The sequence below is a fragment of the Lolium rigidum genome, chromosome 1 (genome assembly GCF_022539505.1).
Source record: "Lolium rigidum isolate FL_2022 chromosome 1, APGP_CSIRO_Lrig_0.1, whole genome shotgun sequence".
Taxonomy (NCBI): Eukaryota; Viridiplantae; Streptophyta; class Magnoliopsida; order Poales; family Poaceae; genus Lolium; species Lolium rigidum.
In genome coordinates, this window is record NC_061508.1 from 19,094,654 (window position 1) to 19,165,461 (window position 70,808).

Below are 70,808 nucleotides of genomic sequence, written 5' to 3' on the forward strand. Positions count from 1 at the left end.
AGTACTGTTCGTTGGTCATCTCCTCCTTGGTGCTTTGATGGCCACCTCATAGAGACTTGCTAGAGCTCGGTAAAATATGGCCCACTCCTGTAGCAGACTTCTGAAACTAATTTAGTTACAGGCTTACAGCTAGGGCTCCAGCGTAGAATGAGTCGCTAGCTCCCTATAAATAGTCCCGCCTGCTTCATCATACAGGCACCAGTTAAGCAACTGCTAAGCTCATCTCCCCCTTGTTCCTTTACCTCATCTTGCTTCATCTTTCTTTAGAGTCTGCTAATGGCTTCCTCTCTTAAGATCGCCATCGTTGTTGCCATTTGCGCTCTGATGGTGTTAGGGCAGTCACCTTCCGTCGACGGTTGTGACCTCGAGTGTCAGCCAGACTGCTGGTGCAAGAAACCTGTTCAGCATCGTCATCTGCTACAAAGCCCCCACCGGATGGGGGGAAGATGTGCGTGGGCGTGAAAGGTTGATCGGCCAGGTCTGAGCTAAGCGCTACACACGCGCCAAGCATGGATGGTCATGGACCAGGGCTAGTGCATGAGCGTTGTTATCTCTTGTTTCAAGTTATGTGTTTTTTTACTTCTATATATTCCCTTTATCCCACGAAAGTTGTTTTAGATTTGTTAAAATTTAAATGTATCGATACATCTAAATTGTGATAAATCGACAACAAATTTCATGGGATGGGTGGAGTATCTATAATATCTATAAAGTTGATCCCCACTTTCTTCATTTAATGTTTGCAAGCTGCACATGCACACTATCCACGTCATCTTATAGCCATGTAATCTCGTCTAACTCTGTTTCCCATCATGTTTTGAGAAAATCCTTCGTCAATATGTTTCTACTACCAGTTAGGTGAAACCTTCGACCGGCCCAGCCCAAATATACTACCTTCCTCCAAGGCCAGCCCAATACCGTTTCTTTCTTCTTCTTCTCAGTACAGCAGCTCGAAGCAAAAGAAAAGAAAAAAGTGCATTCTGTAAGTTTTATTTTCATTCTGCTAACAAACCACGACATCCTCTAGACCAAGCGTCGCCCGTCTGAGACGCTTCTTCTACCCCACGTCCCAACTGATTGACATCCTCCAGGTCAAGGGTCATCGTGCAAGCAGCTTCGCCTCCCAACTGCTCGCATTCTGGCCTGCATGCTTGGCAGTATATATATTCCCATTCCCTGGCTCCCTGCTGTTATTTCTCTATTCTCCTCCTCAAACCTTGGTCCTCCTCTCTCTACGTACCCCCCTGGCCGATTTTGAGTACTTAACTTTGGTATTTTTTCTGTTAGGTGTTAGCCGTGTGATTTGTTCTCGAATTCAGGTTCGCCTCCTTGCCCATTTCCTGAGTCACGCTTGCACATGGATGTTATACTGCTGAGTAGTAGATATGGTGGCTGATTGTCTATTATATTGGCATCGCCTCGATTGAAGTTGTCTGGCTATCTTAGCCTGTATGTAGTTGTCATCCAATTTGCCTAGCAGTGGTGTTCATGGCTGCACTCTCTGTAACCAGGTGAGGTTGTATTTCCTTTTCTGTTATCCCCTGTTTAGTGATTTGGTATAAAAGTCTCAAATTGGCCCCATGTTGTGATTCAGGAGAGAGATGGAAATTTAATCTGTGTAACGTTCATAGTGAGATCTATCTTTTATCCACGTGCGCGTCCAATTTCTAGCAGAAAAAAAAGAAGCATGGAATCCATAACAAAGATGAATGTTGCACTGATTTTGATTTCACGTCTCAGTTGGTTTGTTCCACTTTAGGCTTCAAATATTTTTGTAATTATTAGGCTTCAGTCTACATACCATGCGTGTCTGAATTGGACAGAGCTAAAGACATTGCTAGAATTTTGATGCTGTCCGATGCATCTAAATAAATGTATACATGTATTGCGATCGTACTTTTCATTTACAAACTACAACATGTAACAGCATCGAAAATCCACTTGATCCGAAGCATCGGAAGTGGAAATATTATTCTAAGCTTTGATTTCACATTCTCATAAATATTAACCATCTTAAACATTTCTTGGGTCAACTTATGTGCTTCATTAATTCTCTGTGCAAAAGAGCATGTTTGGTGGCCTAATTTATGTTTTTGACTGTGTGTGACATGCAATTCCTTTTGCTCTAAATATTATTTCCGATGGCCCTTTTTACAAGTAAAATATCCGCTACCAATATCCGCAGCAACGCGCGGGGTATCACCTAGTTATTAATAAGTGAATGTCGGCAGCATCACATGCCAGCTCTCAGGTGCGTACATGTAGCACCCGAGCATGAATGGCCATTTCTTCTGCTTTTTTCTTATTCTTACTCAATTTTGAGATTGCTTACCCACATGTGCCATCTCATCCATCGACGAGATGAAGTAACATTTGGCTTCTACAGACTTGCAATCATATCATTGAATAGCTTCGGCACACCTTGAGATACCCCTAGGCAGGGAGATCCCCCGCCACTGCATTTCATCGAGTACCTGGAGGGCAGCATTGTCAGGACCAGACAGCCGCAACACCCAATTCTTCAGTTACTATCGCGATTCAGAGACAACGAGCAACGGTGGAGATGAAGGCGCAGTGACCCGGACACTATCCAACAGCTATCAACGCGCCACACCGCTTTTACAGTTTTAACCTTAAACCCTTAAACAGTGTATCTCTTGCTACGATGGACAAAACTGTAATCTTGCTTAAGCTCGTTCCTTCGATATAAAGGAGCGAGTGGGGAGGTTGGGAGGATCAGGCAATGCAAAACCCTACTTTTACCATGTTTTACCTTTCCTGTATTTAGTTGCTATAGATCTGAGCCTCGAGCGCTCTCCCATCATGCTTCGGATTATCGTCAGAGGTCAGCCGTGATCCTGACAAGCATCGAACAATAATGAGCCCCCACAGCAGGATGTTGCGGGAGACAATCAGAATCAGGAGGTTGTGCGTGATGTAGAGTTCGACAGGCGCCGTGCAGAAGAGGACCGCGGCGAAGCGGAGTCGGCGCACCACAACGAGGGAGTAGAGGAGCGCATTGAAGGGAGGGAGAGACAAGAAGCGTCGAAGTGAGCAGAGCGGCGAGAGAGCTTGCATCGAAGATAGGAATTGCGGTCAAGGAGTTCGCCAGAGAAGGCGAGCGCCGCGGCGGAGATGGCGCGGGCGGGAGGAGGAAACGGCGAAACGCCGGCACGCTAAAAACTCGAATAACTGCTCCTTCCTTGCAAAATAATTGAAATTCTAGTTTTATTATCTTCTCAAAGTTTGACTGGCTTTAAAGAAAAAATTGTCGAACTTGATCAAACTTGAAGTGTTTTGATTTAGGATAAAACTTAAATCTCATTTTTTTTAAACAGAGGGAGTAGCAAACATGTCCAAAGGCAATTTTGACAAGTATACCTTTTGCAAAAGTTTATCGTGAAATAAATGTTTTCAATTTTTTTTAGCTAGATCTAACCCATTTTGGTACCTCCACGGGTGGTAGCCTTGCATGTGGTACCCTTTGGCAGTAGAGTTAGGCAAGGTACCGCCAAGATAACGATCAAAGTGTTTGACGGTACAAAAAAGGGTTAGATCTGGAGTTTAAAATGAGCTTATTTCTTGCTAAGTTTTGCAAAAGGTTAAATTTGCTTGCCATGACAAATTTGTGTTCCACTTGCACTTAATATGATTTAAACTAAGTAAAAGATAACTTGTAATAAAATATCTCATTGCCCATATATAGGTATGCCCTCTATTGCATGATGCTCTTATCAATTAATCTAACACTGCATCATATTTTTGTTAGTGGAAAAGAGAAACTCGAAGTTGGAATCGTTGATTATACTCAAGGTAGCAGTGTCATAAATTATCAACTTTTTTTTGAAAGGAATACGGTAGACGAAGCCCCTACAGTGATTTTGTTTTTAAATAATAAGAACCCAATTCACGTCCCTTGAAATTTGAACCTGGATGGCTAGGTTGTACATCCACTTCCCTATCAAATGAGCTAGGATCACTTCTTTATCGACCATTTAGTTGACGGACAATATGCTCCAACCCATATTGACCACCGAAAGCTTGGTTAGGCTTAGCACTAAAAACTAATGATGAACGGTGCATAACTACACACTATTTGTTTAGGAACTTAACAGATGTCCAATTCATTTAAATCTAGAGTAAACATTAAAGTAAGCTCTAACTATTTACAAGTTTACTTCCTAGGTAATTTCCTTTAATCGGAAAATCCTACGGGGGATGCCATCTTCTAAACCTAGCGCCCCCTCCACCTCCATCTCCTCCTTAGATCTCCTCCCCTCCTCCGAGCAGCATCGTCGTCATAGGAAGGGGTGGGAAATCCAATCTATGTGTGGAGTTTTTAGTAAAAAAAACAGTATTTTCTAGGGACTTGGTAGTCATCTTATTTTTGGTATTTGCCTCAATGAAGATGATATTCTTTACAATAAGTGATCTCCATCTCTTCATTTGACAACGATTTTTCCTTTCTGACGTTAATGGTGGTGTTAGAAGATTATAAATTTGTTGGTATGGGCCTTTAGATCATGCTTTGTCGCGTCGATTTTGGATATTTTTCTCATGATTGTCGCAAGGATGATTGTACTCGCAATATTTGTCTCATCAGCAATAGTGATTCGTACTTTCGGTTCCGTAGCGACGTTGACAAGGATGAGCGGTTATTTTTCTCTGCCACATTGGTGTTGGTACTCTTGCCGATTTTGGTTGACTATTTTAATGATTGCGCGCATGCACATAGCCTAGGTATTGCGGCTCAAATTAAAATTATGAGAGAAGTTTCGTTGATATTCACAGGTTTGTCGTATTGTATCTACGTTTGGCTGCCTTCAGAAATGTACAATATTATTTCATGGAAGAAGAAAGAATTTTAAGATCTTGGGGATTTGCTTTTTAGATTTTATTTTTTAGATAGCTCATGTATCTCTACCTTGTACTATTTGCTACTTTAACTATATGTGGTATTGATTGTAAAACAAATCTCTAACTATTTACTTTAGAAAAAAGTAGAAATGCCATTTGGAAAGAAAACTATTGATTAACATAGAGCTTTTTATTATTAAAAAAATAGAGTATAGAATCATATTGAGAGACATAGCTTTCATTAACATATTTCGAGATTTTTATTATTACAAATAGAGTATAAAACATATTGAGAGGTGTAGCTTCACCTCGACAGTTGAGCCTTTGGTGATCATTGCCCCCATTATAAGTATCTTAAATGGACTCGTTTTTCTTCTTTCTAATGTCCTGATTAATAGATATACCATAAACAATAAAAGAAAGACTGAGGTTGACACTAAGGCTGAACTGTCTTATACCCTCTCATCCAGCTAATAGAAGAATGACATGATGTCCATATCATCTCAAGCATCGTTTGATCAATTGAACAATTTCGCATATTCCCGCAAAAAAGGAACACTTTCGCATATGCCATCGTAGATTCAGGAACAATTCAACATCAATGGCACTCCCAAATTCCCAATCATTCTTCATGGAACCTCTAACAAAAAGAATTTATCATACTTAGACACATGTTTATTTTCTTTATCATTTTTCATATTTTTTATTTGCTTTAATTTTTATTTACCATCCTTAATATACATAGGAGGGTTTGTTCTCTCATATTTTTTTAGATTTTATTTCTATCCTAAACTGTGGTTATGGTTGTCAAGTTTATGGTCCCCATAAACTACGTCCCCATGAGCTGTGAAGCATACACAAAATGGAAAATTCAAAATTTTAAAAGATATATAGCACATGAAAATTTACTTGAAGTGACGGTGAAATACAACATAATAGGTAAGTATGATGGACACAAATAGGAAAAAAACTTGTTTCAAGATATTTAGATGCACCAACATTATATTATATTCTTAGTACATGTGAAAGGCTAGCGCAGAGTCAAAGTTGTCCACTGAGAAAATTTGCAACAGTGATATCGATTATTATTCTAAGCTAGTATTGAATTAATGCTATCTATTCCACAATGAAAGCATCACATAGAAAGTAAAACTGGTCATACTTTACCCGGTAGCTATTTATCCCTTTCCCTTTTATTTTGGTGCATGTCATGGAATTTTTTCCTTTTTTTTTCTTCCAGGACTTGATAATTACTAAATATATACATTAGTTTAATGCATTTTATTAAATTGTGGTCTTACAAGTAACGTAGAGATGCAATATAACATAAAAAGTAAGATACATACGTTCCAAATTTATGTGAATCTTCATGGTGCTAAAAAAAGGTCAAAAGGTTTACAAATTGAGACGTTATTGATGTAGAGGGGGATGTGAGGGCATCAAGCTTAAGGATTTCATCTTAATTTTGATGACTCTCAGTTTGATATTCCTTCGTTAGTGCCATAAATAAAATTCCTAGCTACTGCCGAAACTCCAAAACATTTTTTGCTCAGTTGTCCAGAAGAGATACTTAAGTGGATAACACCAAAAAATATTTGAAGGAAAATAAAGAATCATGTTAAAGCTCAGAAGGCTTACTCTTGTAACAGAAGATTGATTTCGTTTTTTCGGAAAATAGTGCCACAACAATGTATTTTTTGGGCGACATAGAAAAACTTTAAAAAATAGCGTGGAGAAGAATAAAATATTTTATATCAGCAAACTTTTTTGTGATTTTAGGAGCTTTCAATAAATATGAATAATAGAACACTGGACAACACCATGCTGAAAACAACAAATCCAAATAGTATTGAACATCCATTAAAATCTAAATGGTAAAACTTGACACTTTAATTGAAATAAAAGAAAATTGCCAACAACAACAAGGACATAAAACAAAAAGCAAAAAAGTTAAACATAAAAAATATAAACGGGTTGCCTCCGGAAGCGCTTTCATTATAGCCATACATTAAGCCTCATCATAACAGGCGTGTTTAAGCTTGATGGTGTCCTCCTTCTTCCTTCGGGAATGTTTCATACACTCTTTTTTGCAGAAACTAAAACTTTATGGTCTCCTCTTTCGAAACAATAATTGCACCTATAGTTCTAAGAAAACTCCTTCCAAAAATTATAGCACAAAAACAATGGCTCTCCATGTCCATTATAACAGAATAAACATGCACAAAAGTCAAGTGCAATTCAAATATGACATTATTCACTCTGCTGAATGCTTTCTTGGTAGAGAAATCAACTACACTGGAAGGTGATTTGGGACCAATTTATAAAATGTTATATAATATTCTAGGAAAAGCTGAAACACTAACACCCAAATCAAGAATATAGAGCATCTTGCCTTTCCTAGTGACTTGTATTTTGCATTTCCAAATATCGCCAAGCTTAGGTGAGATCATAACTTCTTTACTATATAATTCCCTCTTTTCTCTTAAAACATGATTGTCAATATAGGACCCCAAACTAGCTTTATTAGAATTAACAGAGGGTCTTTAGCCATTTTTTATAAGACAGTGAATAATTCATACAAGCTACAATTATTAAGATCAATAAGAGGATCATAGGTATTTTCACTAAGCATTTTAATTTCCTCTGTAAGTGTGGCTTGTACATTTTTTTATCATTCAAGAATAGGTTCTTCTTGACACCATATATAATTAAGTGTTTCCACTTGGCAAATAAGATGGTAAATAAAGTCTCTTTAATTTAGCAACTCATTATAAGTGTCCTCAAAGACTTGGTTCCTTCCCTTTTATCGATCTTGATGGATTTTTTTCCAATAGTTTGTTAAGCTTGAGGTTTCCCCGCAATTTTACTTATTCAAATGCGCATTGTTACTTTATAGAAATGCTATTTGAATGTGTAGATTTAGTTGTTGTCCGATATGCTGATGGTAGATGAAACTCTAGAATTTTAATACTCCGTTCGCTATGGTATTCCCTCTGTCCATAATAGAATGTCTTACATTTGTTTACGGTTGGATGTTTATGGATGGAGGAATTAAGACCTTTTAGCTTTTTTCGTAAATACATGTATCGAGATATCATCCTCTGATTGTGGCCTGGCCCCAACAGGAATTTCATATTCCCTCGCAGTGTCATCAAACACAGCCCGATGAGAAATGCACGTGGAATGGTACACACCTCGATTTAGACCACGTCGTTACGCTCCTGTAGATTCGCTGAACCTGGCCGCGAATTGGCGATGTAGTAGCTGATAGATTTCGTCGTTCCGAGTCCAAATACAACTGGTATTTGTCCAAACGTCCATTTCGCACAATAAAATACGCACACCAATTAGATCGAAGATCGAGTCCAAATTACTAACAGCAACAATGCAGCGACAAGCTGCACTGTGGACCCAGGAGAGGCAGGCACTCACGGACTCACGGCCGCGCGACCATCCCCTGTCTAGCCATGGCGTCCTCCTCCCGCCACGAACACCAAGGCCAAGAGGAAGAAGAAGATCAAGAGCACCAAGAACACCACGGCCATGGCCACGAGATCACCTCCCCACTCCGTAAGCGCCGCCATCGCCACAGCATGAACTGATCCTCCTCTGCTTATATGCAACCTCTGCTATTGCTGACCATTGTTCTCTCCTCCCAACACTTGCAGTGCGGCCGCCACCGCCGTCAACCTCACGGAGCTCACCGGAGCCCGAAGAGGAGGAGAACTCGCCAATTGAGCAGGTGGCTCTGACGGTGCCGGTGGGCGACGACCCGGACACTCCCGTGCTCACCTTCCGGATGTGGGTCCTCGGCACGGCGTCCTGCTTCGTGCTCTCCTTCCTCAACCAGTTCTTCTGGTACCGCAAGGAGCCGCTCACCATCACCGCCATCTCCGCCCAGATCGCGGTCGTGCCGCTCGGCCACCTCATGGCGGCAGCGCTTCCCGAGCGCGCCTTCTTCCGCGGCAGGCCGTACGAGTTCACCCTCAACCCGGGGCCATTCAACGTGAAGGAGCACGTGCTGATCACCATCTTCGCCAACGCTGGCGCCGGCACCGTCTACGCCATACACGTCGTCACCGCCGTCCGCGTGTTCTATGGCAAGGAACTCACGTTCTTCGTCTCCCTCCTTGTCGTCCTCACCACCCAGGTGCTCGGCTTTGGCTGGGCAGGCATACTCCGGCGGTATCTTGTAGAGCCGGCCACCATGTGGTGGCCGTCCAACCTCGTCCAGGTCTCCCTCTTCAGGTACATCAGACGAACAACTTGTCATTTTCAACTAGCAATTACATGGCTTCATTTGATTGGCTTGTTTTTGGTTGATTATGATACTCTAGTAATTTTCGACTCCTCGTTAGAACTGTAGAAGTACAACTCAAACATAGGTTTTCTTCTTGAAAAGATCTATGTAATTTTGGTGCCTTCCCAATGTTTGTGATGGCCCAGCAAAAAAAAGTTCTTGATGCGTGTAACCAATGTATGCTTTGCAAGTAGGAGTTTTGAATTTTCAGCAACTTGTAATAAGCTATTGTTGATAGGAAGAAGTAGCTAACCTGCTGTGGGTCATCACTTGTCACACGTCGTGGTGGCCCTTATTAGCATGAAAGAGGCCAAAGGTCATGACAGGTCCGCCGCCTATAAGAAAATGACATGATTGCAACAGCTAGGACTCTTGAAAGATTCCAAGGAACATTTTGGAACTCCGGTCTGAAAAAAAGAACTCTAATGAAGGATTAAACTTCTTAAATTGACAAAGATGAATATGAAAAGCTTCCAGCATCTGGCCTCTGAGAGTTTGTGGTAGGTCATCTTTATTTGCCAAGTCTAGCATCTTTGCTGTACCAACTGGGTCTTACCCTCATGTCTCCCTTTTATTAAATCCACATGGACAAAGTGAAATGAAGAACTCTATCTCCTAGATAGCCGGTGGTCATGTCAAGAAAATGCAGGGAGATAACAGGCAGGACAAGATTAGAAAGAATATTTACTGTCAAATTAACCTTGGGAGGAATAACAAATCAACGTTAAACAAGATAAAATGAAAATGTATAATATTCCCTGAAAATAACTAACACATTCACAATGTGTTTGCTCATCAGGGCACTTCATGAGAAGGAAGAGCGCAGAAAAGGCGGGTTCACGCGCAACCAGTTCTTCATGGTGGCCTTCACCTGTAGCTTCATATACTATATCTTCCCAGGTTACCTGTTCCAGATGCTCACCTCCCTCTCGTGGATCTGCTGGGTCTTCCCCTACTCTGTGTTTGCCCAGCAGCTCGGCTCAGGGCTCCATGGCCTTGGCATTGGCGCAATTGGTCTTGACTGGGCTTCTATCTCCAGCTATCTTGGGAGCCCTCTTGCCAGCCCGTGGTTTGCCACTGCAAACGTCGCTTCAGGCTTCTTCATCGTCATGTACATAATCACACCTATTGCCTACTGGTTTAATTTCTATAAGGCACAGACCTTCCCCATCTTTTCTTCTGGTCTCTTCACATCAACTGGGCAGAAGTACAACATCTCAGCCATTGTCGACTCCCATTTTCATTTTGACATAGAGGCCTATGAGAAAAATGGTCCACTATACCTTAGCACTGTCTTCGCTGTCACGTATGGTGTCGGTTTCGCAGCCCTGACGGCAACAATCGTTCATGTTCTCCTCTTCCACGGAAGGTAACTTCTGTCAAAAGTTTGTCAGTCCGTAGTGCAAGGGCTTAGTTGCAGTAGCTAATAACTGTGATGCTTGTGTCCAGTGAAATTTTGAAGTTAAGCAAATCAGCTTTTCAAGAGAAACGGGTGGATATACACACAAAACTTATGAGGAGATATAAGCAGGTCCCTGAGTGGTGGTTCATCTGCATCCTTATTGCTAACATTGTCATCACCGTCTTTGCTTGTGAATACTACATTGAGAAACTCCAGTTGCCCTGGTGGGGTGTATTGCTGGCATGTGCCATTGCCTTTTTCTTTACCCTCCCAATTGGAATTATCACAGCAACGACAAACCAGGTACGGATTCTACGAACTTTCATATCACACCACACAGCTCTAGAGCACCAGTTCTGCAATTCACAAATTTCCCTGGATTCAGACTCCTGGACTGAACATCATTACTGAGTACATCATCGGGTACTTGTACCCTGGACGGCCTGTTGCGAATATGTGCTTCAAGGTATATGGCTTTATCAGCATGAAACAGGCTCTGGAGTTTCTGCAAGATTTTAAGTTGGGGCACTACATGAAGATTCCGCCAAGGATCATGTTTATGGCTCAGGCAAGCTTTATTATTCGTGTAATTTATCTGCCATTTCTACTCCAAAAGGTCTGTTCTATTGTGTGTGTCATGAAGGAAATTATTCGAACATGGCAGGTGGTTGGAACTTTGATTGCGGCATTTGTGTACCTTGGAACAGCATGGTGGCTGATGGACACAATCCCCAACATCTGCAACATTGAGCTCCTCTCAGCGGACAGCCCCTGGACCTGTCCTGCTGATCATGTCTTCTATGATGCATCGGTCATATGGGGTCTCATTGGCCCGCGCAGAATATTCGGGGACTTAGGAACTTACTCAGCCGTGAACTGGTTCTTCTTAGGGGGAGCTATTGCCCCACTCCTTGTCTGGCTTGCGCACAAGGCGTTCCCAGGCCAGAAGTGGATCCTACTCATCAACATGCCCGTGATGATCGCTGCCACCAACCAGATGCCACCCGCCACTGCGGTTAACTACAGCGCATGGATACTTGTTGGGTTTTTGTCAGGTTATGTGGTCTATAAATACCGACGTGACTGGTGGGAGCGACACAATTATCTGCTTTCAGCTGCACTAGATGCTGGGTTGGCATTCATGGCCGTTTTAATTTACTTATGTCTAGGCTTGGAGAACATCAGCTTGAAATGGTGGGGCAATGACTTGGATGGATGTCCCCTGGCTTCTTGCCCCACTGCCAAGGGTATAGTTGTGGAGGGATGCCCGGTATACCACTGACCAATCTCTTGATGTATGGCTGTAGATATTGGAAAGTGTCAAGGAACACGATGAGAAATTGGGGTTTTTGTATTATATGTTCAAAGTTCGATTCATAATGACAACCTTAGTAATAATTGCTTAACAAAACAATTTTAGCAGCAATGGGTGTTAGTTTCAGTGGAAGACATATGCCATCAAGTTCCTTGAGAAAAATACTCAAAATAAAATAAAAAGTTTTAGCAGCAGTCTACAGAACTCACGGTTGTGTGTGTATCACTAAATTCAGATGCGTGTTCCAAATATCACTTGTATTGAACACTTTACCAAGTAGCTGACAAAGATTCCCCAAGAATCCGGTCCGCAAAAAAAGCCGCGGTCTCAAAATCTTGCTGACAACATCATATACTGGGTCAGAAAGGCTATCTGGTAAAGAAACCTACCTGAGGATCACCATCTCCCTCAAGACTGCAGCCCCTTCGTCAAAGCGCTTGTGATTGCGCTATCTGGTGGTGGCACGATCATCTTCACACCATCAATCTCCATTTGATCTGACCCTCAGTCCTGACACAGCACATCAGCTACATTATCACCCAAATGGCGTGTTTGGATTGCACCCTGCCCGCGCGCGGCATCGATCTCGAGCATGGATTCACATGCCTCCACAGATTTCGCCTCTTTCCTTGCAGCAAGCCTCGATCACCGCTGAATATCTAACGCTAACATTATACCGATCGGATGATGCACCCCATAATCATCATCTGGCCACAGTTATCCATCGATGCCAACCATGTGCGCCGTAACTTGTGGCCTACGCCCTCTTGCAATCATACCATCGAATAGCTTCTGCGCACCCTTGAGATCCCCCTTGGCGCGCGTGGTAGGCAGAGTCGCAGAGAGAACAGTCCTGTGCGTGACGACGATAAGGATCCCTGCCCTGGCATTTCATCGAGAACCTTGAGGACGCCCATTGGGCAGGATGACGAGGTCGGTTGTGGTGTCGAGCTTGGTGGGCGCGGCGCGGAGGTGCGGTACAGCAGCGGGAGCTGAAGCAAGGGAGGGAGGGAGAGGAAGAATCGAAGCGAGCGGAGCGGCGGGAGAGCTCGGAGTTGCGGGAATGCGCTACCGGTGAACCTCCGGGACGTGAGGCACCGTGACGGAGTGGACGGAGGCCGGGAGGGAGGATGGAACAGAGGCAACGCCGCAACGGTGGTTTCGGCGACCGGCGTCGCGGGGAAGAAGCCGCGGGCGGGGCGGGAGGACGAAGGATGCGCCGGCCGGCACGCTCCAAAACGCTACTTCGCGATCAACCGCCGCGGCCGCGCTACGAGGGCAACGGGACGATGCGCGTCCGCCGGGCCCAAAAATAAGTCAGGTACCACCTCTAGCAGCGCAATGCAAAGTTACCGAACGCAAATCTGACTTAAATGTGCGTCTCTACGGACGCTGCGCGGATAAGTGTCTGCTCGTGTCCGGCGGATATTTCGTCCTGCGTCGATGCGTCTTCTGAAGCGCACCAGCGCCTGGCGCCAAGGCGTTATTTTGTCAGTCTACGCCACATTAATGGCGATGTCTCGCCTGCCGAGCGGCCGCTGCCCACCTCCGCCAACGCAGTAATGGCGACACTACGCGTCCCGCGGCCGTTGCCTGCCTCCGGCCTATATAAAGAGGGCGCACACTCTTCTTTCTCATCCACTCCTCCACACAAATCCTAACCGCCACAAGATCCACCGTAGCGCCCTCTAGCTCTTCCTGCAACATACCCAATCCCACGAGGAAGTCCATGGCGGGTCCTGGTGGCCGGCGAGGCGGTCGAGGCCGCGGGCCTGGGCGCCCCCGGGGCAGGGGCAGGGGCCGTCGTGGTGGAGCAGCTACGGTCGCCGTCGCCTGTGCCCTCCTCGTCTTCGCAGGAGGACCGCTGCTTTGAGTTTCTCCTCCGCATCGACGACGACCCACTCGACATCAAGCGGCTCCCGGACAAGTTCGCCGAGTTCGTCGATAGCGTCGAGCCGGCGCACTTGGAGCTACAGGAGGCTAGTTGCAACTTCTGCCGGTGGACTGTCGAGATCTTGTTCGACGGGCAGTGCAAGATGTACCTGCACACGGATGAGACAAGTTCGCCCATGACCTCGCGCTCGAGCCTGGCTGCCAGCTCACCTTCCTCTACGAGGGGGACGACGAGATGATTGTCAAGGTATTCGACGATACAGCCTACCGCAGGCACTACCTGTAATATCCCAGGTTTAGAGGCAATAAAATGAGAGAACACCAAAGTGTGCATTGCATTCATGCATAGAAAATCCGGGGAATTTTCGCGCTTTCAAATAAAACTTACCACAGTCACTGAAGTTTCACTTGACTTGCTGGAATTGAAGTAGATCATCAAGTCAAGCGCTATAAACTTCACTGTGATCTTTGCTAAAACCTTGTTTTGGGTAGAGATGATTTGATCTATGGACTAGATCAAATGAATTAGTTTTACAACAAACAACACCTTAAGTAAGGATCAACTACAAGATCTTATAAAGGATCTCAACATGCCATTCCTTACAACAATACATGAATAATTATTCAATCATAAATCAAAGAACACAATTAATTAAGAAACTATTATTTACTTATCTTATCCATGTCTTCTACTAAATAAATGTTCCTACCATGAGTCACATGGTATATCTTTTCCACTACAATGCTTGAACCCAAGCCAAGGACATTCATATTCATTTCTCATTAACCCTTGACCATTTCAACCTTGTTTTCCAACTCATATCATTAAACCTAGAGTAAGGTAAGAATCATTCATATGCTTATACTATCCATTGGGTAGAACCTAGTTTGATATTCAATCTATCTATGTGAGGTAGACCATTAATACTAATCAATGCTATAAGGAGTACAAGTCAAGTATTAAACCCTACTTGACTTAGATCACACTTGATGGTAAGCAAGAACCTATTCTTCTAGTAATTATAGAGAGGCAAGTGTTGTGATCATTACACCTTGGTAATGATCATAAACTCTAGAGAACCCTACCTATTCAGAAGAGCTCAACCTAAAGAGGTATACTCCAAGTATATGGACTTATACTTGATCTTGGAGAGAGAACCATGATTTACTAATGAATTATTATGAGGCCAATACTTGGATCATTACAAATTGGGTGATGATCATAAACCCTAAGAATCTAAGTGAGTGTGTTGAGAGAAGTATTAAAGAAGAGAAATTAGTGAGGAATAAGTGGATCATGTCTAATGCATGATCTTACCTTATAAATTGAGATGCTAAGTTAAACCTCTATATATGATCAATAGATCTCATTCTTCACATGAAATAATAAGTATATCACTAGTAGTTAATCCCAAACCAATCCTCATGCCTATTGGATACTTCAATTAGTGAAGTATTCCCAAAACCATAAACCTTTTCATGTAGGATCCACCCTACATAAAATATTATGTCCCCACTTGTATATTATGGATCATAAATTTAAACCAAGCCATCTATACTTAGGACTAAATGCCATTTGGTGAGAAGAGTAAAACCAATATCCAATTCTATTTGGCTTTCCGAGTACTTGCTTTGGGAACCAAATGAAATAGTGTTTTTATAAAATAGAATCACCACAAGAGCAATTGAATTAACTATGAGGATTATAGGATTCATCCTAAATAATTTAAGTCAAAGCTTGATTGATGATTATAGAGGTTATATCACCACTCTTCATAAACCCTTAGAAGTAATTCTCCACATAAAATCATGATTCATCTTATTCTCAACACCATTTAATTTAAACTCTAGCCATAAGGAGAGTTATATGTGAACAATCCATATTACTAAGTACTAGCTCAACCTAATTATGTGTTCATTATGCACCAACTATAAAAATTTCAAACCATATAAATGGATCTGGTTCCTAAATTAAAAAGAAAGTGAGATAAAAAGCTAAACCTATTTCTTTGTTAATTAAACCTCACTAAGTGTCACTTTAATTAAAATTCTATAGTTATTTAAAACAAAAGAATTGTGCAGTAAGTATTATCATGAAATGATATTGATATTAAAATAGTTTTGAACCTACAAAACAAAATAGAAACCAGATCTGAATTCAAATAGAAAATAAAAACAGAAAACAAAAATTTGAAAAAGAAATGGAGGGAAAGCTCACCTGGCTTACCTGGACCATGCAGCCCGTGGTCAGCTCACCTGCTAGCCCAGCAACAGCCCACACAGCAGCCCAAGTCGAAGCCCAGCCCACCAACAAAACGACCCACGTTCTCGTACCGTTTCGGCGAGGAAGAAAAGAAGCTTCGTCTTCCTCCTCGCAGACGACACGCCGACGAGCACGGTGGCCACGTCCCTCGCCGACGATAAGATCAATCCCGGACGTTGTCAGTAGTCTCAGAACCCCGCTCAATCGTTCTCGCGTCCGAGCCTATCCCAATCGCGCTAAGATTCACGCCCCTGCTCATCGGTTGCTGTCAAACTATCACGGCCGTTGCCGCCGGTGGAATTCCGATTCCGACCTCGCCTTGCCCTATAAAGTTGGCAGTAGAAGCGCCCTAGAACCCCTGTTCCTCGAAGCCCATCCATTCCCTCTCCATCCCATCCAGTCCCTCGCCATCCTCAACAGTACCTCGCCGGAGTCGATCAAGAAACCGGCGCTAGAAGCCACCTCAGCATCCGCCGTTTGGTCGAGGATGAGCGCCTGGTCGTGCTGGTCATCCTCAAGCCGGGAATCGAGCAGAAGCTTCTTCAATCGGCCCAATTTGATCGATCCCTTCCGCAGAACCTCACCGGTATCGGCGAGTTCGTGCTCGATTCCGTCCAGAATCCACCTCTCCGACCACACCATCAAGATCAGGGTAACCTTACGCATCTGTAGACCTATTATTTGCACCATTTAGTGATTTGTAGCTCAATTTCATCATTCGACCGGCCGGCGCCGCCGCAGATGTGCTCACCGGAGCAACTCCGGTGACCATCGGGTGTTGATGAGGGTACCGTTTTGCTCGGGATAGTGAGAGGAGTCGAGCCCACTAGTTTTTATAGTCCCTAGGGGTCTCTGACGTCCCTGCCGTCGCTCACCGGAGCATCGCCGGCGTCTTCTCCGGTGAGGTGAGGTGGCAGTAGGGCCCTTAGCCATGTTGACCCGGTCAGAGGCCAACGAGGCATGCTGACCTGGCCTTGGCCCCACAGGTCAGTGACTAGAGCTAGGAACAGCCACAGTACCAATCGTTTTCCTATTTATTTCAAATTCCACTAAAATCACTGAAACTTTGCAAAATTATATAAAATCCATTTCAACTCAGAAAAATATGAATAATATATCAAAATTCTCACAAAAATAAACTCTATCCAAATAAAATATAAAACAAAAATGTGTGTCAAAATAAAAATTCACTTATTTTTAACCTTATTAATTATGCCATTTCACTTATTTAAAATACAATTTGAATTCAATAATTAGTGAAGTTTTAAAAATTAAATTTTAACTATTCAGTAACTAAGTAAAATGTTAAGATAAATTTTATTTATCATATTTACATTTACTTAATTATTAGTGGTAATTCATAAACCCTAATTTGCAAATTACCATTTACTATTTTCTTTAAATAGTAAAACCTCAAGAAAAGATTATAAGCCAATATTATTTTGGTAAATCAAAACTTATTTACTTAAACATCTTTAGTTAACAAGTTAATTAGTTTAAACCCTAATAACAATTATTAAACCCTGATTCTAAATTAAACCTAAATAAGAATTACCCTGATTATTAAATCTTGTGGAGATTAATAAAATGTTAAACCATTATTAATTTGACTCAAAGTAATTAGTAACCACAACTCTATTACCAATTATCATTTTAGGAGTTGTGCCATAATTTAGAAACCCTAAGTTTAATTTAAGTAAGACATTGATCTCATTATTTCATGTGTTCATCCATAGTAGTTGCAAACCTAAAACCCTAAGGATTTAACCCATGTGATATTTACACTTTAGTAGTAACTCTAAAACCCTAGTTGCTTATCACATGTGATCATGTGAGGTTCATCTATACCTATAGAACCCTAGTAAGAAACCAATGAATGCATGCTTATGATCCATTAACATAAACCAAGTCACATGAGATTATCATTTCATGTTCCTATTCTTAATTAAAACCTATATGATCCACTAATGTCACCTAGGTAGAAACCCTAACTTGTTAATTGAATCAGTACCATTGATCACCACTCTTATATACCATACCATTAGAATCAACCTCAACCATCAAACCCTAGTTAAACCATGATGATAAACCCTAATACCAACCTTGTGTAGCAAATCACATCACATGCTCCTATTCCAACTCAACCCTACTTAGGAAATGATAAACCACTTAGCTGGGCAACCATTAGAGATTACTTAGTTAAGTAGTTGTGAAACCATAGTAAACCCTAATAGCTAATTTATAGAACCATCTTAAACAACCATTCTTTGATATGATGTATATGGGAAACCATAGTAATAACCTTACCAATACTTGTTGTATATAGAACCAATTCTATTTAAGAACCCAACTAGTTCCTATTAGTGAAACTAAAGGAATCCAATAGTAAACCCTAGAAAGCCATAGCACCTATATATAGTAGTTCATATTCTTATTTTAACATGTTCTTCAAAAGTTATTCGTTTGAAGTACAAATGTCAATCAAACCATAGAAGTCATAGTTCTTATTTGAAATACTTATTATTTCTTAAACAACATGTTCTTCAAAAGTTATTCTTTTGAAGTATAGTATAAGTAATCATCAACCATGTTCTGTAGAATTTAAAATTGACAATTGTTCTTTACATATTATTCCACCACTAATCTTTATGTGTATGATTGTTATGATGTCTTATATCACTTGGTTATGATGCTAATATAACCAAACCCTAATAAGAACCTTGTTTGAGAACCATTCTAAAAGTGCAACCAACCCTAAAGAAATCTTTACAACTCATACATCCTAAATCATTAAGGTTAGGTTACGCTCGGGACGATTGCATCTCATACTATGCATTATAGCATCTTTGCCAGTTCTTTAAACATTGTCCTTACCGGACAATGATGGTATTTCAGAATTTGGAGTTCTCACGTATCGAAGCTTTTGCCTGCATAATCTTGCAGTCAAGAAAGGCAAGTTCATCGCTTGCTCATGTCATTTGATTATTTTTATCAAACTATATGCAAAGTACTATACTTATCACTCATGCATTGAAAAGCAAAGTATTATTTTACAATTATGAATATGACTATGTGGTGGGCAATGGAACCATGGTATGTGTTTATGGTGGAGGTTCCATTGCAAGGGTACTACTCATCTAGGATTAAGTACCAATGCCGTCCAGTGATTCTAGCGCCGTACATATCGCGTTAACCATAAGATCTATAATGGCTCTGGGGAAGTCAGCTGTATCTTTTCCCTCTCGCATGCCAACGGACTGGTGATAAGGGTTGCCCGGATCGGTCTATCTTTGGTAAAGGTGGGGACATGTGGTCCCGCACGGTCTACCATTAGATACGGGAGAGGGTAGACTTATTATTGGTCTATGAAGGATTGTAAGGGTTGTCCGGATCGGTCTATCTATGGTGTATAGGACAGGGCATATTAATTGTTCGGAACGGTCTACCTTATTGGTAAAGGTGAGAACAAAGGCCTGGGTCGGTCTACCCATAGATATAGGAGAGGACAGACTTACAAAAGGGTGGGTCTGCGAGGTCGCGGAGAAGGCAGTGATTGGCTTGGATCTTATACCTGACCTCACACCAAGGAAGTGTGGACGAGCCAGCTACTCGGTTGGCAACAAGGTTAAGTTCTCTTATGGGAAAAGTAACGCACCTCTGCAGAGTGTATCAAATTGTGGCTGTCACTCCCTGTTCCGGGAAGGGAACTGCGAACGCGGCAGGAAAGGAACTCCATGAAGTTCTAGTCAACCTGTGAAGACTGACGGGCATAGTTTTCAGAATAAAATAAACCTTTTGAAGAAATGTTTATGAAAACTTGCATTGGCCTATGACTTTCTGGTCTATGGCTGTAGCTAGTGCATGATACACATATTTCCTAATATGAACTTGCTGAGTACGCTCGTACTCATTCTATCCCATTTGAACCCCCTTCTTAGATCAAGGAACCGAAAGAGAAACTACCGTGGAACTCGAAGACAAAGGAGTCAACTGCAACAAGATGAAGAATCCAATCAAAGAAGTCTATGGAGTCAACTTCTGCATCAGCTATAAGGGAAACCTAGACTAGTAATAGAAGGGAACCTTTCCCTAATCCTAGCACCTAAGTAGCTAGAATTCTATAGCAAGCCAAGTAGCTCATAATCTTGAGTTAGCAATAAGATAGACTACGAGTCGTTCTTCTGGAGCTTTATTTGAAGTTTTACCTCACTGTAAAGTAGGAGGTTGTGTTGATCTTATGTAAACAGTTCGTGTGTACTTCTATAGACATACCTTGGACTCGCATATGTTTCTGTTGTACCACTCTGAGAGATGTAATATGAGTGGAACGGTGTTTCACTTGTGTTATGTCAACGACTTGTGTACTACACCATGCAGTGGTACGCTGGGTCACCACACTACCACACCGGCGAAACCGGCTCGGACACCGATAGTTAAAACTTAGAGTGTTCTTTCTTTGCAGCGAATATGGCTACAGGCCAGTTGAAGCCAGTAGTGAAGGTTTCTGGTTGTTCTTCCTCGAAAGAACCAACAGGGGTACCGTCACCTGCTGGATTTTTCAGTTTGGATGACTGGAAGTGCCTGAGAGTGTTCTTTCTTGGCAGCGAACATACAAAACCAACACTATTGGTTTTCCTTTTTTACAATATTTTTATTTGTGTCAACCATGGTTCAAACTATATATTAGTTTGCGTAAACCATGTTACCAATTATGTATTAGTTTGTGTAAAACCATATTTGAATATGTAATGTTTGGAACTTTGTTTAAATGAAAAAAAAAAACAAGTAGAAAAAAATGCGCGCCCCGCTGGAGCCACCCCAGACGGAAACGGACGCGTGGACAAAATCGATTATTTTCGCGTCCGCGGGCGACGGAAACGGACGCTCGCAGACAATTAAATGTGTCGCCCCGTTGGAGATGCCCTGACAAGAAATTTCGAGGAAATATACTCACTCGTCTGTGATTTGTTTAAATATGCATGTAAAATGTCCTAAAAATATTAAGGAAGCACATAATCTTAGTACAAAATAAGGAAAAATAAAAATATCATGCTACGGTGATCAAAATCTCGTAGCTGCAACACATACCACTACCAAAACAACACCCAGAGTCCACGTTCTTAAAATAATATCCTCAATAGGGCTATTGCTAGTCACAACTAATTAAGGACAGCCCTTGCATTCCCATACTACGATAAGTCCAACCTCTCAAAACAATGTATTCAACAAAGTCATTGCCACCTACAACCACAAACTTTGAATTTTCAGCCTGAAAAAATACCACTATTTACTCCTTCTATGTTGCCATCCTCGCTTGCCGATGTCGCTGCTGCAAATCAAGAAACATAAAGTGAACTCCTATGTGTCACGAAGACTCAATATGCTTACTAGACCTCGGACCTTAGCCGCTATAACATTCTCCATCGCTGCTTTCTCCATGGAAATCGAAAACCGACATGTCCGATGATGGCAACAAATAGCGAAGCTTCACGCCACTCCCTTCTGAAGCCGCACGGCCAGAAATATGGGTGCACGTGACCGAATCCTATCGGATCCAGCAATCTACAAGCATCATGCGTCCAATGGAGATCGTCGGTGGAGTCTTCCAGAACTGGTCACTGGCTAGATCAATAAGGGTCAGCATCGAGCATAACACCATCTTAACGCGACAAAAAACCCAAGGACTGCCTCCTTTATTAGGCAGATCGGCACGCCCCCACGCTACCGCCCACCGGCTTCCAACAGTAGACCGGAGATCTGAGCGCACATCACCACCACCACCCGCAACACGCGGAGATGAGGGGTTGAGCTGTACCGAATCCCCCGAACCAGGCATCGTGTCGCCTTTGCGGCCACAACGATCATCAAGGTAGCCAAAAATTCCGGGACTGCCGCCCCGGCGTCCATCTTCATCGGACAAGCCGCACGCCTAGGACCAATGCGAAGCTCCGGCTAGAGAACTCACCACACGAGGAGGAGGAGGTCCCCGCCGCCGCCAGTCACGCTCGGACATAAGAACCCACCACCACTAGGAGGGGCTTTTCCCGCCAACTTCCTCCGGCAGCGAGAAGATGCGGAAAATGAGGGGTGGGGCGGCTAGGGTTTCGGCGCTGCTCCCATGGGGGCGACGCGAGCGTTTTCCACCTGGAAGAGGAGTGTCGCGCTCTGACATGTCGTACATAAACTGCGTATGCATATTTTTATTGAAGGTGACCACGGCTGGCAACATTATGTATTTACGTTTACATTAATTATCATATGAATTAATCCGAACTAATACTTGACAAATCATGACTACAGAAATAGCAGATAAACTAATCATGCAGATGAAGTAGATGAACATATATCATCTAGATAAGATAAACCTATCGCATCTACTCCAAACAGTAGTACTAGAAACTCTAGCAAGAACTGAAACGAGGAGGACAGAAACACATACCATCCAGCGTTAGCCGCCATAGCAGTAGCGGCGATGTTGGAGTATTTGAGTTTCTCGAGATCCACTGTGCTGGTTTACGCCTGCATTTTTAGCCTTGCGCGAGTATAAGCCTCTCGGTTTATAGGCGCGCGGCGGCTGTCTCGTCCAGGCCCGGTCTCGGGGCGTGACAGTTAAAGTGGTATCAGAGCTCTAGGTTTTAGGACGCAGGGAAAACGGGTAGATCGTAGATTTTGCGACTAGTCATCGGTAGAAATATTTTCTTGCAAGTAAATGAAAATTGATGCATGTTGTTTGAGTTCAAAATTGTTTTGGACAAACTAGTTTTGTCATAAACATAGTGGTTTGGTGTAGGAAAAATAATACTTGCACGATTCCTGTTGTGAACTTAGTTTAGTTTTGTGTTCATTGCATGACTGCCCCAAAATGGTTACTTATATTCTCTGTCATCATTTCTTGAGCATAGTTTAGTTCATGTTTTTATGATTGGCAATAAATGAGAAACTATTAGTATAGGAAGTTTTAGTTTTGAATTTCGAGGACGAAATTCTTATAAGGTGGGGAGGATGTGATAACCCGGTTTTTCGAGTTATTAATCAATTAGGGTTAAATGCTAATTTGCTTTCACTTATTTTGATATGTGCTAATCTTTAGTGTTTAAATTGCATGTTAATACTTTCTTGAAGGAAAAAAATGAGTTAATCAAAGTGGTAATCTCACCTAGAGTAGTACTAGTGCATCAGTCGAACTAGTGCATGGACCATCGATAGTAGTAGCTTTCTATTTGCATGAGCTAAGAGTACTTGGCTGTGATTCATGAGCACGTAGAGGAGTTCTTATAGGCTATGTAAGGATACATGCATGTATATATGGATTGCGTGGCCGCCTGCTTTTGGCTGAGTCAGCGTGGTTTGCTTGCGTGGAGCTGTGCATGGTAGAAGCCTATGAATTATCGACACGCCGGCACCTAGATGTTTGAGTCAAGTCGGCATGCGGCCAGATATTTTGGCCGAACCGACGCTGCCTCATACTATAAATAGCTGTCATTGCTCCAAAGCTCAGAACGAGAGAGTGAGAGTTAGAATATAGAAAGCTAGAGAATCTAGTTGTAAATCTAGTGTAAATGTAAAATAAATATATAATTTGGACTATTTGAGTTTCTCGAGTCCACTGTGCTGGTTTACGCCTGCATTTTTAGCCTTGCGTGAGTATAAACCTCTCGGTTTATAGGCGCGCAGCAGTTGTCTCGTCCAGGCCCGGTCTCGGGGCGTGACAGGAGGAGTGCGCGATGGCTCTCTCTCTCTCTTCTCACTCACAAGCACTAGAACATCTTACCTTATATACCACTTCAACTCTCTCTCAACTAGCAATGTGGGTTAGTCCCACCCCTTGCCATTTTCACATGGGTCAACAAAATTTCAGAGTTTATAGTGAGACATAGGCTAAGGTCTAAGGCCAAATTCCATCATTTCTGCGTTGCGTTGAGCTAAATGGCATTTGTCCCTGTGATCTGATCGGCCTGTATATGTTCCTGTTCATTATTATAATATTCGTGGTCCTTCAGTTTGGTGCTAGAGAAAACAAATACAGCACGAGTAATAACCTTTTTTTTATGTGCAGTGTACATCACTTCCGGACATCGAAAATGACCGGGAAGAGCAATTCCATTCAAGTCCTTTTCACAACTTACTGAAGCATAAAACGCTCGATGTGACTTGCTGCACTCGCAAGCGCTGACGAGCGTACGTATTTCCCTACTTCAGTGGGAAAACTTTGCTTGTGTCACTGGAGATCCTCGGAAAAAAATAATCACCATTCTGAACTTTTACTTTTGGTCTCTGATTCTGTGTTGTACCAATTCACAGTATGATTGTGAACTGGTATTTATTTCATGTCATTTTCTTTTGAGATGGCGTTTAATTAACTAAAATGGCTGATAATAAGGGATAGAGGTGATAATTAACTAAAATGGCTGATGAGAGGTGTTCTCAACGACCACTGAAGAGCTGCCAGCTTGGTGCATGTGTGATGTGTTTCTGTGGATATTATATCTAGAAACCAAACTGGATAAGAGGGAGGTAGTGGTGGATATGAAATAATATATGGAAAATTTGAGCCATACATCAAACAGAAAAGTTGCCATCTCATGTCCTGAAATTTATTTACGTGCTATTTAAGCCAAAACCAGCTCTAGATAGACTCTATTGATACAGAGTTAAGGAGATCTAGATGGAGATTAGGGGAAGACTAAGAAGAACCATATATTGTTAGAGAATGACACTCACCATATAATTTATTTTAATTATTACTGCCTATATAATACTCGGCTATATACATCAGCTGTTATCCATGATTTCATAGAGCTTGTTTCTCTCAACTTGAATTAGGAACAACAAGGATGAATCAGCTTGACATCCTCCTACCTTTACTTAATGGTTGACCTCTGAACCAAGTCTTTGGCCTTTTCTTGGCATCCAATCTTCTCATGTGGACACTGAGATCAACACTGGTTGGAGATTTGTCTGCATGTGACGGCCAGAAAGATTTGGTTGACGTCGTGATCACCAGGATGTCGAGATCGGTAGCGTGGTCGGTGATCTTAACCGCCTAAGATCACTGCTAATTGGGTGAGAGAGGGACCATGAAAAGGATTGCTACCTAATCGTGCGTGTAATGATACAGTCAGTGTCTGGCTGGATTGGAACCTGTCAAGATTCCTACACTTATACGCACCAGTTCCAGATCAGTATTGAATAGCAAAAATTGTGTGCCTGAAAATAATCACTGAATCGGGGAACATATGTTAAGGTGTCGCCCCTTTTTTAACAAGGTAGCACATGCTGTCAGATGAGGATGATGCCGGTTTTCTGATGATCCTATGAGCATAAAATCCCTGTCTGAACTCTGAATCTAGCTCCATGTGATGACTGTGATAGATCACCACAAGAGACACGACTGCAATTAGATTAAACAAGTAACTAAGCCACCAAGAAGACATGTGGTGGCTGACGATCATTACAGTCGAAGACTTGTAAGTCGACGCCGGCGATGCAACGAACAGCGACTTTCTTTCTGATGCTGATGCAACCACAGGGGCGTCAAGGTGAGGTCAGACCAAGCCAGTTTGATCATGCAGCTGTTCACAACTGGAACTAGCATAAGTTTAATTACAATTATTACATCTAACAACAAACAAAGCAATCTTGTATGTGTCGAATTAATCTGATTTTGTTTTCCTTTTTTTCTCCAAAAGGAAGAAATTATCTTCCGGACCTTGAATATAGGCGATGCATACAGACATAAATAATTATTACAAGCAGAGTACATGGAATAGTCAGTGTAAGTACAAAGAATGCATCAAACGGGATAATCATAATCTACGGCGATGGCGAACCGAGACAGAGAAGGCGACCCACGCATATAAATACTTCGATTTGGAGCTAACCACCACCCACTCTCTCATTAACAAACCATCCATCTAACCTTGAGAAGGTGAGAGTTCAGCTAGGAGAAGAAAAGAAGAGGCAAAGAAAGTAAGGAATCCATCTCCTTGTTCTTGTTTCTTCTTCCGATCAATCCTGTTCTTGTTCCTTCTCTGTTGCCTCCCTCTGTTTTCGACTCTGCTATTCTGTCTCACTGAATTTCCGTCCTTTTTCCTCTTCGTAAAAATCTGTGGTGTTTGCTTGAGAGAGAGAGAGAGAGAGAGAGAGAGAGAGAGCAAGAGATATGTGATTTTTCTTTGGTTATTGATTTTCTATGTTAATCAGGTTTAGCATAATAGCATCTACATCTTTAGAAGAAACTCTCTTGATGCTAATTAACCATTGGTGGCGGTATTTCTGTAGCCTGTAGGTAATTGGTGGTTCTTGCCTCACGCGGTCACGGAGGCAATGGCCACCATGGGTCCGCCTGGCGCCTTCCGGAGGATCACCGTGCACTACAGCACCGCCGGCGATGAAGCAAACAATGATAGCTTCCTCGAGTTTGTGATCGGTGATGTTCTTCAAGGCCAGGTAACATATATGATGTTTGATATTTTCTTCGAAAAGTTAATATGATGCTTCATATTAACGTCTGTAAACTTTGAATTTTCCTTTGGTGATTTAGAGCCCTTCTTTTCATTTTTCCTCTTCTGCTTTTTAATAGGAGAACCTGTATCAATCGATCATGGGTGCAAGGACACCTGGTGCATCTGAGTGCTCACATCATTGTCATGAAGAGAGCAGCACTAGCAGGGGTTCAAGGTCAGGAGAGACCTCAAGAACTTCAGATGAACAGATCGCGGCCGACTTTGAATACGCTAGGCAGCTGCAGGAGATGGGAGATCTTACGATCGGAACGCCTCCGGATGTTGACGAACAGGACGGTATGCAATGCATGTTTATGATCTAGTTCGGCAATAGTACATGGTGTTGAATCAGCTGACAAATATGCGTTTTCGGTTGGTGTTTGGCTTAAATTCAGATATAAGCTGTGTGCCTTCCCCATCTGACACCGATGATGACGATAATGGTGATGATGAAGAAGAGGTGATTATTATACAGAGTCTATAATTTCGTTGAACTAACTATTTGCTACTTGCATCAAACTAAAATTTCCGATATTGGTTTGCAGGCTGCTAGGCAAGATGATGACAGTGACAATGATGATGTTGATCCAGACAACATGACCTACGAGGTTTGTGGTATATGAATGTTCCACAGTTCTTTTCGGGTACCTGTTAAAGGCCCCGTTTGGAACGAGAGATTTTTGGTAGTGTTACGGTTGCTTCATTGGAAAACATTCTTGCTGATTCCTGTCCCTTTTCTCTGCAATCTATAGCAAAGGCAGGAACTTGTGGAATCAGTAGGAAATGAGAGCAGAGGTTTATCTGACGAACTCATGCGATATTTGGTGCCATGGAAGTACAAATCAGGATCAGGATTCTTCTCAAGGAAGACAAACCATGATGAGTGAGTCTGCAACCTTCTCAAATCAAATATGAAATTTTCGGTGATGATAACTAGTCTAGATTATTGCTGGTAATTGACATTTTGAATGTAAATCTCTGTCAATGTCACTGATGAATTTCTTTTTGTTTTTCAACAAATGGATGCAGTTGTTGTTCTGTGTGCCTATCATCTTTCAGAAACCGGGAGAGCCTCATAACCTTGCCCTGCAAGCACAGTTACCACGCTGGTTGCATTACTAGGTGGCTCAAGATCGACAAGGTAAATAAATTATGAACATTTAACTTGTTGATTTGAGACTAAACTTCAGATAAATGGTGATTTGTCCACCTCAATTACTCACATGTCATTTTACTTTTGTGAAACAGACATGCCCAGTCTGCAAATATGAAGTGTTTGGCCCTTCCTAGTTCGTAGCATGTCATCATCTGCCAATCAAAGCTCACAAAAAGTGGCCACACATCATCGTTCTGCTTGCTTGGATCATCTACTCATTCAGTAGAAAAGGACAAATAAAGAGAAAATACATCACATTTTACTTGGAATTCACTCCCCCAATGTAACTTTTGGCCTGTACAAGTGTGTTGTTTCAGAAAATGGGATTCCACTGCTCACTGTAATTTTTGGCCTGTACAGATGTGGTTTCCTGTCCGTCATGTCTGCACTGTAGAAACTCTGGGACTGCTAGCTCTCTTGCATAATTTCAACTACTCCTACTTAGGACGGATTTAGGAACAAATCACAGGCGATTCAAGTCAAATACTGATAATAAAATCATGGAGGTAGCAGCACAAGTGACAACCACATCATGTCATTACATAGTAGTTAATAACTTTGGGTTGCAACGCTATCCAAGCCAAGTACTCTCACTCTCTCACATGACTGAAGGTTTCATTTCATCAGTCTATGATCGCCAGAGACTGTTCCAAACTGAAACAAGAGCTCAAAAAAGAAAAGTAGAACATCTATGGCAATTTCCCACCAAACGCAACTCTGAGTAGTGAAACTTAGGTGGTTGACGACGCGGTGTGTCACAGGTTCCACTGCTCTCCCATGAACAGGCCGCTCTCTGCAAGCTCGTGGGTGATGAGATGGTCAAGCTCATCCAAGTCATGCATAGACTCCCCAGCCTTTGGAGTCGTGGCATTCCCACCAGTGGTGGCTGGGTTGCTGCTCACTGACTTGAAACTGCTACTCCGCTGGACGATGCCAGCTCCGCTGTTATTGACCAGATTGCTAGGCCCCGTCATGCCCACTGGAGCGGCACCCTTTGCCGCGCCATTATTCATGTGCTGTGCCTGCTCTCCGCTAGCAGCACTGTTGGTGATTGCGGCTCCGGATGATAGACCACCGTTTGCATTGGGAGTGCTAGGACGTTGTTGGTGCTGCTGCTGCTGCTGCGCCAGAGGGCGGTTGTTGGTATTCTTGGCTTCTTGCATCAGCTGATGTATCACATGCTGCTGGAATTGGGGGCTCGCACCCAGGCCCTGGAAATTGTTATGCTGGTGCTGGGGCATAGCTTGCTGGAACGACATGGGATGCTGGAACTGCCCAAGTTGAGCTGCACGGAACGATCTAGAAGCTTCCAGCTGAATGCCATTATGCACCGCTGTAGGACCTTTGAACATACTTGATGCCTCCTGCTGATGCGAACTCTGATTCGCGCCTGAGCCTCTAAGCACATTGTGGTAGTTGTTTAGCACAGCAGTATTCTGAGATGCCTCCTGCTGAAGCAAGCCCTGATTTGCGCTTGAGGTTCTAAGCATATTCTGGTAATTGCTTATTGCAACAGCACTCTGTGATGCCTCCTGCTGAATCAGACCCTGATTTGCACTTGAGCTTCTCAGAATATGCTGGTAGCTGTTTTGTGCTGCCGGACTCTGGAGATTATTACCAATTGCTCCAACACCCGGAACCTCATTATTCACATTGGGGCTCATTTCCGTTTTGACGCCCTTTATGTCATGCATATTCTGCACCGCAAGCTTTGGTCCAGTTTGCTTGGAATAATTCTTCAGGCCCTCTGAAGATGAACATGCAAAATATCAAGCATTCTAACTACAGATCAATGGGGCAAAGCAGAGTTGCTATCACCACAAATGTTTCTATCGAGTTGTTATAATTTGCAGTTATCAGCAGACAGCATATAAGATGTTTAGCTCCACACTATTTGTATAGAGGCAAATTTGTACACATGTTAAAGCTCTTGGTTCAAAACCAACCAAAGTGACATCACGACCAAATTAGCATGCATTTTTATGGCTTAATTTTCTGAACGAAATCACAAAATGGTGTTCCACCATTTTCCTGAGAATCATTGGTCCTGAAGAAAGTGTCTCAGAATACTTAATTAGGCACCTAGGTGAACACTTCAGATGATTGGTGAATTGGTAATACCTATAGGACCAAGCTTGTTCTTGTGGCTGAACTCAATTAGATCCTTCATGTGATTCACCACCTCTGATATCTGCCAAGAGCACAAAAGCAATCAACATGCCATATTGCACACATACAGAATAAAAGCACATCTTAATAAATGAGATAACATATCAAAAGGAGTTTCTAAATAACACCGAGGAAAGAGATAAGGAAAATACTACTGAGGGAACTCCATTTACCTGTAAGCAGCGAACATATCTTTTAGAAAGCCCGTGTTCATTTAGGCTGTGGTGATCTATACTTTTCGCTAGTTGTCGTGATGCTGACACAAACCTACAAGTTAAAAAAGAATGGCCTTATATTAATTAGAATACCAAATGAAGGTCAGCTCTAGGGAGAATCAAATACATCTTTTGTGATTATAGGTTTACTAACATGTTGCAAGTATTTCGTGCATCATCGCTCGAAACCCCAGCAGGCCCATTTTTATTGGCAATAGCTTGGTAATTCTGGGCAACTTGCAGCATATTTGTAACCTGAAATGGCAAAAGCATGTATATAAGAAATAGATAAAGGATACCAAATTTAAAGCGCGTCACACAAACCCACAGATTCAGATTTATTATTTGGAGAAATAGTTGATTCTCAGTGCATTGCTACTTGCTACAAAGTATAAATCCAGTTGGAAGAAAATTAAAGAAAAACAGGCAATTTTTAATTGCAAAAACGTAACAAATATCGTAGTAATATATAATTTAAACCCACAAAACAAGACGGTGGAGATCATGGAGAAATGGCCCCACTTGTCAGTAAATGACTTTGAAAGGAGGTGTGATGGCAAACATTAGGACTGCAGCTACCTGTAGCTTTACTTCAGTACATAGATCAGCAAATGGAGGATAGACAAAGTAAAACATGCGAATGGACTGGTCTTTTCACACCACCATTACCCAGGATCAGCACTACCCATTACATACACATAAAAAAAAACGTTGACCAACGGGGGAATGATCCCTCCCTTGGCTATACGTTGTTAGGTAGAACAAGACTCTCCCCGCGGATGGACGCGGATGGATGATAACCCGGTTTATTCGCCCCTCCTGCGAAATTACCGCGGATTGGGATTCGAACCCGGGTGGGCTGGCTGCGCACTCGCTTGCCTTGCCACTGAGCTAGAACTCACATCATATACACAACTAAATGAAAAGATGCCAGGCATCAAAGACTTGTGTATATGTAAGCGACACCTAATCAAACCATATGCAGCCTTTCAACCAAATGTTAATCAAATAGGAAATGAAACAGGAAGCGCATACTGGTCTATAAACTCTACCTGTTCTGTTAGAAACTTGCGAGTTATATACTCGTCATGTCGCCGTGAACAGAACTCCCAGGACATAATCTGCATACACAATCAGCAGATTAGAATAATTCTTTGTTGGCCCTCATTTGCAACATCTAGATATCCACAAATGCTGCACTCAAAAGATGCTCTGGTATGGGCAAGCTACTACAAATAGTCAACTAGGAACATACCTTTAGTTCTGGGGTGAATATTATTCTCAGATGCCCCTCATGTGTGACATGTTGGTGCTCATAGATACTCTTCAGAACAACTTTAGTATGCTCCAGGAGCAGCAGTCCGTTGGGCAACCGGAATTCATTGGACATGTCAAGGAATAAATATTCATCCTTAAACAAGATGGTCAAATCTAATAAAACTGAGTCTAGGAAGTTTTCCACGGGTTGCCTCTGAGATGGATAAGGGATGAAAGGGAAACCTGGGTGAGCTAAAAAAATATTGATGATAAATTACAGATAAGAACTTGCATCTTATAAGCTATTTCATTTCTCATGAAAGAGTATTTCTCATGAAATGGTGTTCGGTACTGCTCTAGAGAGTTAACAACTTCGTAAGCTATTTTTATTTGCACACTTGATGCTTAATTGCTTCCTCACAAAATAATATGTTGACTGTCTTCTGTAAAGCAAAAGACATGCACAAGAATTCTGAGCTTGGCAAATAGATAAATAACAGATTAAGCATAAATGAATCAGCATTGATCTTCCATGAGCGATCCTGAAGGGGAAATGAGCAAACTACCAACGATATAACATCTTACCGTATCCTTTCCCTGCATGTGTCTTACAAATTTCACAACGCCACGTGTCCTGTAACAACGAGAAAATAGGACTGTGACTACAATTTCATAGATCCAAACATCAAGGAACAAATGTCCTTGATCTTGACCATAATATGAGAGCAGACAAAGAACCAGTTTTACAGCTATCAGTAGATTTGTTACATGATACATATATACAATCAGAATAGTGATTGCAGGATGGTTTCAATTAAAATAGCTATCGCAGGCTACAATGACAAATATTTCCTCCAGAACCTACTCATACAAATTGTGTTTCTCACTGCCATCAAAGATATAATTAACAACATAGCAGAACTTTAAGGAGATGGTTTACAATATTTTTTGGAATCTATTTAACATGATTTTAAATATGAACAGTTAGCTAACCTGAGAAATCTGCGGAATAGCAGCTGAAGTATTCCCTCTCTTGTCATATGATGACACACACCATCTTTCTCTTGCTCGTGGGGAAAAATATTCATCAATAAGCTTCCTCCAGTATGTTATGGGATTATTCTACAAGAAAATATTTGAGTAAATTGTACTTTCAGTGAAGTTTATGTCGTAATAAATTATAAAATGCAGAAACTCACCTCTGGCCGGTAACGCTTGTGATATAAATACTGCATTAACCTTCGAGAACAAAGCCCGCTCTCGACGGGAGTCCTAACAGGTCCAGCTAGCTGCATTGCCGGCTGTGCTAGCGGCGGCCTCAACTGTGGCTGCAGAGGTATGGCAACTTGAGATTGCTGAAGCTGAGGAAATTGCTGCGACAACTGATGTTGCTGCTGTTGCTGATATTGTAGCAGTTTTTGTTGCCGGAGCAAGGCTTGCAGCTGTGGGTTATGTTGGCCCTGGAGCTGAAGAGAGCTCTGGCCTTGGAGCAGCTGTTGAATCAACTGGTGTTGGAGAATATCATCTTGCCGAATATCAACTCTTGGCTTCTTCTGAGCATGAGCATGAAATGCGGCAGCAGGACCAATCACAGGTTGAGATGTTACACTAGATGATCTCCGCTTCTGCATCTGCTCTTGAGGTGGACTTTGCTGCATGATGGAGCCATCGATGACTGAAGAGCCAGAGATGTTATTGGACGAAAACGACATCGGGGAGGCAGGAAGGCGCATGAATGAATCAGCATTCATGCTTGTACTTTGCTGAAAGTGGGCACCTCCGGAAAGTGATGAGTTGCCATCGGTCACCAAAGAGCTAACACCGATACTCGGCCCAGAGGAATTCGTAGTACTAACTGGAAGGCTACCATTCATATCCCTGGGAACTAGTCCAAGGTTGGAGCGTGGAGCCCCGGACATGGAGGTCAGCAGGGTTGAGACTGAACCATCACCTTGATGAATCTTGCTTGATGGGAAAGAACGTCAGTGGAAACTACCAAGGATCTTCAAATATTTTCGCTGGAAAATGTAAAGTGTAATTATCAGTAAGACTTTGAAGCCATCAAGGAAACAGTCACCACAATATTTATGAGCCAATGAGCTTGTGAACTGACAATTTCTAAGTTACTAACTTCTAAGTCTCAAAATTAGGAGTAGACTCGTTTCTTTGGGAGACTAGAGATCAAAAATAGCCAACAACAAAAACATGTTTTGAACCAATTTACAGTTGAAGTACATAGACTTGAAGTTCCAAGAGCTATGTCAATAATTTATCTGAAAGAACACAAATAGAGAGTAAACGAGGCAAGAGAAGTTGTCAAAGACAAACTAATTCATCTGAATTACAAACTAGGGCACAGATACAACAAAACCCAGCAATGGACAAAGAGAGCTCAGCTTTCTATTCATCCAGGCAAACGGAGAGCGCAAGAAAAGAGAGCTGAACATATGAAGTTCAGCAAAGTCTCTTCTCATGCAAGCTCGCAACAGATCACAAACGAAACAATAAACAAACATAGACAGAAGGTAACCACCAGAACAAAAGAAACACCACTCAGTTAGAAGAGATACAATCTAGCTTGATCACCTGCCAATTTGTATGGAGTATCCAGGTACAGATTATGCAGCGCTATAACTCCAGCAAGAAAGCTAATAACTGGTTCGCCATCTAACTAGACCAGGACACAATCAATAGACTTGCCTGACCCAAGCAATTGGGAGAGAATGCCAATCTAATGAATAGATAAAATTAACAAATGTAACAAAAAGAGATATGTTTTATACACTAATCAGAAAGGAGCATGTTCTGCAGGAACCATTTGCGTTAACTTTCCGTTGCGGCGTTCTTAGAGGTGATTACGTTTTTCTGATGGTTCATCATCATGCAGTCGGCAAATCATGATGTACAGCTAAATACACTAGGACAAGCAATAATCGGTTTCTTTATTTCGAAACTGCCCAGGTAGTGGGAAACTTGGTTCATCTTAAACGGGATTCAGTCACAAAGCGTAGAGATTAGAGCTAAATGTGTCGACAAAATCAGAAGCAGGGCAACCTAATTAGCAGAAAGCAGCATTGCCTCACACCATAGGATGGACCTTTCGCTAGAGTCCACGGTAAACCAACGACCGAAGCAAGCAAGAAAATAGAAGCACCCAGCCAGCCAGCCAACTAGAACACAAAAAAAACACCAGATTCAGTTAGAAGAGATACGATCTAGCTTGAACACCTGCCAATTTGTACAGACCATCCAGGTACAGACTCTGCAGCGCTACAACTCGACCAAGAAAGCTAATAACTTGTTCCCATCTAACTAGAACAGGACTTGCATTTGCCTGACCCGAGCAATTGGGAGAGAAGACCAATCTAATGACTGAATAAAATTGCATCGCCAAGAATCAAACAAATGTAGAAGAAAAAAAGACATGTTTTGTACAGCAACACAGAAAGACGGCATGTTCTGCCGGAACCATTTGGACACTTGAGAGCGTTAACTTCCGTTGCGGCGTTCTTAGAGGTGATTACGTTTTCCTGATGGTTCATCCTTCAGCCCGCAAACCATGATGTGCAGTTAAATACACTAGGACAGCACTGTCGCTGAAGTCCACAGTAAACCCACGACTAAAGCAAGCAAGAAAATCGAAGAACCGGGCAAGATTAGAAAGAAAGAGATAAAACTCGTAAAAAAGCAGCCATGCCCCGCTCCAGCAGCGCTAATCATTTATACGACGCCTATGAACCACGGCCCTCTCAAGATCCAGTGAGAACACGATTCCTTCAGTACACCCCCACCCAAGGCCCCGGATTTCTACCGCGGGAGCCGGAATTTCCTCTCCCAGAATCCCAGCGCCGCATTGGGGGCAATCGGGAAGAATCCCCCCCGTTCCCCGCCCCAACGCAAAGTCCCAGAAAAAGAAACAGCAGATTGTTTCGCCGTGGGCGTCCGCGCAATCGAACCCAATCTACCTACGAATCGAGCGAACAGGGAAATCCTCACCTCGCGCGCGACCGAGCGAGCTCCGTTCCGTTCCGTGCTTCAGATTTTGTGCTGGTTCGGCCGCTTCCTCTTCCTGCTGCTCCTCCGGTCTCGTGCTTCAGGTTTTGTTCTAGTTATTATTACAGTATTGTTGTCTACGGCGATTCTCTTCCTCTTCTCCCGCTGTGTTGTGCGGGCGGGCGGGCGGGCGGCGGCGTCGCCGGCGAGCGAGCGAGGCGGGCCGGATTAAATAGATTCGCGGGGGGCGACCGGTGCCAGCCCGTCGCCCGGCCTGCCTGGCCGGTCGCGCGGGGCCCACCTGCTCACTCTCAGCCGTCGGATCTGGATCCGACACACGTGGACGCTCCTGGTTGGCTGGGTGGTGGGGACGCGTGAGGTCGGCTCCCCGCTACGCGCACCCGGGCCGGACTGTCAGTGGGTGGCTGGCGCTTCGATGGGCTGCGCGCACGCGGGACGCGCGTTTGTGGGCCCACGTTTGATTACCCGGCCCCACACGCCAGTGGCACGGCACGCTTTACGGCTGGCCGAGTTGGTGCGTAGAGGATACGGGAGATTTCCTTCCAGACAAGGCAATTGTACGTACACCCCACCACCAGCAACTGACGTGCGGGCCCGGATCCCCCGTCCCCACATGTCGGCCACGCGCGGGTTCGTTGGCCGGTGAATCAGCAACTGGCGAAGCTTCTCTCCCCCTCTTTCTCGGACACACTGCACATGATTGGTGCACAAACATATCTGCTCCGCGCACGCAAACAAGGCTACACGAAGCGAAGCCTTGCTTTTTGGAGTTTTGCTTTGCAATGAGAGGTGGGGCCAGCCAAGAGGAGCAGCGGGCTGCTTGAGTTTGACTAGCACGAATTGTTTTTTTTTTTTTTTTTTGGCTACTATACTAGGCTGGACCGCGCGTCGTAGGGCTTGCTTTAGATGATGATCAATTCTAGTGCACATGTTGAGAACGTATTCGTAGGGTGACTAGGTGTGTTGATGATGCCGTCAAGTGATCGAATCGAAAACAAACGCTGGTAGTACGTTTTCCGGGTATTTTATAGTTTTTGCAGTGTACAAGTGTGTATGCCTTTACATGTTTATATTGTGAGTACACGCATATATTCGTAAGAGCATCTCCAACAGACGTGTCAAAATACACACGCATGCGCTAAATTAATCGTCGAAACGTAGCGCAGGAGCGGAGATGCGAACCTCCAACAACGAACGAGTGAAAACGCTAACTATCCTGCCACGCCAAAGCTGAAGCGGTGCATGCGGCGCGAGCGCACCCAACCGCCAGGAACTTTCATCCGCGCGTCGCTTCGCCGCCCCTCCACCTCGCTCCATCTGCGCTCAACCTCCCCGCCACCGCTCGAGCCCCGGCTACTACGGCGTCCGAGCGCATCGGGCTCGGGACGTTCGAGACAGCGCACAAGGCGGCGCATGCGTACGACGCGGTCGCCTGGCGCCTCGGCAGCTCCCGCCGCTCGATGAACTTCGACGACGTTCGGACGAGGCAGCGGGCGGAAGCCCTCGCGCCGCCAGTTGTCACGCGCGAGGCAAGGCAGCGCGAGCTCGAGAAGCACCTCGTCATCGCGGAGCGTGACGAGCGCATGCGCCTCAAGTGGGCGCGCCAGTTCCTGGAGGACGTCGCCGCGATGAAAGCCATCTACACCGAGAAGGAAGAGGCCAAGGCGGCGAAAAAGGCGAACCGGGAGGAGAGGAGGGCAAAGTAGGCGGCGAGGAAGAAGGAGAGGAAGGAGAACACCGCGAGGAAAGAAAAGGAGAAGAAAAATGGCGCCGGCCCGTGAACGATCATCGTCAACTCTTCCTCGTCCTTCGAGTGGACGTCGACCCTACTGTCGTCGACAACACCAGGCTCCTCCGACTTCGACTAGGATTCTGAGTAGTATAGTCTAGTTTTTAATTAAATTTGGTTGTAGCAAATGTGGATTCAACTTTGCAATAGAATTGTATTTTCAGTTTATTTTTACATTGTGTTTGATCTATTAGGTATGCAATTGTGTGAAAATGTTTTTTTCGGCGCAACATTTTAGCGCATCTGCAAACGGATGACTTCAACGCTGCATTTTGGCGTGGCGGTTTACAACACCCGGCGAAGCTAGCGTCGGCATCGCGCATTGTATGATACTCGTTCGAAGCTACCGACATGGAGGCGTCGTGGACCTTGGTGATGTTACGGGAGGCATACCATATCATGTGCCCTCTGTAAAACAAAGATACAAGCCTCTACTTTTATCTTTTGCATGTTTTTCTTGGCTTTTAGGATTGTCGCGGAAGAACCGTTCATTACCTACGGACTTCAGAACCACAACATTGATTTACTAGTTGTCGCTTTCAATCCCTTGTTCAGGGCCCTCTATTGCAAATATCGTATCGCTAAAGTAAGAGAGACAGACACCACACTAGCCGCTTATGGTACAAACCATATGTCAAGTGCGGAACCAGTTTCACGTAAGTGTACGCGTGAGATTGGTCTGGGCCACTTAATTCAAACAATGTTGCAATACAAAAGAGTGCACATGAGTAAGGTTACAATTATAGAATCAATGCCCACATATCTCTCTTTGCTCTAACACAACTACACATAGAACGGGTTCCATAGCAGAAAACAAAAAATTAATATAGCCAAGATCTATTCTATGCAGATGTAAATGTAAAGCAACCGAGGGATTCGGTGTTCATGCCCTCGAAGACCGAAAGCGTTAAGTTCCGAACGAATGTTGTTGGTGAAGATGTACAGCGACGCCGATCTCAAGATCGAGTAGAAGTACCGGCGATCGAAGTGTTCCAAGTGTCGCATCTCCACGGTTCTACGCACGTACAATGTAAAGACGTCCCCAGGCTCCGGTCTAGCGAAGCAGTGGAAGAAGAAAATTCAGGCTGAGATACCAGCAGCACGACAACATGCGTATGGTAGAGAGGTCTCACCTTGGATGCGTGTTCCAAATTTGGGAACACACACGTAAGGGAGAGAGGGGGAGAAGCCAAAAGCCAATGGGATGAATGAGGTGTCGGCGCTCCTCTCTTTATATATATAGGAGGGAGGGGAGAGGAGGTGGGGCCACTAAAGGCCCACCATGGGCCGTCGGCCCGCCCTTCCCCTTGAGGGGTTTGGTCGGGCCCCTCATGGGCTACCCAATTTTGGCCTATTTAGGGGTTTCCCTATTTTTTATATTTTTAATATTTAATTCAACCAATTAAATAATAAAACATATTATTAAGTCTCCGAACAATTCATAGACTTCGGAACTTATTTCGATACCTCTCCGGAAGAATTCTGATGTCCTCTCTTATTTTTCCAATGATCCTGAATCAATCTCTAAATGTCGTATACCCTTAAATGTGCCACCCTACGGATTCGGGAATACGTAGACATGATCGATACATCTCTCATATCAATGACCATGAGGGGGTTCTAGAAAACCATAACGATCCCTACGCTTTCCACAAATTATCTTTATCGCTTGAACCTCAACATCGAGTCTTATTCCCTTTGTCGGACGATACTCGGTTTGTCCGAGACTTGATCTTAGGTATCCTCTCGTACCTAGTTTGATCTCGGTACCGACAAACATATTCAACTCGTTCCCGTGATATCACATCCTCGTGGACCGACAAGGTATTAACTTGTCAATGCCTACGGATTGTAGACTAGGGTTTAGTTGGAAGTAGAGGGCAAGTAGATCTCGAAGGTTCAGCCGGAAAAGTACTCGACTACTAGAAAACTAGGGTTGTGTTGACAATGGAATCGATCCTCTCTTTGTCCTTCGACTCCCCCTTATATAGGAGGTGGATCCGAAGGTTTCGTGATGTACAAGTTACAGAAACCGGGAGACTCTTTGAATTCGTCCCGTAATAGTTACAAGTCATTATTCCTAATACAACTCTGTCTTTCCAAACTATCTCTTCAATTGGGCTTCCGGGCTTCATAAACTTCGGGTCGTGAGTCTTCAGTAAACCCCGGGTACCATCTTCGGCAGGCCCATTGGGGATGCCTATATTAGTGACCTAGTCACACGCTTGCAAGGTTCGTACATATAATATCACCGATTGGGCCCTGAGTATCTATCCGTCACACGGATGGAAAAATCCTGCTATTGACACATACGCCTCAACGCATTCCTTTGGAGTACCTGAGTAGCACCTTTCTGACCACCCTGTTACGATGTGGCGGTTGATGATGTCTAAGAAACCACTGGTGGCATTCATTAGATATGGTCTCACGGTCTAAGGATTATGTCACAACATTTCTTTTAATTAGTCTCGTAATGCTTAACTTTGTGACTGAATCACATTGCAATAATTTATATGGGTGTGAGTCCATCATATAATTCATCCAACAACAAGATTCCATTTTAAATTGACGATGTTGTCCATGATCAGGAAACCTTGATCATCTATTAATCAATGAATTATTTTGCTTGGGACAATGTTTTGTTTACATACCACACGTACATTATTGTTTTCGCTTAATGTACAGTTATACCATGGCATAAAATTTATTATGAACATACAAATATGACAATAAAAAATCTTTATTTATTTGCCTCTAGGGCACATATGCAACAATCGGCTCCACACGGATCCAGATTGGAGCCACCCGGGGGTCCTCGTCGGACAGCCTAGCACCGTGGAAGGGGCTTCGGCTCGGCCAGAATGGGTTGCCGGCTGAGGCAGCTTGCTAGGTGCCAACTTCCAAGGAACGGGGAATGGAGGCCGGTGGGTGAGGTTGGAGATGGAGGCAGTGGGCTGATCGGGGAGAATGTGTGAGAGAAAACATGGTCAGGGAGGGGGCGAACAACTTCGTCACTATAGGGGCAAGAGTTGTACAATGTCAAGGTTTTTGACTTAAAATGATAGACACAAATCTTGGAGCAGTCTTAAGCATTGGATAAGACAGGGAGACCCACGCCATTGTAGAATCATTTCATTGCTAGAACTACACACGTGAAAGTTAGGCGGATGGAAACGTAGCCATTGGTAGATGGGTCGCGATTGAGATCTAATTAAATATCAGTCGCATGAGGCTTAATTAGGTGCGTCCTTATTAAATAATCGTGTCAACTTATCTAAATCCTGAGATTTGCTTATAAATCAAGTTACCCCGAAATATTGTATTTTCTTTAAAAATCACTCGGGAACCCTAAGCTATATATTATCTTTTTGATTTACATGATAAGAAAAACATAGGAACATGAACACAGGATTACAATTGCATGCCCACTACAATGCTACAGGGATATTTATATGAACTAAAATTTGTTTGATTCCATCACAGGAAACCCCAAAAAACTCTTTAAAAGAGGCATAAGATGATGTTAGTTTTCACAAAGAATTGCTTAGAAAAAGTTCTATGCAATCAATTCTACAAATCAAACAAACATCGCGGGAAAATTTTCTATACGATTAAATTCTACAATTGTTGTATACAAATATTTGCTCAATCCTCTCCTCTTCGAATGATCGTCATTTTTTTTTATAGCAGAATCATTGTCTTGTAGATTCTTGGTAATCTTGTTATTTGATCTGATGCACGCATCCATGCGTGCCCAATTATATTCACCATCGATCGTCCAGCACCAACAACCACAAGGTCCAGTAATAGGCAGGTGCAGCCGCAGAATTGCTTAAACTTGGCATGGTAGAGGAGCCCCCAAATATAGCGCAGAGGAACGGTCGGGGCTTAAACTTGGCATGCTCCATGCATGCATAACCCGCCCATTTCTCCCTCCCCCTCAAGTCTCCCCCGCCCCCTTCCCTCTCCCTCCTCCGATTGGCTCCGCCCAACCAGAGAGAGGGCGAGAGGGCGCCACCCTCAGCTTGCTCCGCCACCTTAACCTCCATCGCCCGCCGCCCTAAACGAAATCAAAGAGCAGCAACGATCTCCTCATTGCCCGGCGGTGTGCGCGCGTCGAGGCGGCGGCGGCGGCGACCACGACTACGTAGTAAACGGTAGAGCACGCAGCTGCGTGGCGGCAGCGCGCGTAGACACAAGTAGATACCCATTCAAGATGCTGCGCCGCGGGGCGCTCCCGCTGGCGCTGCTGGCCGCGCTAGCGGCGCTGACGGCCGTGTCGGGGCAGGGGCGGCCGGTCACGGACAACGGCGCCGGCAACCCGTCGACGCTGCCGTCCAAGTTCACGCCCAAGGACGCCTTCTACGTCGACTGCGGCGGCACAGCCGACGTGGACACCAAGGACGGCAAGGCGTTCAAGACCGACGCGCAGTCCAACCAGCTGCTCTCCGCCAAGGACGCCATCAAGGTCGCCGACGACAAGGCCGACGTGCCGTCGCCCGTGTACCGCACCGCGCGGATCTTCAAGGAGGAGGCCGTGTACAGCTTCCCGCTCACCGTGCCCGGCTGGCACTTCATCAGGCTATACTTCTTCCCTCTCAAGAACGGGGACTTCGACCTCTCGAAGGCGACCTTCTCCGTGGAAACCGACACCAACGTCCTGCTCCACAGCTTCACGGCCGACGCTAAGCCGGTCATGAAGGAGTACCTCGTGAACGCCACGGAGAACAAGCTCGACCTCAAGTTCACCCCGATGACCAGCTCGGCGGCGTTCATCAACGCCATCGAGGTGGTCAACGCCCCCGACGAGCTCATCACCGACACGGCCCTCACGGTCTCGCCGCTCGCCGAGACGAGCGGGCTCTCGGAGGCGGCGTACCAGATGGTGTACCGTCTCAACGTCGGTGGCCCGTCCATCGGCCCCGTGAACGACACGCTGGGGCGGCAGTGGGACAACGACGGGACGTACGTGCAGCCCAAGGACGCGGCGCAGGACGTGTCGGTGCCGCCGAGCACGATCAAGTACCCGGACACGTACCCGGCGTCCAAACTCATCGCGCCGACGCTGGTGTACGCGAGCGCCGCCCATATGGCCGAGTCCGGCGTCCAGAACGCCAACTTCAACGTCACGTGGAAGATGGGCGTGGACCCGGCGTTCGGCTACTTCGTCCGCCTCTTCTTCGCCGACATCATCAGCAAATCCACCAACGACCTCTACTTCAACGTGTACATCAACGGGCGCAAGGCCATCTCCGGCCTCGACCTCTCCACCATCACCGGTGAGCTGGCGGCGCCCTACTACAAAGACTTCGTGGTGAACTCGTCCATCGGCGCAGACCAGCTGAGCATCCAGATCGGGCCGATGGGGGAGGACACAGGCCGCATCGACGCGCTGCTCAACGGCGTCGAGGTTCTCAAGATGAGCAACTCGGTGGGCAGCCTCGACGGCGAGTTCGGCGTGGACGGCCGGCAGGCCGACGATGGCAGCGGCACCCGCAAGGTGGTTGCCGCCGTCGGGTTCGCCATGATGTTCGGTGCCTTCGCCGGCCTGGGCGCCATGGTGATGAAGTGGTACAAGCGTCCCCAGGACTGGGAGCGCCGGAACAGCTTCTCATCGTGGCTGCTGCCGATCCACACGGGGCAGTCCTTCACCAACGGCAAGGGGTCCAAGAGCGGCTACACCTTCTCCTCCACCACGGGGCTCGGCCGCTTCTTCTCCTTCGCGGAGATGCAGGAGGCGACCAAGAACTTCGACGACAGCGCCATCATCGGCGTGGGCGGGTTCGGGAACGTGTACGTCGGAGTGATCGACGACGGCACCAAGGTGGCCATCAAGCGCGGTAACCCGCAGTCGGAGCAGGGCATCAACGAGTTCAACACGGAGATCCAGATGCTGTCCAAGCTCCGGCACCGGCACCTGGTCTCACTCATCGGCTACTGCGACGAGAACGAGGAGATGATCCTGGTGTACGAGTACATGCACAACGGGCCCTTCCGCGACCACGTCTACGGCGGCAGCGCCGACCTGCCGCCACTGTCGTGGAAGCAGAGGCTGGAGATCTGCATCGGCGCCGCCAGGGGTCTCCACTACCTCCACACCGGCACGGCGCAGGGGATCATCCACCGGGACGTCAAGACCACCAACATCCTCCTCGACGAGAACTTCGTGGCCAAGGTCGCCGACTTCGGCCTCTCCAAGGACGGGCCCGGCATGAACCAGCTCCACGTCAGCACCGCCGTCAAGGGAAGCTTCGGGTACCTGGACCCGGAGTACTTCCGGTGCCAGCAGCTGACGGACAAGTCCGACGTCTACTCGTTCGGCGTCGTGCTCCTCGAGACGCTGTGCGCGCGGGCGCCCATCGACCCGCAGCTGCCGCGGGAGCAGGTCAGCCTCGCCGAGTGGGGCATGCAGTGGAAGCGGAAGGGGCTCATCGAGAAGATCATGGACCCCAAGCTCGTCGGCAAGGTCAACCCGGAGTCGCTCGCCAAGTTCGCCGAGACCGCCGAGAAGTGCCTCGCGGAGTTCGGCAGCGACCGTATCTCCATGGGCGACGTGCTCTGGAACCTCGAGTACGCGCTGCAGATGCAGGAGGCCAATCCGCCCGAGGGCGCTGCGGACGGCACCGACGGGGATGACCCGGACGCATCCATTGTCACCACCTCGTCGGCCAGCACCGGCGTCCACACCGTGCCCGACGCCTCCACCACCTCCGCCAACGAACTCTTCGCGCAGCTCGCCGACATGAAGGGGCGGTGATCGAGCCATCCATCCATCAACCATGCGTCACCATCGCGCGCCGATCAGCTGCGACTCTGAGCGCCACCTTAATTAGTTCAACCTTCTGCTGCGCGAGTTAATTCCCATCCCATGGTGAAAGGGAAGGAATGAAGGATCCGATCAAAATCGACAACCAAACGAGGCCGATCAAACGAAGAGTATATGCGTGTAAAATGTTTGTACGTCTGTTAATCGCGTTTACTGGTGCAGAAAATCCCATGTAAATGTATACCTCAATGTATGTAATCATGGTGTTAATTACACTTGTCTCACAATGCATTTCTTTAGCAGCTCCATCGGGGACTAATTGTACATTAGATATCATGCACACTAATCCACGAATAGATTTATTTGAAGGAATCCCCAAATCATTCTTGTCATCGATCAAGTGGCATTTCCAAATTCACCAACTACATGTCATCATTCACCGGTGTATATGTGTACTAAAATCCCTGGATTCCATAACTTTTGTCCTACTTTTAGTCTAATTTTGAACTAAGAACGCAGAGAGTACTTCTGAAGTTGCCTTTAGCTTTAAGCACCATGTATATCATATTTCTAAGTTTCAAGAGATTAAAAAAATTAATACATGTTGAGAATGGATACAAATATCTGAAATTTGAAAGCTGAATATAGTCATTACTGATCGGTACAAAAAAATCACAAAAAATGATTCAAGGTCCATACCAAGTTCCAAATTTTGAAACTTACACGACAATTTTTGGTCTTGTGATTCTTGCACTGTTTTGCAAATGATCACGACTTATTATAAAGAAAATTACAAGAGTAAGTATCTACCGCATACATATATGCGTGGGTCTTTTTTCTAACTTTTGAACACTTATTTTCATATTTCTGCGAAGTATGCATTTCTCCTTTGTGTGGAAAGTAGCTAGATGATTGTAAAATAAAAGGAAGGCTAGGCGATTTCTCCAGAAATCCAGTACCTCAATTGTTCTCGGTAACACTATGACCTAGCACTAGCGGCCACACTACTTCAAGCCCTCGTCCGCTACTAAAACCCCTCGACATTGCCGTAGACCGCTCGGGTCGTCCCCCTCCTGGACGACCTGGGGAGGAAAACCCTAGCCGCCGCCGCCGTCCTACCCTCCCTCTCCCGCCCTCCTCGTCGTCCCCGGAGGCTGTCGCCAGCGAAGCCGGGCGCGGCCGGTGAAGGGGGCGGCAGGGCTCCTCGTGTGATCCCTCCGTGCGGCGGATGGAGGCTAGCCTCCGCACGGGGGGGATGGCCCCGGGCCGTGGAGGGCGGTGGCGGCGCGGCCCCTCGCTGGTCGGCCGGTGATGGTGGCGGCGACATGGCCATGATCTGGGGGCGCTGATACGTCTCAAACGTATCTATAATTTCTTATGTTCCATGCTAGTTTTATGACAATACTCACATGTTTTATATACACTTTATATCATTTTGATGCATTTTCCGGCACTAACCTATTAACAAGATGCCGAAGCGCCAGTTCTCGTTTTCTGCTGTTTTTGGTTTCAGAAATCCTACACGGGAAATATTCTCGGAATTGGACGAAACAAAAGCCCACGGTCTTATTTTCCACGGAGCCTTCCGTAAGTCCGAAGAGGAGACGAAGAGGGGCGACGAGGCGACCACACCATAGGGGGGCGCGGCCCCACCCCTGGCCGCGCCGCCTTATGGGGTGGCCCCCTCGAGCGTCCCCCGACTCTGCCCCTTCGCCTATATAATCTCTCCGTCGCGAAAACCCTAGTTCCGAGAGCCACGATACGAGAAAAGTTACTGTGACGCCGCCGCCGTCAATCCCATCTCGGGGGATTCTGGAGATCGCCTCCGGCACCCTGCCGGAAAGGGGAATCATCACCGGAGGGCTCTACATCACCATGCCCGCCTCCGGACTGATGCGTGAGTAGTTCATCCTTGGACTATGGGTCCATAGCAGTAGCTAGATGGTTGTCTTCTCCTCTTGTGCTATCATGTTTAGATCTTGTTAGCTGCCTATCATGATCAAGATCATCTTATTGTAATGCTACATGTTGTGTTTGTTGGGATCCGATGAATATGGAATACTATGTCAAGTTGATTATCGATCTATCATATATGTGTTTTTTATGATCTTGCATGCTCTCCGTCGCTAGTAGAGGCTCTGGCCAAGTTGATACTTGTAACTCCAAGAGGGAGTATTTATGCTCGATAGTGGGTTCATGCCTCCATTGAATCTGGGACAGTGTGACGAAAGTTCTAAGGTTATGGATGTGCTGTTGCCACTAGGGATAAAACATCAATGCTTTGTCTAAGGATATTTGTATTGTTTACATTACGCACAGTACTTAATGCAATTGTCTGTTGTTTGCAACTTAATACTGAAAGGGGTGCGGATGCTAACCCGAAGGTGGACTTTTTAGGCATAGATGCATGCTGGATAGCGGTCTATGTTCTTTGTCGTAATGCCCTAAGTAAATCTCATAGTAGTCATCATGATATGTATGTGCATTGCTATGCCCTCTCTATTTGTCAATTGCCCAACTGTAATTTGTTCACCCAACATGCTATTTATCTTATTGGAGAGACACCACTAGTGAACTGTGGACCCCGGTCCATTCTTTTACATCTGAAATACAACCTACTGCAATCATTGTTCTCTGTTGTTCTTTGCAAGCAAACATCATTCTCCACACCATACGTTTAATCCTTTGTTTACAGTAAGCCGGTGAGATTGACAACCTCACTGTTAAGTTGGGGCAAAATATATTGATTGTGTTGTGCAGGTTCCACGTTGGCGCCGGAATCCCTGGTGTTGCGTCGCACTACACTCCTTCACCAACAACCTTGACGTGGCCTTCATCTCCTACTGGTTCGGTAAACCTTGGTTTCTTACTGAGGGAAACTTGCTGCTGTACGCATCACACCTTCCTCTTGGGATTCCCAACGGACGTGTGCTTCACGCGTCATCAAGCTAATTTCTGGCGCCGTTGCCGGGGAGATCAAGACACGCTGCAAGGGGAGTCTCTCACACCCAATCTCTTTACTTTGTTCATTGTCTTGCTTTACTTTATTTTATTTTCTGCCTTGTTTGCTTTCTTTATATCAAAAACACAAAAAAATTAGTTATTTGTTTTACTTTATTTAATTCGGTTTTGCTTAGTTTATATTTATTATTGCTAAAATGAGTAATCCTGAAGTTGAAGTTCGTTCGTTTAAGCAACAAAGGGGAGAGAGTTTTAAAGATGCTTGGTATAGAATTAGTGATGCTCATCATAGGTGCACTAAGAAACACTCCACTATTATCCTCCTTAGGAACTTTTATGTTGGTATCTCTAGCTGGAATAGGTATGTTCTTGATACTCTTGCGGGAGGTAATTTCCTAGGCACTCCTGCTTTAGAAGCAAGTTGCATTATTGAGAGTCTAGTTGGAATACCACCTGTTAATGAAGCTAAAATTGAAATCTCTCTTGAGGATGTCATGAAAAATTTGGAGGCCATAGAGAAAAATCGTCCAAGTGTTGAGACTAAATTAGGAATATTACTTGATAACACTGATAAACTTGATAAATCTCTAGGAGGAATTAATGAAAGAATTGATGTCTTAGAAACTTGTGCTATCCATGATAATCAAACCCATAGGATTGGTGAACTTGAAGAAGCTATGGGAACCTTGGGTTTAACTTTTTCTTCTCTTAAGTTTAAGGAAAAAGTTTATGTGGGTAAGGAGCAAAAGTTCATGTATGTCTCTAAGGTGCCTAAGCCAAAGAATTATTATAAGCCTAAAATTGATAAAACCCTTAGTACCACTATGGGAAATTTAGATGATGGAGCATCTAAGATACCTATTGCGACAAGTTGTGTTTTTAAGGAAAATTATGATGTTAATGCTTCTTCTCTAGATGTTACTTGATTTGCACTTTCTGCGCCTAGCTGAAAGGCGTTAAAGAAAAGCGCTTATGGGAGACAACCCATTATTTTATTTCTGCAATTTTTGTTTTATATTTGAGTCAAGGTGCTTGTTACTACTGTAACAATATCTTTGTATCTTTATTTTATTGCATTGTTGTGCCAAGTAAAGTCTCTGATAGTAAGGTTGATACTAGATTTGGATTTCTGCGCAGAAACAGATTTCTAGCTGTCAAGAATTTGAGTAGATCTCTCTGTAGGAAACTCTAAAAAATCTGCGAAAATTCATGAGTGGTCCTCAGATATGTACGCAACTTTAATTCAATTTGACCGTCTTCATCTGAGCATGTTAAGTGCCTCGAATTTTTTTGTCTTTACGAACTGTTCTGTTTTGACAGATTCTGCCTTTTATTTCACATTGTCTCTTTTACTGTGTTGAGTGGATTTCCTTGCTCCATTAATTTTCAGTAGCCTTGGGTAATGTCCAGAAGTGTTGGAAATGATTGTGTCCTCTCTGAACATGTGAATTTTTGATTATGCACTAACTCTCTAATGAGATTGTTTTGAGTTTGGTGTGGAGGAAGTTTTCAAGGATCAAGAGAGGAGGATGATATAATATGATCAAGAAGAGTGAAAAGTCTAAGCTTGGGGATGCTCCCGTGGTTAATCCCTGCATATTTCAAGAAGACTCAAGCATCTAAGCTTGGGGATGGCCAAGGCATCCCCTTCTTCATCAACAACTTATCAGGTCACCTCTAGTGAAACTATATTTTTATTCCGTCACATCTTATGTGCTTTACTTGGAGCGTTTCTGTGCTTTTATTTTTGTTTGTGTTTGAATAAATTCGGATCCTAGCATTCCTTGTGTGGGAGAAGGACACGCTCCGCTTTTTCATATTGAACACTGGTGTTCTTAGTTTTACTTTTAATGTTCATGGCGAAGGTTGAAAACCGCTTCATTTATTGCTATTTGGTTGGAAACAGAAAATGCTTCATGTGGTAATTGGTATATTGTCTTGAATAATTTGATACTTGGCAATTGTTTTGAGCTCTCAAATAGATCATGTTTAAGCTCTTGCATCATGTAGTTTAATCCTATTAGTGGAGAATTACTGTAGAGCTTGTTGAAATTTGGTTTGCATGATTGGTCTCTCTAAAATCTAGATATTTTCTGTTAAAAGTGTTTGAACAACAAGGAAGGCAGTGTAGAGTCTTATAATGCTTGCAATTTGTTCTTATGTAAGTTTTGCTGTACCGGTTCATACTTGTGTTTGCTTCAAACAACCTTGCTAGCCAAAGCCTTGTACTGAGAGGGAATGCTTCTCGTGCATCCAAAACCTTGAGCCAAAACTTATGCCATTTGTGTCCACCATAACTACCTACTATGTGGTATTTTTCTGCCATTTCAAGTAAATTGCTTGCGTGCTACCTTTAAAAATTTCATTCCTTGTCTTTGCAATACATAGCTCATGGGAAAGTAGCCTAAAAACTATTGTGGTAAAGAATATGTCGCTTATGTATCTTATTTCTTATAAGTTGCTTGTTGAGCGGTAACCATGTTTCGGGGATGCCATCAACTCGTTACACCTTTGTTGAATATCATGTGAGTTGCTATGCATGTTCGTCTTGTCCGAAGTAAGGGAGATTTGCCATGAGTTGAATGGTTTGAGTATGCATATTGTTAGAGAAGAACATTGGGCCGCTAACCAAAGCCATGTATCATGGTGGAAGTTTCAGTTTGGACATTAATCCTCAAATCTCTTATGAGAATATTATCTGTTGTTGAATGCTTAAAGCATAAAAGAGGAGTTCATTATCTGTTTTCTATGTTGTCCCGGTATGGATGTCCTCAAGTTGAGATCTATCAAAATCGAGAAATCAAATGCGATTTATCTCCTTGGACCTTTGTACGAGGTGGCATAGAGGTACCCCTTTGTGACACTTGGTTGAAACATATGTAATGCAATGATAATCCATGGAAATCCGAGCTAATTAGGACAAGGTGCGAGCACTATTGGTATTCGATGCATGAGGCTTGCAACTTATTGGATGTTTTATGCATAACACATATGAATTATTACTACCGTTGACAAAATTATTTCCATGTTTTCAAAATAAAAAGCTCTAGCACATGAGTAATCACTGCTTCCCTCTGCGAAGGGCCCTTTCTTTTACTTTATGTTGAGTCAGTTTACCTACTTCTTTCTATCTTAGAAGCAAACACTTGTGTCAACTGTGTGCATTGATTCTTACATACGTACTTATTTGCATTCATCATATTACTTTGTGTTGACAATTATCCATGAGATATACATGTTGAAAGTTGCAAGCAACTGCTGAAACTTATATCTTCCTTTGTGTTGTTTCAAAACCTTCTATTAAGAATCTATTGCTTTATGAGTTAACTCTTATGCAAGACTTATTGATGCTTGTCTTGAAAGTACTATTCATGAAAAGTCTTTGCTATATGATTCAGTTGTTTAGTCATTATCTTTACCATTGCTTTGAATCACTTCATTCATCTCATATGCTTTACAATAGTATTGATCAAGATTATGATAGTAGCATGTCACTTCAGAAATTATCCTTGTTATCGTTTACCTACTCGAGGGCGAGTAGGAACTAAGCTTGGGGATGCTTGATACGTCTCAAACGTATCTATAATTTCTTATGTTCAATGCTAGTTTTATGACAATACTCACATGTTTTATATACACTTTATATCATTTTGATGCATTTTCCGGCACTAACCTATTAATAAGATGTTGAAGCGCCAGTTCCTGTTTTCTACTGTTTTTGGTTTCAGAAATCCTACGCAGGAAATATTCTCGGAATTGGACGAAACAAAAGCCCACGGTCTTATTTTCCACGGAGTCTTCCAGAAGTCCGAAGAGGAGACGAAGAGGGGCGACGAGGCGTCCACACCATAGGGGGGCGCGGCCCCACCCCTGGCCGCGCCGCCTTATGGGGTGGGCCCCTCGAGCGTCCCCCGACTCCGCCCCTTCGCCTATATAATCTCTCCGTCGCGAAAACCCTAGTACCGAGAGCCACGATACGAGAAAAGTTACTGTGACGCCGCCGCCGCCAATCCCATCTCGCCTTATGGGGTGGGCCCCTCGAGCGTCCCCCGACTCTGCCCCTTCGCCTATATAATGTTTCTCCTATTGTGCCATCATGCTTAGATCTTGTGAGCTGCCTATCATGATCAAGATCATCTTATTGTAATGCTACATGTTGTGTTTGTTGGGATCCGATGAATATGGAATACTTTGATTATCGATCTATCATATATGTGTTGTTTATGATCTTGCATGCTCTCCGTTGCTAGTAGAGGCTCTGGCCAAGTTGATACTTGTAACTCCAAGAGGGAGTATTTATGCTCGATAGTGGGTTCATGCCTCCATTGAATCTGGGACGAGTGACGGAAAGTTCTAAGGTTATGGATGTGCTTGTTGCCACTAGGGATAAAACATCAATGCTTTGTCTAAGTATATTTGTATTGTTTACATTACGCACGTACTTAATGCAATTGTCTCGTTGTTTGCAACTTAATACTGGAAGGGGTGCGGATGCTAACCCGAAGGTGGACTTTTTAGGCATAGATGCATGCTGGATAGCGGTCTATGTTCTTTGTCGTAATGCCCTAAGTAAATCTCATAGTAGTCATCATGATATGTATGTGCATTGCAATGCCCTCTCTATTTGTCAATTGTCCAACTGTAATTTGTTCACCCAACATGCTATTTATCTTATTGGAGAGACACCACTAGTGAACTGTGGACCCCGGTCCATTCTTTTACATCTGAAATACAACCTACTGCAATCATTGTTCTCTGTTGTTCTTTGCAAGCAAACATCATTCTCCACACCATACGTTTAATCCTTTGTTTACGAGCAAGCCGGTGAGATTGACAACCTCACTCGTTAAGTTGGGGCAAAGTATTTTGATTGTGTTGTGCAGGTTCCACGTTGGCGCCGGAATCCTTGGTGTTGCGCCGCACTACACTCCTTCACCAACAACCTTGACGTGGCCTTCATCTCCTACTGGTTCGATAAACCTTGGTTTCTTACTGAGGGAAACTTGCTGCTGTACGCATCACACCTTCCTCTTGGGGTTCCCAACGGACGTGTGCTTCACGCGTCATCAGGCGCGGCTCTCCTCTTCATCGCCGCGGTCTTCGGGCGGCCGGTGATGTGGGCGGCGGAGCAAACCCGGAATCTAGCGGCGCGATCCTCTCCTTCTGTCCTAGCCTCGACATCGCCGGGCCAGCGGTGATGGAGACGGATCTCGCACTGCTCCTCCTCAAGGTTTGGGACCACGGCACCAAGGGCGGCGGCCCTAGATGGCGGTGATGCCGTCGACCTGGTGGAAGGTGGCGGGCGTCTGGTGCCACTGACCGTGGCACCGCGGTGGTGGTCTTCTCTCTCGCCGGAGGAGATCGACTAGTTGTGTGGCTAGCCGTGGCGGATCTCGCGATCCGTCGCCTAGCCCCCGATGGCGAGGCGCAGCTGCCGGTGAAAGCCGGCCGTACTTCGGTCATGGCGGATGATGGCGGCGTGTTTCGTCGTTACCTTGTTGAAGGCATTGTCTCTGCAGCCTGCGTTTCTTCGCCTGGGCTGCTCCGGGGGAAATCCTAGACCCGGGTCTCCCGGATCGGACGATGGCGGCGCGCAACGCCGTTCTCCCTATTGGGGGCATCATTTTGGAGCAGACAAAGGATGGCGGTGGTGCTGAGGTGGAGTGGTGTGCTTTCGCTGTGTCGGCGTCGTCGAGTCGCCGCGGCATGGTGCAGTGGTGTCTTGGGACGGATGCAGTGTGATGGACTCGCGTAGGATGGTGGAGTCATCTGGCGCCGTGGCGGCATCGATGGCAGGCCTGGCATGGTCGATGCGATGATCTCTCTTGAAGATGGAGTCGAGGAAGACGACGGTAGCAACTTCTATGGAGTAGGCGTTGGCGTATGCTGGGAGTCTGCTTGACTGGATGTGCTTCTCATCTGCTATTGGGCGGCCTGGGAAGGCATTTGGTTTTTGGTTGATGTGTGTTGGTGAATTATCACCCCCTTCATCCCTCTATAGGTTTAGTGAGGTGGCTTCCAGTTTGATCTTTTGTATTGCTCTTGTAAGGTGTTGTGAATAATCTAATAAAAAGCCGTGTGCATCCCTTGGATGCAGAAGTTGGGGCGATATTTCCCCCATTTCGAAAAAAAATTCCGCTAGCCATTGTCCGTCATGCCGGAGGAAGAATCCATAGGATTAAGTTTCACGTATGAATAATTGAATATTAACTTTCGCCCCTTGCTTGATGAATGGTGTCATATTTTTGGTTTTGAAGATGACTGTAGAAGGGTTTTGGGGGAAGCCTCACACGTATAATGACGTGGGGTTCCGGTGTTTATATAATAGGCCAGAGGCCTAGGGTTTGGTTACAATTACAATATAGTCCTACTGTAAATACAATATGTACAATCTAACACCCCCTCGCAGTCCCAGCGGGAGGTTCTCGGACGTTGAGACTAGACCGAAAGTCGAGGAAGAGCTGACTCGGTAATCCCTTCGTCATGACATCCGCGAACTGGTGGGAAGACGGAACATGTAGAACACGGACCTCTCCCAAGGACACCTTCTCGCGGCGGACGAAGTGGATGTCTATCTCGATGTGCTTGGTACGTTTATGTTGCACCGGATTTGAGGACATGTAGATGGCGGAGACGTTGTCACAGTAGACAACCGTGGCAGAGCTCAGGGGGCGATGAAGTTCCTGGAGCAACTGGCGGAGCCAACAGCACTTGGCGACAGCGTGGGCGACGGCGCGGTACTCAGCCTCTGCAGAGGAACGGGACACGGTGGTCTGTCGCTTGGAGGACCAAGAGATGAGACTATCATCGAAGTAGACGCAGTAACCGGAGGTGGAGCGGCGCGAGTCCGGGACGCCTGCCCAGTCGGCGTCGGAGTAGGCCACAAGGGCGGTCGACGAGGAGGCGTGGAGCTGGAGGCCAAACTCCAGTGTACCCCGAACATACCGCAGAACACGTTTCACGAGAGCCAAGTGAGACGTGCGCGGAGCATGCATGTGAAGACAGGCCTGCTGAATAGCGTAGGAGAGATCGGGGTGCGTCAGTGTGAGGTACTGAAGACCGCCCACGATGCTCCTGTAGTCGGTGGCGTCGGGAAGAAGCTCGCCGTCGGAAGCGGAGAGCTTCGAGGACGTGTCGACCGGTGTAGGTGAGGGGTGACAGTCAAACATGCCAGCCCGCTGTAGAATATGCAGAGCATACTGTCGCTGTGACAGAAAGAGACCAGCCGAGGACCGGCTAACCTTCATACCCAGGAAGTAGTGGAGGTCCCCGAGATCAGTCATGGCGAACTCGCTATGAAGACGCGCCAGGAGCCCCTCAAGAAAACTCGTCGACGAGGTGGTGACGATGATGTCGTCCACATAGAGCAGTAAGTATGCCGTGTCTGCCGCAGAGTGGAGGACAAACAGAGACATGTCCGTGGCGGAAGCAACAAATCCCAGAGTGGCGATGTAGGAGGCAAACCGGTGGTACCAGGCGCGAGGGGCCTGCTTCAAGCCGTACAGGGACTTGTGGAGGCGACAGACGTGGTCAGGGCGAGAGGCATCAACAAACCCAGGGGGATGCTGACAGTAGACCACCTCGTCCAGGGAGTCATGCAGGAACGCATTCTTCACATCAAGCTGCCGTATAGGCCAAGAGCTGGATACAGCAATGTGGAGAACGAGATGGATCGTAGCAGGCTTGACAACAGGGCTGAAAGTCTCCTTGTAGTCGATGCCGGGGCGCTAGGAGTACCCACGAACGACCCATCGGGCCTTGTTGCGCGCAAGAGTGCCATCCGAGTGGAACTTCTGACGAAAGATCAACTTGCCAGTGACAACATTGGCACGCGGAGGGCGAGGGACGAGGGACCAAGTGTTGTTGTTGACGAGAGCCTGGTACTCATCAGACATGGCAGCACGCCACTGAGGATCCTGCATTGCCTGGCGAAAGGTGGTGGGGACGACGTCAGTGACGGAGTCAACGGCGGAGAGGTTGAGCCGGTCCACGGGACGCACTTGGCATTCGGAGCGCGTGCGGTGAGTGTTGGAGGCCCCACTCGAGGTGGCCGCTGGGGCAGCGTCGGCAGCAGCCGTGGCAGGGACACCCAGCCCAGGGCCCGGTTGGACCGGCCTGGGGACCGGTTGTGCCGGCCTAGGGTCTGGTTGGACCGGCATGTGCGCCGGGATGACCGTCCCAGGGCCCGGTCGGACCGGCGTGGCAGCCGGCTGCTCGGCTGGGCGAGGCGGCGGCGAGGCAGGGGCGCTCGGGGCCGGGGCGGGCACACTCGGGGTCGGCGCTGGGGTGCGCGGGGGCTGGTGCAGGATCTCGCGGTGGTGGCACGGTCGACGTGCCGAAGAGGTCATCGAGTCCGCGCGGCGCAGGAGGCGCAAGCGCGGATGACGAAGCTGCATGCTGAAAAGGAAAAACCGTCTCGTCGAAGACAACATGTCGTGAGACGAGAATTCTCCCAGTGACAGGGTTAAGGCAGCGGTAACCACGATGGTTGGAGGGATACCCAAGAAAGACACATGCCATGAAACGTGCACTGAGCTTGTGTGGGGCGGTGGACGCGATGTTAGGATAACAAAGGCAACCGAAGACTCGAAGATCAGTGTATGAGGGACGACGACCATGGAGGCGTGTGTAGGGAACCTGGGAATTTATGGCTGTACTAGGACGGCTCACGTACGGTTCCCTGAGAAGGGAGTGGCTACCCACTGGAGCTTCGACCAACTACCACCGGTCAATTCCGCTTTGGGGCCACCCCTGACTCTACCATCATTATAGGGGTATGGGGTTCGAGACAAAGAAAGATCAAGGCAGCATATCAGTTTTTCCTATATACTTTACTTGGATCCGTTTTTATGCTATTAGCTATTCTGTTGATTCTTCTCCAAACAGGAACCACCGATTTACAAATTTTATTAACCACTGAATTTAGTGAGCGGCGCCAAATCCTTCTATGGATTGCTTTTTTCGCCTCTTTTGCCGTCAAAGTGCCTATGGTACCAGTTCATATTTGGTTACCCGAAGCCCATTAAGCAAGTATGTGGCAGTAGCCAGAGCCTCGGCCCAGAAAGGAGCTGGGATGTGATCCTGGAACATAAGGGTGCGCATAGTATCATTAATGGTACGAATGGCACGCTCGGCTTTACCGTTCTGCTGGGAGGTGTATGGGCATGACAGCCGTAAGGCGGTGCCGTGGGTGGTGAGGAGAGTATCAACAGTCTTGTTGAGGAACTCGGTACCGTTATCTGTCTGAAGAGAGCGAATAGTGACACCAAACTGCGTGGGCGCATAAGCGAAGAAGTTTTCGAGCGTGCAGGCAGCACAAGACTTGTTGCGAAGTGGAAAAGACCAATAAAAGTGAGAGTAGTCGTCGACAATGACAAGGTAATATCGAAAACCAGAGGTGCTTATAATTGGAGATGTCCACAAATCACAATGTATCAAATCGAAGATGGCACTAGACGCTGTAGTAGACTGACGAAACGGCAAACGGACGTGCTTGCCAAGCTGACATGCATGACACACCCGAGTACGACTAAATTTACTACACTTGATAAAATCTAGACGCTGAAGAGCCGACATGGCATCATGCCCGGGATGTCCAAGACGCTGGTGCCATAGCTCGGCGGTGGCGGTGACGACCAAAGCGGTGGAGGAAGAACGGCGAAAGCTGCTCCTCCCGGGAAAAGTGTAGAGATCTCCGTCACTATTGCAACGAAGAATCACGCGACGGGTCTTCAGGTCCTTCATAGAGAAACCAAAGGCGTCAAACTCAATGGAACACATATTATCGCGGGTAAACTTGCGAACTGAAAGCAAATTGCGAATAATGTGCGGTACTAGGAGTACATGGTTGAGTCGAAAGACGTGACCATAAGGTGTGCGAAAGGAGGTGAAACCAGAAGAGGCAATAGGGATGGTGGTGCCATCCCCGACGGTGACGAAGTGAGGAGTGCGAAGGGGGGAGGAACGAGTGAGGTTACCATCGTCGTTGGTCATGTGTGAGGATGCGCCTGAGTCCATGACCCAACCACCTTGCTGAAGCGCGAGGTTGTTGAGGGCGGCGATGAGAGCCGAGCTGTCCCACGTAGTCGTCGAAGTTGACGGCGCGGTGGCGGTGTAGGCCTGGGGGCGAGGGCCCAGAATGCCCTGTCCAGAGGAGGGGCGCGCCACTGGCCAGCACCCGGGGAGAAGCAGACCCACGGGCCGGTCGGGGCCGACGTGCGGGCGGGCTGGGTGCCCTGGGTGGCGCCTCCACCCTGGCGTCCGCCGGTGCGGCCCTTCTGCTTGGCCGGCTGCTTGCCCTTCCCGGCGCCCGTGCCAGGAGTGGGACCGTCACCGCGGCAGCCGGGTCCGGGGCATGGAGAGGCGGGACCGCAGGCCTGGGCGACGAGAGCGGTGGTGGCGGAGGTGGCCGCCGCGTTGGCCTGCTGCATCTCCTCCATCAGGAGCATCGCCCTGGTGCGGAGGAAGGTTGGCAGCGGGTCGGTCATGGAGATTACCGTGGCGACGGAGGCGAAGCGAGGGCCGAGGCCGCGCATGGTGTTGAGGAGGAGGGCGCGGTCACTCACGGGAGATTCGTTGTCGGAGAGCGCATCGGCGAGGTGCTTCTGGCGGCGACAGTACTCGTGGATGGAGAGGGATCCCTGCACAAGCTGGCGAAAGTCATTGTCAAGGTAGATGGCTTTGTTCGCCTTGTTCGCGGTGAAGAGGTCTGATACGTCTCAAACGTATCTATAATTTCTTATGTTCCATGCTACTTTTATGATGACACTCACATGTTTTATACACATTATATGTCGTTATTATGCATTTTCCGGCACTAACCTATTGACGAGATGCCGAAGAGCCGATTCGTTGTTTTCTGCTGTTTTTGGTTTCGAAATCCTAGTAAGGAAATATTCTCGGAATTGAACGAAATCAACGCCCGTGGTCCTATTTTTGCACGAAGCTTCCGAAGTCCGAGGGAGAGACGAAGTGGGGCCACGAGGCGCCGCCACAACAGGGCGGCGCGGCCGGCAAGGGGCCCGCGCGGCCCTGTTGTGTGGGGCCCCCGTGGCGCCTCTTGACCTGCCCTTCCGCCTACTTAAAGCCTTCGTCGCGAAACCCCCGCACCGAGAGCCACAATACGGAAAACCTTCCGGAGACGCCGCCGCCGCCAATCCCATCTCGGGGGATTCGGGAGATCGCCTCCGGCACCCTGCCGGAGAGGGGAATCATCTCCCGGAGGTCTCTTCATCGCCATGATCACCTCCGGATCGATGTGTGAGTAGTCCACCCCTGGACTATGGGTCCATAGCAGTAGCTAGATGGTTGTCTTCTCCTCATTGTGCTATCATGTTAGATCTTGTGAGCTGCCTATCATAATCAAGATCATCTATTTGTAATCCTTCATGTTGTGTTTGTTGGGATCCGATGAATATTGAATACTATGTCAAGTTGATTATCAATCTATCATATATGTTATTTATGTTCTTGCATGCTCTCTGTTGCTAGTAGAGGCTCTGGCCAAGTTGATACTTGTGACTCCAAGAGGGAGTATTTATGCTCGATAGTGGGTTCATGCCTCCATTGAATGCTGGGACAGATGACGAGAAAGTTCTAAGATTGTGGATGTGCTGTTGCTACTAGGGATAAAACATCGATGCTTTGTCTAAGGATATTTGTGTTGATTACATTACGCACCATACTTAATGCAATTGTCTCGTTGTTTACAACTTAATACTGGAAGGGGTTCGGATGATAACCTGAAGGTGGACTTTTTAGGCATAGATGCATGCTGGATAGCGGTCTATGTACTTTGTCGTAATGCCCTGATTAAATCTCATAGTACTCATCATGATATATGTATGTGCATTGTTATGCCAAGTGTCGCTTTGCGGCACATTGATTTCTTCAAGGAATCCTCATCCGCCGCGGTAGCTCTGTCCGCCGACGCCCTGAACCACCCACTGTGATGAGTCGGAGTGACCCATCGGCAAAATCGGATGCGGTGGTGGTGCTGGGGGGGGTGGGGGGGTGGGGCGGGGGGAGGGTGTACGTCGCATGATCGCGCCCATATCAACACGAGTGCTCGTCGAAGACGAAGTGGTCTGGGTCGACAGAGGTGAAGTAGCAGCCAAACCAACCACTTCAGCAATAGTTGGCTACCTCGTGGGAGACATGTATGTCGGTGTCGATAGAGCAACCTCCACCGTCCTAGCGAAAGGCTAGCTTGCAGCGTCCAATGAGGCAACCGACTTGCGGAAAGCCGCCCGAGGCGATGCCGGTCATCACCCGATTAAAGATTTTAGCTTTTCACCCTAAAGAAAACCCATGTTCTCATGCCTTCACCAAAAACATTTCCAAGCACAACCAATTAAGGCAGACCTTGGATTTTCACCTTGAAAGGTAATATCCCCACTTGCATGCGACTGCTACGAATTCCGAATCACCAATCAAGTTCCTCGTCGCTACATATTTGGTGAAATGTTAGACATATCGGATTGAGTTGTGATGTTAGAGAGTGAGGCACAACAAACACCTAATTTTTTTACCAAATGATGTCAACAATTTTTTTGTGCTGCATTCAGGTATATTCTTGTGTGCCCCACAATATGCTTATACGCTGAGACACCAAGATTTGCATAACATTGTCCAGTTAATCCTTCCTCAGATGTGTGCAGTTAGCACTAGCTGGTTACAGCCTGCAGTCCTAGAATGTTCATACATCGGCCTCGATTTCTCAAACCCTCACCACACTATGCGGTTGCTTCTTATTTGTATAAATAACACCTCAAGGTCTTCACCGCATCTCTCAAGCACAGTCTCCATCCGTCAATCTCTTAGCAACAGCGAAATTCAATGGCGTCCAACAACTGCTACTCCTTGGTGTTGGTGGTGGTTGCACTGGTCTCGGCACCGCTGGCCGCCGTAGCCGGCGACCCCGACATCCTCACCGACTTCATCGTGCCCATGTCAATGATCGGCATGCCGCCGATGAATATCACCGGCGACTTCTTCACCTACACCGGTTTCCGCGCTGCCATGAACATGACCATGCCGATGCCGCCACCGGCGTTGCAGAACTTCACGGTGACCAAGGCCACCATGATGGAGTTTCCGGCTCTGAACGGGCAGAGCGTGTCGTACGCCATGCTCAAGTTCCCCTCCGAGTCCGTCAACCCGCCGCACACCCACCCACGTGCCGCGGAGCTGCTGCTCGTCCTCAATGGCACGCTCTGCGTCGGCTTCATCGACACTACCGGCAAGCTGTACACGAAGGACCTCGCCGAGGGCGACATGTTCGTGTTCCCCAAGGGCTTGGTGCACTACCAGTACAACCTTGGGCAAAGCCCCGCCGTCGCGCTCTCAGCTTTCGGCAGTGCCGCCGCGGGCACCGTGTCCGTGCCCGTCACCGTGTTCGGCACCGGCATCGACGATGCGGTTCTTGCCAAGTCGTTCAAGACTGACGTACCCACCGTGCAGAAGCTCAAGGCGGCGCTCACTCCCCCACCTAAGAAGTGATTCTTGTGCAGTATATATATGCTCTCGGTACTCTTCATCTTTCATCAGTGTGTCACCGCCGCCATGAATTAATAAGGCCACCGAGATAGCGAGTGGCAAGTAGCCAGTACTATGTAATGATGCTTGTTGTGAGGTGTGGGTTTCTATTGTGACCATGTGAAGTTTTATCTGATTTGGACGTTAAGATTGCATAGGGTGTGCCGATTGCCGAAGCATAGCACAAAAATTTAGTATATGGAGATGGAGCTTGATAGTGATCATGTCTGAACTCTGAACTGATTTGGCCAAGGGAAATAATACTTGATGCACTTGCAAGTTTAGTTTGGACTCCTTTCTAGAGAAGATCACATTGAGTGAACCGAATCATATGAGTTTTAGTACATGGAGATGGAGATTCGTCAGATGATATTGATCCTATCTACTACTCCACCCAAGAAACTGAAACGGGAATATCAACTACTTTTCCAATCTCGGTCGCTCTCACTAAGGGCTCGTTCGGTTACCTAGGATTGAATCCCGACATGGATCTGCTCCAGACTTGGATTTGGTTGATCCAGTCATCCAATCCCGCATTGGTTGATTACCCATAATCCAAGCCTTAACTTTTGCGTTCGGTTATCCCACGAGCGAAATTGGAAACAACCCAACTGAATGAAGCAACCTTGCTCGATCTCTCTCTTCCGTCGTGGAAATCTTTCCACGGGTCCAGCGGGGATGATTTCTTTCCAAATCGATACAGTGTAAATGTCTTGGATGGGCTGGGCAAAGAATTCCCTCCGAGCATAACCGAAGACCAAAACTTTCCTGGGCTGGATACTTTACCTCGCCGGGCTGGAAAACCAAGACTGGGCCGAATCCAGGCCAATCCCTGGCTCCTAGGGATTAAACGAACGAGGCCTAATTTTCCGTGGACTCGGTTCAGTTGATTAATATTTTCACTGGGTTTAAAAAATATTCAAGAGACTTCTAGAAATATTCGGTAACAAATATTTCATCATTAAACTGAATTTTATAAATAAAATGGAAATAAGATATATTTAAAAGATTTATTAAACATATGCAGTAGCTTTAATTGGGCCACATTTAGAATGATCCATGCCTCACGCGAAGCTACATTGGAAAAGATAAAAAATTATTATCATGATTTTTTTCTAACCACATGAACATTTTTCTAGACATGTTGAATAGTCATGATTTTTTGTAAAAGATAAAAATTATTATCATGAATTTTTTTCATGTTTTCTGATTTTTCTTAGTTAGTGAAGTTCTTAAACAGATTTAATATTTTTTAGATGAAAATAAAAAAATACAAAACCATACCTGTTAATGGGCCGGCCCAGTAGCTGTCTGCGGCGCCGCGCGCGGTGGGCAAGTCCCTCATCATGGCATGATTGAATTAAGCTCCTACACAAGTAGCTGCAGCGTGCCGGCCGCCGAACCTGGCTAGTGGATATCATCCGGCGCCGCGCCGAACCTACGACGGCGACGGCGAGCTTCCTGCAGCTGCATGTGCCATCTTCAATGAAGCTGCTGCACTCTGCAGCCCGATCGAGCTGATCTTCTCCTTGGTTCCTCAACGGCTCAACCCCTCCTACAAATACAGACTACAGAGAGCACGGCCGCCCCCTGCCCAGAGCTGCACACGCGAATCGATAGAGCCAGTCATGTCGACCTCTGTGGTTCGCTCCTCCTCCTCCCTTCGCTTCACCACCGTCCTGCTTCTAGCGCTGTGTGTCGTCGGCGACGCCGGCGGAAAGAGGTACATCTCGTTTGCCGCCCTCAACCCTGGCTCCCTCCCTGGCCACGACCACGCCGGAGTCCCGGCGCCTGCCGCCGGTGTAACCGCCGCTGGGAACCATGGTCTCCTCCGGCACCACCAGGAGTAGGCAAGCGCGCTCGTAGACGTGGGTGTCCAGGCCCCGGTCACCGTCGGGGTCGGCAGCGTGAGCAGCGTCAGCGAGGTCCGTCAACAGCTCCACGGTTAGTTAGCTGGATGTGCATGCACACGATGCTATTCAGCTTATTACTAAGTAAATAAAAACATCACCTCGTTGTATTTAAACTTGTGAATGGATGGATGCTCGTGTAATCGTGATGAATATGTAATCGTCGTTGTGTACCGTGGAGTGTGGAGTGTGGAGTGCGGACTGCCGAGCATATATGGATTTGGTCAAGATATATGGTGAAAACCCGAGCTTTGGCTTCGGCTAGAGCGGGCATCGGTGGCGTCATCGTCGTCTCCCCCTTGGGGGCGATGTCTTGGAGGTCTGGTACTCCGCTAGGCAAATTTTGGTTTGCTTTGCGTGGCAGCTGCTTCGCCGGCCAGGCGGGTGCGCGGTCTCGGGACCGGTGTGGACGTCGGAGCAGCGGCTTCGAAACTTCTGTGTCTTTGAGTGTCGTCCCTTCTTGCGTGGGCTGAAGTGTCGTCGGCTCGTAGCGTGCGCGGCCTTGGGGCCGGTGTGTTGTGTTTTGGGTTGTTTTTCCGGTTGTCGCGAGTGTGCGCGGTCTCGGGACCGGTGTGGACGTCGGAGCGGCGGCTCCGAGAGCTTTATGTTTTGAGTGATGCCTCTTGCTAGGGCGGGAGTGTTGTCGGCTCGTGTGGTGCACGGCCTCGGGGCCGGCGTGTGGAGTTTGGGTTGTACGGTTTTCGGCCAGTTTCCCTTATGAACTGACCAAATTTCCCTCTTCTTGATGAATATGCAGTGCTCCTGCCGGTTGCTCCAAAAAAGATATAGGTAGGTAACTTTCTATCTTGGCCGTCCAAATATATATGAGATGAAAAGAAATCTTAATGGGTTCCACTGGTAACTCTATATGAGCCAATAGGAAACAAGTGTTGAGTCGGCAACATATAATAATCTTGGTCACATATCACGAAAAAACAATTGAGGGCTAGGATAGAGAATTACCTAAGCATATGCTGACTCAAACATTACTCGTGGACTGCCATGTCATCAAGGGTCCTGATGAGTATATGAGAGCATCCATAGTGTTGTCAAATGCTAAATGTGCCACGTAATGAAAAAAATAGCTACGGCGTCAAATGACTAAGTTTACAATAGTGCGTAGATTGCTAAAAGAATTAATATTCTCTCATGGCCCATAATAAATAGAGAGGCTAGCAAGAGCACAAATTAAGCTGCAGGAGCAGCTACTTGCTCCCATACCATAATATTTGGCTATGCCAATACCCTCTACAATGGAGGGAACCAATGTTAAAAGTCAAATTCACCATTTGGAACCCCTATTTGGCATAAATTGTGGGCTTGTGGCCGCCCTGCCTGACGGAGGATACGTTCCTATACAATGGCTAATTTTCCCACGCTCTCCCTCATAAAATGACCGATTCATCATCGCCGTACATAATTGGCTGCCAGATTTGAACAACGACAATGAATAAATATGCTTGTATACCTTTTGAAACACGGCTGGCCTCACAATGCGACCTGCCCTTTGTGCAGCTTCACCGATGAGACCTTTACTCACTTATTTGTGCATTGCCGGTTCTCTCATAGGTGTGGTGCAAGTTTAGAGATTGGACCAAGACGGACTTTCCTATCCCCAGCAACAACTTCACAAGCACGAGAGAATGGTGGCTGAGAGTAGGGAAGAAGGCTCCCAAAGATCTGCGGAGGGATTTTGACACGGTGGTCATCCTTGTACACTGGAGTCTTTGGAAGGAGCGCAATGGCCGCATCTTTCAGCAAGGTTTTAGCACATCAAGCAAGGTCTTCGAGCTGATTACTGGAGACATTCGAGCCTGGAGAGTTGCTGGATATATTGTTGCTTTTTAGATGTTGCAGGGTGCTTGTGTGTGTCAGTGGTTTAGGCTAAAACCCCTGCATGGGGTTTGCTTTGCGTCTGTGGCTTAAACTTTAGCTTTCGGCTATCTCAGCCGTGCTTAAACCAAACTATGTATTTTCCTTTTCTATCTTAATGATGTTCGGCACAGGCCCTTCGAAAAAAAAAAACATAGATATGCCTGATTATTTATCAGGGTAACAAAACACTTTATCTACGTTTATCATATGGCAAACACAAAAGGAGCTACACAGTGATAATACACCTTTGAATAAACTAGTGCTAAGTGCTAACACACACTTACAAATGAATAGGCATACGGGACTAGTACATATATATTCAGAACAAAAAAGAACAAACAAATACAGAAGAGAACACATATTATAGCAACACATACGGAAACACATATAGATTCTAATCAATAATTAAGAGCCGATCCAACAAAGACCAGTTCATCCGTCCACCATGCAGAGCTAGCCTAGCTCCTGAATAACAGTTTGTTCGAATTAGCACCCGATGGGGAACCACCTTCGGCCAGCGGATGCCTTGTTGCTTCGCTCCGCCTTCCTCTTCTCCTCCTCGCACGCGCACTTGGTCTCCTTGAGCTTCTTCACCTGCAATTCCATCACAGAAGTCGCATATATGCGTTAAGCAATTCTTCTCGGTGTTAGTACTGGAGAATGCATGCGATGGAGTTCACGTACCTTGGCAGGGTGGTTGGGCTTGTTGCGGTGGAGCTGGCGAGCGCCCCTCTGCAGGATCTGCACGGCGCTCCAGTTAGCCCCGGCGCCTCCCGCCGCGGCGTGCGCGCGAATGACGTCTCCGCCGCGCGGCTCCGGCAGAGGCGGCTCGGACCACGCGCGATCCTCCACAGGCGGCGCGAGGGACGCGGGCTTGCCGCTCCCGCCGTCCAGGTCCAGCTCGCAGCTGAGCTGCCTGATGCGCGACTCGAGCAGGTTGAGGCGGTCCATGAGCGTGCCCCGCAGGACGTGCGCCTGCTTCTCCTGCGGCTGGAGCGCCGAGGGCATGGACTTGCTGTGCTGGTGCCGCGCCGTCGCGCCGCTGCGGGAGTCGGAATCGGCGAAGCAGACACCGCCGTCGACGTCCTCGGCGGCGGAGGACGGCCACCGCTGGTCCTCCAGCTGCCTCAGCTGCAATCAGTTACCAAGAACGCATCAAGATCGGTCGGGCATCACACGACAACAATGCCAATGCACAGGTGTAATAATCGTGTAAACAAGAATCGTACGCACCCGTAGGTCGATCTGGTCCAGGCGGCCGAGCAGGCTATCCGGAGGCGGCGGCGCGGGGAGGGCGCCGTAGCCGCTGATGAGGACGCGGCGCTCGGCTCCGAGCAGCACCTCGGCGGCCATTGTCGTACAGATTCCTCTTCTGAGAAAATCCTCGATCGCGGCGCGCGCACGGTGAAGTAGTGGTAACTGGCGGCGGTCAGACCGAGGGGATATAAAGGGCGGCGAGCGATGGAGCGGCGCGGGTTGCTAGATAGCCAGACGAGGAGGAGCTCGGCATGCATGGTGAGAGCCAAGATCGGGTCGTGGACTTGGCCAGGTCCAACTTGATCCATCTCATCCGCTGCCTGCCATGATCCGCGTTTCCATCGATCGATCCCAGCTTGGAATGGTTCAGAGGTTTTGATGGAGAAGAAAGTTCAGATGGGCCGTTATTTTGGCTGGGCTGGTGATCGGGTGCTCCGTCGGCCTAGCTATCGCTAAGATTCTGTTGATCTCGACTGGGCCGTGCCATGTGTGGTCTGATTGCCCTAAGAAACATGGGCCCTATCATAACCCAACTTTGAATTTTGTTTCTAAAAAGAATCGAATTTTGTTCTGGCAGCTCACAAACAGAAGATTCTCAAAAAAAAAAAAAAACCTCACAAACAGAAAAGAGGAATACCCTAAAAAAACAGAAATGGGACATTCCACTCAAAAAAAGCGGCATCCCTTAACAACAAATATCAGCTATAAGAACACCCTCCATCAGATGTCATATTTAACTTAAGTTGACTCCACACGGGATAAGTCGCAGGCGCTGTGGGAGCCAATTTTTCATACGGAGTCTTCTACACATATCACTTGTGTCGATCTGGTAGTCTAGTCTTGGGAGGGCATGGGTGAGGTTTTACCCATTTTTATATATTCAAATACGAAAAATATATATAAAACATATTTTAAACTGAGTGTCTAGATTATGATTTACTTTTATTGTTCCATAAAATTATACCCAATGAAACATGTTTTGATACAAGAAAAATCATGCATGTGCATAGTTTGGACGGCCTTAAGGTTGTGTTACATTTGGATGTCCTACCTTCTGGTTGCACCTTGTTTGTATCTCCATGTGAGCGCATGTTTTACCAGTGTCTCTATGACTGAACTACGTTTGCAGGTTCTACCTCTCGTCACACAATTTATAGGTGTCCAGTTCTGTGTTTTTCTATGAATGCTTGTTTTTTGTTGACCCTATGTTGGTTGGGAGTGCAAGTTTTTGAGTTGCCTCTACGTGCTACTCTTGTTTGTTATGTTGCTTTTTTATTTGACATGTCTCATAATTTTTCCAAAATAACACACACAAACAAACGTACGAAAAGAAAAACAAAGAAAAGTGTAGATAATCATACACATTTTGAACAAAAATAGGTGCGGGGCTGAGTCCTACATGTTCTCTTGACGCCTAGCTAGCGTGTGCTTCCTAGTAAGATCATGTCTGCCTCAAAACCATGGGGGTCCTCGCGACACGCCAACACATATGTGTCTGAGATAGTAGTGTCGTGCTAGTCGCTCCTCACCCACCCACCACCATCGCAAGGGCAAAAATAAAATTCGAAATATATTCCACCCACACACACACACACACAAAAAAAAAACATAAGGATGTTATAGTCTGTGTTAGTGTCTTTGGTCTTTACACAACATTTTATTTCTTACCTTTACGTCCCTCTTTCAGTGAGCTTGATGCATCTTCTTGTGTGTCCACATTTCCTCTTTCACAACCTCTGCAATCTCTCGATGGCTTATATTACGACCTCCCTTCTAATCCTCATCTCCTCATGTAAAACTTGCGGACTATTCAGATGGCTCAGCCGTGGGAGGAGAAGGATAGCATGGCTAAGCCTCTAAAGCCACTACATACGTTCGAGAGTGCTAACGGCTACAAATGTGGGATCTTGTTAGGGTACACCATGCAACGTTTCCATCTAATGTAGAAAGCATTTCCTTATTTGCCTTGTTCGATTTTCCTTGAAAAACATACATTAATTGTTGTTAATTAACTTTTGTATTGTGCTGTGAATTGTGAGATGCAACTTTTTTTTGTTGTAATACAAAGGGGTGTTGATATGCAAGCTCTCTGATTCATTGTCGCGCCCCATGAACTTTCATTGCACACGTCGGATGGCTGAAATCAGCCCTCTTAATAAGTGATATCAAACGGGTAGGAGGGAGTTGTCCAACCATAGCTATAGCTCCCGTCCGATTAGCAGAACCCACCGGACGTGTTCTCTATTAAAAAATTGCAATATCTTTTGGTATCGTGGAACTATCTTAGGGATATTATAATAATATTGAATTATTTTTTCTCCGAAATCTCTTTATCAAGCCAATCGTTTAACAATGTTGGACGGAGGAGGTGGCGTCCGAGGAACACTTTCTTAAAATGTATAACCAATAAATCATATCTTTCCGTAAGAGCAATTGTAGCTGATTGTCTGGTCTTGAGGAGCACTGTTTGTGTGTACAACTAATCATCAATTTTTCCTGCCTTTTGTTCGTTCTGTCACTATTTCCTTTGTAAAAGCGTTGCATTTAACAATGCTACACGCAATCGCTCTTCACAGAAAGTATAGCCACGGCTTGATAAGCATGTGAGAGGAGCTCTCTACGTACCTCAACTTCTCTATTCAGCACCAACCGTGCATGCTCAACAATAGTAGCAGTACATTCGTATGTCACAAACTTTCATTAGAAAACCAGTAAGAAGAAAAAGGTTCAACCCCTTGTTGGTATATATAATTGGTGACAATTAGAAGGCATCTCTCTCTTGCCAGCAAAGCTGACAGGGAGAGTGGAGAGAGAGGGGGAGAAGCACATCGATCCCATGATCACCCACTCAACCACCAGAATAATACTGCTACTACACCACATGTACATACACAAACATGCAAATAATTAAGCTCTCATCACACTGACACTGCAATGGCAACGACCTCGTTCCATTCATCACAATCCATATGTTAAGTAGCAAGAGCTTGCACTGAAATTCCCTCAGGATTCCTGCTCACTTTTAGCACATTGTTATGGCACCAAACAAGCTAAGCATCGTCAGAAGTTTCTTCCTCTTCTTCAGCTTCTTTTGCCTAAGAGGAACATGTTAGGTTGATTCGTTTTTTGTTGATTGGATGGTTGGAATGGATGCAATATTGCAATGGGACAGAGGCTCCTAAATGTGGCACGACAATAAAGAATTTAACTGCACACCAACCCTCCATTATTCAGCTCTGGAAAGGAATCAAAACCTGACAGATAGGCGCCAACCAACACACGAACAACAACCACAACTGCAACAGCAGCGACAGCAAAAACACATCGAAAAAAAGAGAGAGGAAAACTCTGCATCCACAACAATCCGTACTCTTATACAGTCCTCGTCAGTACCCTATCAAGAACTGAAGAACATTCATGTGTGTTTTGGTTTCAGTGCATGCAAGTAGCCATGGACACAACTCTGAATTTCGACTTATTCCCCCAAACCGAATACACTTGTTGCTTGATTGATCCCTAATTGATCAACCTGACCTGACTGACTCTCTTTCTAGCTCTTTCTTTCTCACAGTATGCACACAAAAGAATTTATATCAAACATTTGCTGACGGCGAGGAAGAAGAATGGAAAAAAGAAGAAGAAGGAAAATACTTTCACATCTCTGACATGGTGAACTAGGACTGAACTGGCGGTAATGTGTGGCCAACCGGACTAAGCACATGGAGTATAGTTGGCTTGACCCAATTTGATCGTCGAGCCGCTTGGGTTCTGCCGAGACATGTGTGCAATTCTTGGCACACAAGCCTCTGTTGCATTTGCTTTGGATTGCGGTGGTGGTCGATCCTCAGAGCATCCAGTCGAGCTTGTTCGTGGGCGGCGGCGGGCCGACGGACGACGCGCTTGAGCTGCTGGTGGTGGTTGAGGAGGGCGACGACGTGGGCGGCAGCGATGACAGCAGGTCAAACATCTCCCACCGCGTTTGCGCCTGCTGCTGCGGCTGCTGCGGGCGCTGGTGATGGCGCTGCGACTGCGGTAGCTGCTGCTGCTGCCTTGCCGGCGGTGCCGGCTGCTCTGCCTGCTTCTTCGCGCCGGACTTGCGCTCGATGGTGGCGTTCTTGGCCATCACGGCGTCGAGCGTCTCCACGTACTTCTGCACCCGCTTCACCTGGACCCGCCTCTGCGCCTTCACGTCGCCGCCGGCGACCACCGCGTCGAGCTTGAGCAGCTCATTCATGAGCATCTCCGTCACCGTCGCCACGTCCTTCTCCGCCACTTTCTCCCCCTTCCGCACCGACGCCTCCAGCACCGACACCTGCCAAGAAAAAGAAAAATCGCCGGTCAACTCATCTCCTCCTGTATGCTCTGTTCATTAATGGATGGCGAACGGCACGGCTGGCAATGCAGTAAGTGCGTGGTACCTTGGGCGCGATCTTGTCGACCTCGGCGGCGACGGCCGCGACTGCCTTGCCGGCCTTCTGGAGGTGCCCCTGGCGGCGCTCCTCGATGAGGCGGCGCGCGCGGGCCTCGGGGTCGTCGACGACGGCGATCTTGGAGCGGTCCTTGACGCCGGCCATGTCCAGGAACGCCTTGGGGTCCTGCTCCTTGCCCTTGTACAGCACCTTATGGTCCTCCGGGTGCGCCCCGGCGCGCTCCGCCACCAGCTTCCTCAGCTCGCCGAACGTCGCCTCCTGGCTGATGTAGATCTCGTGGGTCACGCCGCTGCGCTTCGCCTTGACCCGGATGGTCCGCACCGGCTTCACGTCCTCCAGCACAGCCTCCTCGTCGCCGGCAACCCTCTTCTGCACCAGCATGCCGCCGGGCCGGACCTCCCACACCTCTTCCGCCGCCACCTTCCCCACCGCCGGCAACACCGCCGCCTTCCCCGCCGCTGGCGGCGGTACCGGAGGAGGATGGTTATTCTTCTTCATCGACAGCGATCCTAGCTCCACGACAGCGGCGCTTTTCCTCGCCTTCAGGTTCGCTCCCAGCATGCTGCCTAGCTCCTAATTGGCGCGCTTTGCAGCTGTAAAGGCGACTTGGTTCCTCGAGCCCGGCAAGCCAAGGCAAGAACAACAATGGCGGGAAACTAAAGAGACGTGTGCAAGGCGCAAAAGCTTCTGCGCTCGAGCTCTGGTATCGAGGCAATGGCGGATCGGAGAAGAAGAAGAGGAAGCTGGGGATGGATGGCTGGAGAATGAAGAAGAAGAAATATTTAGTGGCGAGGGAAAGGCTGTTGAGGAGGCAGCTTAAGCGCGATGGACAAGGGGAATATATACGCCGATTAGAATAGAGCCCACTAGCCACATGGCGAACACATTATAAAAAAAAAAGAGATTAGTTAAATTACTATCGACACAATTATGCAAAG

The 70,808-nt window shown here is 46.2% G+C and overlaps 6 protein-coding genes and 1 pseudogene across 6 annotated transcripts; 4 read left to right on the forward strand and 3 right to left on the reverse strand.

Moving 5' to 3' along the window:
• Positions 1-8,608: 8,608 nt before the first annotated feature.
• On the forward strand, positions 8,609-11,841 carry LOC124668488 (oligopeptide transporter 7-like). The gene is made up of 5 exons (XM_047205620.1): positions 8,609-9,105; positions 9,957-10,526; positions 10,607-10,862; positions 10,945-11,127; positions 11,224-11,841. The coding sequence occupies exons 1-5, from the start codon at positions 8,657-8,659 to the stop codon at positions 11,839-11,841; spliced, it is 2,076 nt and encodes a 691-aa protein (XP_047061576.1). The 5' UTR covers positions 8,609-8,656.
• A 14,085-nt stretch (positions 11,842-25,926) lies between these two features.
• On the forward strand, positions 25,927-28,029 carry LOC124685015 (E3 ubiquitin ligase BIG BROTHER-related-like). Its single transcript, XM_047219287.1, has 8 exons — positions 25,927-25,999; positions 26,312-26,479; positions 26,613-26,832; positions 26,931-26,995; positions 27,081-27,143; positions 27,288-27,418; positions 27,565-27,676; positions 27,784-28,029. The coding sequence occupies exons 2-8, from the start codon at positions 26,357-26,359 to the stop codon at positions 27,823-27,825; spliced, it is 756 nt and encodes a 251-aa protein (XP_047075243.1). The 5' UTR covers positions 25,927-25,999; positions 26,312-26,356; the 3' UTR covers positions 27,826-28,029.
• A 135-nt stretch (positions 28,030-28,164) lies between these two features.
• LOC124685014 lies at positions 28,165-35,449 on the reverse strand (annotated as a pseudogene).
• Positions 35,450-41,351: 5,902 nt separating this feature from the next.
• On the forward strand, positions 41,352-43,892 carry LOC124704947 (probable receptor-like protein kinase At4g39110). The gene has a single exon (XM_047237028.1). It carries the CDS (start codon positions 41,352-41,354, stop codon positions 43,890-43,892), a length of 2,541 nt encoding a protein of 846 aa, XP_047092984.1.
• Positions 43,893-59,699: 15,807 nt separating this feature from the next.
• Positions 59,700-60,362, forward strand: LOC124668500 (germin-like protein 9-3). Its single transcript, XM_047205628.1, has one exon. The coding sequence runs from the start codon at positions 59,700-59,702 to the stop codon at positions 60,360-60,362; it is 663 nt and encodes a 220-aa protein (XP_047061584.1).
• Positions 60,363-64,669: 4,307 nt separating this feature from the next.
• Positions 64,670-65,536, reverse strand: LOC124704963. Its single transcript, XM_047237029.1, has 3 exons — positions 65,417-65,536; positions 64,868-65,314; positions 64,670-64,777 (listed from the first exon to the last, which is right to left on the reverse strand). The coding sequence occupies exons 1-3, from the start codon at positions 65,534-65,536 to the stop codon at positions 64,670-64,672; spliced, it is 675 nt and encodes a 224-aa protein (XP_047092985.1).
• Positions 65,537-68,771: 3,235 nt separating this feature from the next.
• Positions 68,772-70,743, reverse strand: LOC124668511 (BAG family molecular chaperone regulator 2-like). The gene is made up of 2 exons (XM_047205636.1): positions 69,859-70,743; positions 68,772-69,752 (listed from the first exon to the last, which is right to left on the reverse strand). Exons 1-2 carry the CDS (start codon positions 70,429-70,431, stop codon positions 69,285-69,287), a joined length of 1,041 nt encoding a protein of 346 aa, XP_047061592.1. The 5' UTR covers positions 70,432-70,743; the 3' UTR covers positions 68,772-69,284.
• Positions 70,744-70,808: the final 65 nt, after the last annotated feature.

What these genes read in the sequence shown, in the direction of transcription:
- LOC124668488 (XM_047205620.1), top strand. Translation starts at nt 8,657, where the DNA reads ATGTGGGTCCTCGGCACGGCGTCCTGCTTCGTGCTCTCCTTCCTCAAC. An exon ending in GTCCAGGTCTCCCTCTTCAG is followed by an intron (nt 9,106 to 9,956) that starts GTACATCAGACG and finishes TTTGCTCATCAG; the next exon opens with GGCACTTCATGAGAAGGAAG. An exon ending in GGATCATGTTTATGGCTCAG is followed by an intron (nt 11,128 to 11,223) that starts GCAAGCTTTATT and finishes CGAACATGGCAG; the next exon opens with GTGGTTGGAACTTTGATTGC.
- LOC124685015 (XM_047219287.1), top strand. Translation starts at nt 26,357, where the DNA reads ATGGCCACCATGGGTCCGCCTGGCGCCTTCCGGAGGATCACCGTGCAC. An exon ending in GGATGTTGACGAACAGGACG is followed by an intron (nt 26,833 to 26,930) that starts GTATGCAATGCA and finishes GCTTAAATTCAG; the next exon opens with ATATAAGCTGTGTGCCTTCC. An exon ending in AGGAAGACAAACCATGATGA is followed by an intron (nt 27,419 to 27,564) that starts GTGAGTCTGCAA and finishes AAATGGATGCAG; the next exon opens with TTGTTGTTCTGTGTGCCTAT.
- LOC124704947 (XM_047237028.1), top strand. Translation starts at nt 41,352, where the DNA reads ATGCTGCGCCGCGGGGCGCTCCCGCTGGCGCTGCTGGCCGCGCTAGCG.
- LOC124668500 (XM_047205628.1), top strand. Translation starts at nt 59,700, where the DNA reads ATGGCGTCCAACAACTGCTACTCCTTGGTGTTGGTGGTGGTTGCACTG.
- LOC124704963 (XM_047237029.1), bottom strand. Translation starts at nt 65,536, where the DNA reads ATGGCCGCCGAGGTGCTGCTCGGAGCCGAGCGCCGCGTCCTCATCAGC. An exon ending in TGGACCAGATCGACCTACGG is followed by an intron (nt 65,315 to 65,416) that starts GTGCGTACGATT and finishes AACTGATTGCAG; the next exon opens with CTGAGGCAGCTGGAGGACCA. An exon ending in AGCCCAACCACCCTGCCAAG is followed by an intron (nt 64,778 to 64,867) that starts GTACGTGAACTC and finishes ATGGAATTGCAG; the next exon opens with GTGAAGAAGCTCAAGGAGAC.
- LOC124668511 (XM_047205636.1), bottom strand. Translation starts at nt 70,431, where the DNA reads ATGCTGGGAGCGAACCTGAAGGCGAGGAAAAGCGCCGCTGTCGTGGAG. An exon ending in TCGACAAGATCGCGCCCAAG is followed by an intron (nt 69,753 to 69,858) that starts GTACCACGCACT and finishes TTTTCTTGGCAG; the next exon opens with GTGTCGGTGCTGGAGGCGTC.